At 38.7% G+C, this 72089-nt stretch overlaps 1 protein-coding gene across 4 annotated transcripts; it reads right to left on the bottom strand.

Moving 5' to 3' along the window:
* Positions 1-23777: 23777 nt before the first annotated feature.
* On the bottom strand, positions 23778-61425 carry LOC149126695 (butyrophilin subfamily 1 member A1-like). Of its 4 annotated transcripts, XM_089332387.1 has the most exons (9): positions 61087-61425; positions 55012-55032; positions 49837-49857; positions 36303-36323; positions 31887-31907; positions 29772-29798; positions 25884-25910; positions 25003-25029; positions 23778-24830 (listed from the first exon to the last, which is right to left on the bottom strand). In XM_089332387.1, exons 1-9 carry the CDS (start codon positions 61136-61138, stop codon positions 24316-24318), a joined length of 732 nt encoding a protein of 243 aa, XP_089188513.1. In that variant the 5' UTR covers positions 61139-61425; the 3' UTR covers positions 23778-24315. The 4 variants fall into 4 exon arrangements, with proteins under 4 accessions (XP_089188513.1, XP_089188514.1, XP_089188515.1 ...); XM_089332388.1 differs by lacking the exon at positions 31887-31907; XM_089332389.1 differs by lacking the exons at positions 36303-36323; positions 49837-49857.
* Between the last annotated feature and the right edge of the window lie 10664 nt (positions 61426-72089).

Genomic DNA, 72089 nt, shown 5'->3' with positions numbered 1-72089 from the left:
ATTATGACGCCCCAAATGAATATGACACTCAAATACAAGATTATGTAGATGAGGGGATAAAATAAAATGCAAGATATGGATTTCAAAAAATTTATGATATTTAGAATTATCAAAAACAAATTCAAAAACTACAGAAATCCATAATGGACAGGACAGAAACTCTCTCTGTGAAAACGAAATCTTAAGGAGGATCAAAATGAAATGAAGAAACCAGTAGAACATGAAATTGTAATATTGAAGACAAATCAAAATGAAATGAATTCAATATAATAAATGACAAATGCATTTAAGAGCCTTAAAAACAGAACAAGTGAGATAGAAGAGGGAATATAGGACTTAGAAGACAGAGCACAGGAAAGTATACAGTCAAACCCAAGAAGATGAAATTAGAAATCTAAAAAATATTGTTGGGAATCTACAGGATACTATATCAGACAAAATAAACTTTAACACCAAAACTGTTCAGAGAAACAAAGAGAGGAACTATATAATGATCAAGGGATCAATTCAACAGTAAGATGCAGCTATTATAAATGTATATGCAGGCCGGCGCCGCGGCTCACTAGGCTAATCCTCCGCTTTGCGGCGCCGGCACACCAGGTTCTAGTCCCGGTCGGGGCACCAGATTCTGTCCCGGTTGCCCCTCTTCCAGGCCAGCTCTCTGCTGTGGCCTGGGAGTGCAGTGGAGGATGGCCCAAGTGCTTGGGCCCTGCACCCCATGGGATACCAGGAGAAGCACCTGGCTCTTGGTTTCGGATCAGCATGATGCGCAGGCCACAGCATGCCGGCCGCGGCGGCCATTGGAGGGTGAACCAACGGCAATAGGAAGACCTTTCTCTCTGTCTCTCTCTCTCTCTCTCACTGTCCACTCTGCCTGTCAAAAAACAAAACAAAACAAAAAATGTATATGCACATAATTACAGGGCACAGGTTTATTTAAAAGAAATGCTAAGGGACTTGATCAGTCCTTGTCCTGACTGGTGAGGAACAACTTACTAATTTACCCTTTTAGTATTTTTTTGTTCTACTTAATACTATTGGTTGAACTCTTTAATAAACAAACAATTATTCTTAGGTTTTAAGTTTAACTGAAAAGTGATCCCTGTTAAATATGAGAGTGGGAATAAGAGAGGGAGGAGATGTACAGTTCGGCACATGCTTAATCGGACTTGTCCCAAACAGTAGAGTTAGAAACGTGCCTGGGGATTCCAATTCAATCCCATCAAGGTGGCATGTACCAATGCCATCTCACTAGTCCACGATTGATCATAATGATAGGACTAAGAGCCAAAGGGATCACATAAACAAGACTAGTGTCCGCTAATACTAACTGATAGAATAAAAAAGGAGAGAACAATCCAACATGGGAAGTGGGATACAGAGCAGACTCATAGAATGGCAGATGTCCTAAACAGCACTCAATCCTCAGAATCAGCCCTTAAGGCATTCAGATCTGGCTAAAAAGCCAATAGAGTATTTCGGGCATGGAAAGCCAAGACACTCTGGCAATAAATAAATAAATAAATAAATGACCTAAATGAAAGATCTCTGTGAGTGAGATCCCAGTAGAAAGAACGGGCCATCAAAGAAGGAGATACCTTTCTCTGAAGGGAGGAGAGAACTTCCACTTTTACTATGACCATGTCTAAATAAGATCGGAGTTGGCGATCTCGAAAGGCTTCCATAGCCTTGGCAACTCATGACAAGAGCCTCAGTGATTACTGATGCCATAAACAAGAGTGTCAATTGTTAAATCAACAACAGGAGTCACTGTGCACTTACTCCCTATGTAGGATCTCTATCCTTAATGTGTTATTCTATGTGAATTAACATTATAACTAGTCAAACAGTACTTTACACTTTGTGTTTCTGTCTAGGTGCAAACTGTTGAAATCTTTACTTAGTATATACTAAATTGATCATCTGTATATAAAAAAATGAAAATGAATCTCAACGTGAATGGGATTTGAGAGGGAGAAGGAGATGGGATGGTTGCGGGTTGGTGGAGGTTATGGGGGGAAAAGCCACTATAATCCAAAGGCTGTACTTTGGAAATTTATACTTGTTAAATAAAAGTTTTAAAAAAAGAGTCTACAGGAGTTGTACAAAATAAGCAAGTATTAAAGAAACAACTAACCTGACAACTCAAGCCCCCAAGTGGCCTTCTGGACATAAATCTGTGGCTGAATGAGAACTGTATCTGTCAGCATCTTAGGCAGTGACATACTTGAGCCTCAGAGAGACACGCCCCTTTCCAATGGAGTCCTTTATGGATTCAGTTCTTCCTCAATACTCTGATGTATGAATGGATTGAATCTGTTTCCCATGCACATAGAAAAAGGCCCCAGAAGAGGGCTTATTCTTTAGAACTCAAGTCCACAGCATCAACACTGGTTTTAGGAGATAGGAAGCAATAGAACACTACATAGTCTCCCACTTAAGACAGGGATTGTTTTTTCTCTCAAATCATCTACCTCTTCTTTGTCCAGGAGACAAAACAGAATATTAAGCAAAATACATTTGTTGTGCTCTGCTTCTGTGTAGTGTTGAAATGCATGAAAAAGGGATGTTTATCACAATCTGTTTTTTTAATACTGAGATTCTCATTTGTAAAACCCCTTACAGTTGATAGGACATGGTCATGTTGTTTATTTCATTCAGTAATGAGAAATGTCTCTGTATTGGTGTGTGTTATTTATTACCAACATTCAATATGAGAATACCATGTCGTGGAGACTAAGCTATTTGTAGGGATGAGAAGACCTCTCCAAATGCAGACCCTATTACTGGAAGAGATGTTAGTCCTGTTTTTTTTTCACTCTGTCCATGTGGTTTATAGAAGTCTCTTAGAGGGCCTGCTGTCATCTTCTTTGCTAATAATCCCTTTACAAAAGCTCAAGATGGAATATGTTGCCATACTATTAGCAGTTTGGAACAACTTAAATTCTTTTATATCACATGATTATATCTTGTAAATGCATATGGACATAAAAGAATATATAATCTGTCAAGTGATTAAACAAATAGTCTTGTATTTGTAATATTGTATTTTTCAAAAAATAAATAATGCAGCACAAAAGCAACATACATATTTTTTACTAGGTTAAATTCAGCATATAGGTCCATGGGTGTTCTTATGTGCTTCCTTTATTATTTTAATCTTTGCTTTTTTGCCTCTTATACTTTATTTTTGTTCATGTCTATAAAACATTAATAGAGAAAAAATTCAATGTAGTTCATGAATACAATTCCATGACAATAATAATATTCCCTCTCTTCCTATCTTTCCTTTTTGCTTTTATAATATTTGAGATCAAATTTTAATTATTAATTATTGTGTTTACAGTCAAGGGCCCAATGCTCCACTAAATAGAGATGAACAAGTTAAAAGATCCCAGTTTAGTGGGAATATAGGCAAAGACTATAAATAATACAATGGAAAGATAATCATTTCAGCTGGCACCGAGGCTCAGTAGGCTAATAACCTGCATGTAGTGCCAACACCCCGGGTTCTAGTCCCAGTCAGGGTGCCGGATTCTATCCTGGTTGTTCCTCTTCCAATCCAGCTCTCTGCTGTGGCCCAGGAAGGCAGTGGAGGATGGCCCAAGTCCTTGGGCCCTGCACCCACATGGGAGACCTGGAGGAAGCACCTGGCTCCTGGCTTCGGATCAGTGCAAAGCACCAGCCATAGCAGCCACTTGGGAGATGAACCAACAGAAAAAAGAAGACCTTTCTCTCTGTCTTTCTCTCTCTCACTGTCTAACTCTGCCTGTCAAAAATAAATAAATAAATAGATAGATAGATAGATAGATATTTTAAAAAGAAAGATAATCATTTCACTCATATATAGTAAATTTTAAAAAAATCAAGATCATTAAAACCATATAGCATAACACTCTTAACAATTGGTTTGACAAAGATATAGGACCAAGTTTGGCAAAAATGTATTTGCAACAATAGACACAGGCATTCCTTTTTTTTCTTTTAAATTTTAACTCCCATATATAAGGGAAAACATGCATCATTTGACTTTCTGTCTCTGCCTTTTCACTCAACATGATGTAGTCTTGCCTTATCATCCAGCAATTCTACTACTACTGTATATGTGTGCAAAAAGATATGAATATAATGTATTTTATTAATAGAGAACAGATTTCATGTATTTCATAGGTATAGTTCTAAGAAGATAATCAAAATTCCCTCCCTTCACCTCTTCCTCCCCTAACTCACCTCCTTCCCCTGCTTCTTTTCATCAATTTTTAGAGACACAATTATAATCCACTATATAATCATGGGCTTTTAAACCACTGTATAATCACATAACCAAGGAGTATGTTATATTAAAGATACTTGCATCATCACATTTTTATTTTGTTCAAAATAGCCAAAAGATGGAATCAACCAATATTTAGATCATTGATTTAATGGATAAAGAAAATGTGGTATATATGTATATACAATGGAATATTATTCAGGTATAAAAAGAAGACAATTTTACCATTTGCATCACGGTGGATGCAATTTTTGGCTTTTAAGAAGACTCAGGGTCAGAATCAATAAGGCACTGTGATTAAAACCAAAAGAATCTTTGCAGAAGCAAACAGAATAATAAATGCCATCTTATTTGGGGAAGTTTTCAATTAAATATAATTCCTTGTGTACACCCTGAAGTAGAACAGGATGGCCTCTAAGGGAGAGAGGTTACCTGCTGTTAGAAGGGAAGTGGTGCAGATGGAAACATGGCTTAGAGGGTAAGCAAAGGCAGGATGATACTGATCTGTGACAGCAGAAAACTGAAGGGACATAGTGATAGGTGATCAGGACGGTGCATTTGTTTAGAGAAGAAAATAATTTTCATCAGTGTGGGTACAGAAAACAGTCTTAAAGCTCAAGTTTTATCTCCTTGTTCAGTGCTGAAATCTCCCAACTTCTCTCTGATGTGGTCAAGCTCCAGGGAATCTCAAGAAAGACAGAAAACTCTCTTCCCTTTGTAAAGGTACATTTTGAGGGCATTTTAATTAGTCATAATTAATGATAATAAGAAATATATTTTGTATATGAACTTGAACACATTGACTTTAACACACTGAATACATTGAATCTGCAATTAATAGAGTATTCTTAGTACTGCTGATCAATGCACACAGTTGCACATCTCATCAAATCATTAGTCCTTTATGTGTTTAAAAGTAGAGCAACTTCACATCTCATTAAGGCTTCCTTTCTGTAAGTTAAATATCTTCCACTTTATAACCGTCGTTCCTACAATACAGCTTGTAGACCTTGCATGATTCTGAATAATATAAACTTCTGTCCTTAATTTGCCTTACCTTTCGTCCTCTCAGTTTAATTCAGTGTCTGTTTCAGTGACAAAATATCTGGATTTGTAACTTCACCCATTTAGAAACTTACACTTTTTTTTGAATTCTGCAGAAATGCCTTGATAAAACAAAATTAGTACCATGATTAGGTGAACTACTGGAAGAATCTTGCATGAATTGGCCATTATGAAATTATGATGTGAAAAGATAATTCTGGAGATGTTTTGATTGACTCGTATAATTTGAATGCAGTCAGTGTCTTCACTTCTGTCCTGCAAGTAAACTGGAGAATCATGACTCAGATCGAATTTCCTCAGGAAAGTTATACCCCTCCCCTACTATTTCCAAGGACATGGAGGGAGGATGCTGACTCAGGTTGTACCTAGGTGAGTAATTGAGGACAGAGTTGGTGGAGGCAAACTTCCCTACAGGGCAATGGTGAGCTTTGAGTGTGACAACCTCACCTGACCACAGATTGGCTCTTATCCTCTCATCCTTCTAGAAGGAGATAGAGGGTAAAAAACTATAGGGAAGATTCTAGATTATTATGAAATATACTTGAATGAAATTTTGAGCAGGTTTTGAATGAGTAATTTACCTAAGGGGAATAGCTACAGGATGAAAATAGATTTACAATGTCTCACCACACAGAAGAAAAGTGCTCCTGGTAGGGAGACAGCAATGGGGGAAACTACAGGTTGTGGGGATAATAGAGAGGCCTTGGGATGGATCCAAATAAATAGAAATAGAGCCAGACAAGTTCTCTAACAGACTGTAAGGAAATCCCAGTACTTAGGATTTTAGAGGATAATAGCCTGGAAGAATCTTTAAGTTTTTCTAACTGGAAGGAAATAAATTAGGATCAGTTGAAGAAATCATGAGGACAAACGACAAACGACATTAATTAAATCTTTCTCTGTATTCCTTATTTTCTCTATTGACATTTCTAAGGTCCTTAAAAAGCTCCCCTGTTTCTCTCTCTCTCTCCCTCTCTCTCTCTCTCTCTCTCTCCCCCACACACACACACACACACACCAACACTAACCTTAACTTTCCCCATGATAAAAATTTCTTTTTAACTTACCTGAGTTAATTTCAGCTGAAAAATATGAGGTTCAAATGAAACACTGAATATGTCCTTTCATTTAAGTTTCTTCTAAAATACAGAAGCCCATTATCTAGAAGTGCAGTTGTCTGCTCCATGCACTGTAACCAACAGGAATTAGAGAGTTGTAAGGAATAGAAAGAAAAAGGAATAACAGGGAAGGACTCTGGACTGAACGTTGCACTTCTCCATTTAATTAGGGGCAATAAAGATCTCAAATGAACATGAAGCCAAACAGAATGAACCTATATATTTATATGGCCATATAAATACACATATTCACTTTAAAAAATCTCTGAAGACTGACTGCTCTCCTTCTTGATTTTTTTTCTTTAATTACTACTATTGGTGGGAAGTGTCACTATGTTCCTAAATCTGTATATGTGAAATACATATATAACTTGTATATGTATATAAAACTTGTATAACAAACAAATTTAAAAACAAATCATTAAAATTGCTACTATTTCAAAGAGAATAACTCTTAGTGGAGATTTAAATGAGGCATTCATACACCAACTTACCAGATACATGAATTTACTTTGTTTAGTGTGATGGATGTGTAAATACATCACCTTTGTGGCCTTTTACTCAGGAAAGTTGATGCTACTTGTCCCTGTAATTCCCTAGGACACAGAGGAAGGATGCTGCCTAGAGTTGTTCTATGGTGAGGAATTGAGGACAGAACTGGTAGAGGGGGCCTTGCATCTTGGATCATCAGTGGGCCTTGTCAATCCTACTGTTTATATAAAATCTTCCCAGGATATTGAGAAAGGCTGATTCTTACATTTATATCTCCAGAACAGTAAATGTTTACAGCCTGCCTGTACAAATATTTATATTTATCAAGTATGCATTCTCTGGACACTCCCCTGTATTCAGTCTTGTCAACACATAAAACTGAATAAAAAATTATGGCAGTCATTCAAGGCAAGAACTCATGTAGTAGCGAAAAGCCCATGTCCCTTTTATTATTGGAACACTTACATTGGGTTTAATCTCTGAGGACCTAAATTAAATTCTAGGGTTATAATCTGAATTTATCAGATACCTCTTGCTTCCTTGAATTTGATTCTGTGCTTGAAAACCTTGGCTGGAATTTGTTCCCCTACATTGCACCTCTTGGTTTGACATGTGAATGTTCTGCACAGTCCCTCCTCTCAAGTCAGAAGTCTGGGTAACTTAGTGAAGTATATTCTTTTTTTTTTCTGACAGGCAGAGTGGACAGTAAGAGAGAGAGACAGAGAGAAAGGTCTTCCTTTTCCGTTAGTTCACCCTCCAATGGCCACTATGGCCGGTGTGCTGCAGCGGCGCACTGCGCTGATCCAAAGCCAGGAGCCAGGTGCTTCTCCTGGTCTCCCATAGGGTGCAGGGCCCAAGCACTTGGGCCGTCCTCCACTGCCTTCCCGGGCCTCAGCAGAGAGCTGGCCTGGAAGAGGAGCAACTGGGACAGAATCTGGCGCCCCAACCGGGACTAGAACCCGGGGTGCTGGCGCCGCAGGCGGAGGATTAGCCTATTGAGCAGGGGCGCCGGAAGAAGTATATTCTTAAGCATATGAATTATTCTTGTAATACAGACTTGAGAGAATTTGAATATTTGAGTACAGAACACTTTTGAGATGAGAAATGCAGAATTGTATTAATTGGAAACTACTCTTTTAGATTAATATCTAAGATTAAGAACAGAATTTAAAGGCTGTGCATGCACAAGAGATATCAGAAAGGGAATGTCTTCCAAAAACTCCCCAGCTTTGCAGGATTTCAGGAAACTGAAGGGGACTGTGGCCATGCTTCTGTGACTGCATAGATAAAAGGACATCCCAGCACTGCTTTCCATAACCATTGTATCCTATAAGCCTAAGAATTTCTAATAGCTCTCATCCTACTGGTCAAATTGCTATTTCTGTAGTTGAGGTTAAAAAAATGCCAAATAGGGAAAGTTACTGTGCACTTGCTCCCATGTAGAACCTCTATCCTTAATGTGTTGTACTATGCAAATTACTGGTAAAACTAGTCTTAAAACAGTACTTTATACTTTGTATGTTGGTGTGGATGCAAGCTATTGAAATCTTTACTTAGCATATAGTTGATCATCTGTATATAAAGATAATTAAAAATGAATCTTTAAAGTTTTGTAATTATAATAGTAGAGATCTTTGGCATCCTTGATTAAATTCATTCCAAGATATTTGACTTTTTGTAGCTATTGTGAAGGGGGTTGATCGCAGAAAATCATTCTCACCGGCGCCGCAGCTCACTAGACTAATCCTCCACCTTGTGGCGCCGGCACACCGGGTTCTAGTCCCAGTTGGGGCACCGGATTATGTCCCGGTTGCCCCTCTTCCAGGCCAGCTCTCTGTTGTGGCCAGGGAGTGCACTGGAGGATGGCCCAAGTGCTTGGGCCCTGCACCCCATGGAAGTCCAGGAGAAGCACCTGGCTCCTGCCATCGGATCAGCGTGGTGCACCGGCTGCAGCGCACTGGCTGCAGTGGCCATTAAAGGGTGAACCAATGGCAAAGGAAGACCTTTCTCTCTGTCTCTCTCTCTCTCACTGTCCACTCTGCCTGTCAAAAAAAAAAAATAAATAATAAATAAATAACTAAAAGAAAATTGTTTTCAACCATGGCATTGTCTGTGTATATGAAGGCTGTTGGATTTTGTGTATTGACTTTATATCCTGCTATATTACCAAGCTCTTCTATGAGTTCCAATAGTCTCTTAGTGGAGTTTTTTGGATTCCCTATATATATAAAACATCATGTCGTCTGCAAATGGGGATAATTTGACTTCCTTCCCAATTTTTATCCCTTCTATTTTTTTCTTGACTATTGTATTTAAAACTTCTAATACTATATTGAATAGCAATGGTGATAGTGGGCATCCCTGTCTGGTAAAGCATCTTAGTAGGAATTCTTCTAAGTTTTCCCCATTTAAAATAATTCTGGCCATCGGTTTGTCATAAATTGCCTTGATTGTGTTGAGGAATGTTATTTCTATATTCAATGTAATTAGACTTTTCATTATGAAAGCGTGTTGCATTTTGTCACATGCTTTCTCTGCACATATTGAAATAATCATATGGTTTTTGTTATTCTATTATTAATGTGATGTATCAAATTGACTGATTTGTGAATGTTGAAACATCCCTGCATACCAAGGATAAATCCCACTTGATTTGAGTGAATGATCTTTCTGATGTGTTGTTGGATTCAATTGGCCAGAATTTTACTGACAATTTTTTGCATCTATCAACATAGATGATCATAGATCAAGGAAATTTGTCTGTAGTTCTCCTTCACTGTTGCATCTTTTCTGGGTTTAGGAATGAAGGTGATGCTGGCTTCATAGAAAGAATTTGGGAGGATTCCCTCCCTTTTGATTGTTTTAAATAATTTGACATGCATTGGAGTTAAATCTTTTTAAAAGTCTGGTAAAATTCAGCAGTGAATCCTTCCATTCCTGGGCTTTTCTTTGTGGGGAGCATCTTTATTACTGATTCAATTTTTGTCTTGGTTATGAGTATGCTTAGGTTTTCTATAACTTCATGGGTCAATTTAGGTAGGTTGTATGTGAACAGGAATCTATTCATTTCTTCTAGATTCCTCAGTTTGTTTGGCATACAGCTCTTTGTAGTGGTTTCTTCATTCTCTTTATTTCTGTGGTCTGTTGTGAAATTTCCATTTTCATCTCTAATTTTATTGATTTGTATCTTCTCTTTCCGTTTTTTAGTTAGTTGGGTCAATGGCATTTCAGTTTTGTTTATTTATTCAGAAAACCAGCTCTTCGTTTTGCTGATATTTTGTATTTTTTGCTTCAATTTTGTTAATTTCTTCTCTTATTTTAATTGTTTCTTTTCTTCTGTTAGTTTTGGTATGTTGTACTTTCATTGTCATTTGTTTCCAGTAAGTTTTTGATTTCTCATTTGATTTATTCTATGACCCACTGTTCATTCAGAAACATGTTGTTCACTCTCCATGTGTTTGCACGTGATGTAGAGATTCTTGAGTTGTTAATTTCCAGTTTCATTGCATTGTGATATTAGAAGATGCATTGTATGATTTTTTTTTATTTTTTTTATTTATTTTTTTTTTTAATTTTTTTTGACAGGCAGAGTGGACAGTGAGAGAGAGAGACAGAGAGAAAGGTCTTCCTTTTGCCGTTGGTTCACCCTCCAATGGCCGCCGCGGCCAGCGCACCGCGCTGATCCGATGGCAGGAGCCAGGAGCCAGGTGCTTTTCCTGGTCTCCCATGGGGTGCAGGGCCCAAGCACCTGGGCCATCCTCCACTGCACTCCCTGGCCACAGCAGAGGGCTGGCCTGGAAGAGGGGCAACCGGGACATAATCCGGTGCCCCGACCAGGACTAGAACCCGGTGTGCCGGCGCCGCTAGGCGGAGGATTAGCCTAGTGAGCCGCGGCGCCAGCCTGATTTTTTTTTTTTTAATTTGCTGAGACTCACTTTATGGCATATGGTCAATCCTAGAGAAAGATCCACGTACTGGAGAAAAAAAATGTGTACTCTGTTGATGTAGGGTGGAAGGCTGTGTAGATATCTGCTAGGGTATTTTGTCTGTAGTGTCAATTAGTTTTGTGTATTCCTTGTTAATTTTCTGTCTGGTTCATGTGTCCATTGATGAAAGTAAAGTACTGAAGTCCCCCATTACTATTGTATTTGGGTCTAGATCTCCTTTAAATCCCTTAACAATTCTTTTAAATAGCAAGGTGCCCTGGAATTAGGAATGTATACAATTATAATAGTGACATCTTCCTATTGAATTGATCCCTTAGTGTCCTTGTTTGTCTCTTTTAATAGGTTTTGTGTTAAAGTCTTTTTGTCTGATATTAGGATAGCCACACCAGCTCTTTTTTTTTTTTTTTTGGTTTCTGTTATTACAGATTATCTTTTTCCATCCTTTCACTTTCAGTCTGTGTGTGTCTTTGTTGGTAAAGTGTGTTTCTTGTAGGCAACAAATACATGGGTTTACTTTTTTTAATCCATTCAGCCTGTCTGTATCTTTTAACTAGGGAGTTGAGACCATTTATATTCAGGATGACTATTGTTAAATGCCATCTTTGCCCTGCCATGCTTCCATAAATAGTCCTGTTTATGTATTTTGGATTTCATTTGTACTTTTGCTGGGTCATTTTCTGCATTCATCTTCTTTTGTAATGATGTTCCTGTTTCTGTATGTAGCACATCCTTAAGAATCTTATGTATGACTGGGCAACTGGTTACAAATTCTTTCAATTTCTGCTTATTGTGGAAGATCCTTATTTCTCCTTCATTCATAAATGAGAGTTTTGCAGGGTACAGTATTCTGGGTGGACAGCTTTTTTCTCTTTGGACTTGGACTATATTTTGCCATTGTCTCCTTGCCTGTAGGGTTTGCGATGAGAAGTCCAGGATGAGTCAAATTGGGTTTTCTCTGAATGTGATTTGTCGTTTCTCTCATGCATATTTTTTTTTGACAGGCAGAGTGGACAGTGAGAGAGAGAGACAGAGAGAAAGGTCTTCCTTTTGCCGTTGGTTCACCCTCCAATGGCCGCCGCGGCCGGCGCGCTGCGGCCGGCACACCGCGCTGATCCGATGGCAGGAGCCAGGAGCCAGGTGTTTTTCCTGGTCTCCCATGGGATGCAGGGCCCAAGCACCTGGGCCATCCTCCACTGCACTCCCTGGCCACAGCAGAGAGCTGGCCTGGAAGAGGGGCAACCGGGACAGAATCCGGTGCCCCGACCGGGACTAGAACCCGGTGTGCCGGCGCCGCTAGGCGGAGGATTAGCCTAGTGAGCTAGTGAGCCGCGGTGCTGGCCTCTCTCATGCATATTTTAAAATCTGTTCTGTGTTTTTCACTGAGCTGAGTTTTGCTACAATGTGTCATGGTAAAGTTCTTTTCTGGTCCTCTCTATTGGGGGTTCTGTGTATTTCTTGTACTTGGATGTCTCTTTTTTTTCTCAAATTGTGGAAATTCTCTTTTATTATTTTGTTAAGAAGGCCTTTTAATCCCTTCTCTCTTTCCACACCTTCTGTAATTCCTAGGATCAATAAATTTAGTCATTTGATAGACTCTTATAGCTCTCCAACCATGATTTTTAATTTTCTAATTTCTTCCTGTTTTAGTCTGACTGTATTATGTCCAGAAGTTTGTCTTCTAGTCCTGATATTCTTTCTTATGTTTCTTCTATTCTATTGCTAAGAGATACCACTACATTTTTATATGGTTGTCTATCGAATTCTTCATTTACAGTATTTCATTCTGGCTTCTCTTTAAAATCTCAATTTCTTGGCAGTGCTTTTCATTGGGATCATGAACTTATTTCTGATTGTTTCTAAGTACTTTGACTATTAATTTTCTGAATTCTTTTTCTGGCATATCCTCGATCCCTTCTTCAGCATCCATTATTGAGGAATTGTATTGTTCCTCTGGTGAATGCATAAAGTATTCCTTATTCTTATTCAGGATTTTTCCTTTGTTCTTTGGCATTTCTGGTTGATTTAATTTTGAATTGATTTCCTTCTGCTGTATACTTCTATGTGTTTGTTCATTTTAAGTGGAAGCATGCAGCCTCACCTCCTGGAGCTCTGTTTACTTCTGGATCATGATGGAGGCAGTTACCAGGGCTTTGGTGCACTAAGCCCTGCCTACTGGGGCCAGGTGCACTTCTTACTGGTGAATGAGATGAGCTTAGTTTTTCACTGTTTCGGACTACTCCTTGTTGTGCAGCTTGCATTGTGGGGATGAAATCACTCTGAAATGTTGTGATCCTTGTGCCCAGGAGGAGCATGTTATGAGGTGGCCCCCTGCAATAGATGGGTGTGTGCATGGAAGGCAGACGGGCGGTCCCCTGCTTACACTTGAAAATATAAATGATCAATATGGTTTCTCCCTGCTAGCTATAAATCCAGGTGTGGGGAGGGGAAGAGACACAGAAGGACCATGGCATTCCCAACCTCTCTGCCCATTGCCCAACAATTTCTCCTTCTTATTGCTTGGAGTTTCAAACGCAGTGCAGTTCACCAGTTTCCCCTCTCGCCACTCTTCAAAGCTCCATGGACTTGTTCCCTCTCATCTGGTTTGCTGGGGGAGGGGCCTATCTCCTTTCTGGGTCCCTGTTATACCTCCATCTTCCTGAACAATGGCAAATTCTTTTTTAAAAAAATTTAAACCATGTACAAATTTTTGGTTAAATCTGTAGAATAAGTTAGATTTAAATTGTGTATTTCTGAAGCATAGTTATGTAGTTTTAAAAAGCAATCAATCAATCAATGAATAAATAAAGGCTTCTTTAAGAAATTAAATCAACAATTTGGCATAAGAGCCAAGCAATCTTACCATTTTTTTTTGTAAAAACAATTTTGTTGGAACAGAGTCATACTGAATCATTCACATATTTCATATGACTACTTTTATGCTATAAATGTAAACAGAGACCATACAGTTGGCCAGCCCTGAAACCTCTTCTTTGTAGTTCATTTCCTGTCTTCCTTCTAACCACCATTAGGTGTGTGTGTGTGTGTGTGTGTTTTCAGGAATGTTTTCTTAGATAGCTGAAGTCCTTTGTTTATACCCAGATAGGCTAGAAGTGTTAATAATTTAGTGTTCCTAATCAGGCCTTAGCCAACAACTTTCTGTGGGGGGGTGGAATAACTGAATTGCCTGTTCTATTCCAACTTCCAACATTTCTCAAACACATAAGGTGCTATTCTCCCACAGTGGTGTGGGGAGCAGCTCGGACTAGACTAAGTTACTGGAATTAAGACTTATTCTATGCATCTGCTCTCCTCTGTGGGGAGCAGCTCGGACTAGACTAAGTTACTGGAATTAAGACTTATTCTATGCATCTGCTCTCCTACAATATGGCGCTGGGAGAGGAGAAAACAGCTTCTACCCAGCTGCCTCCAGTTCAACCAATAAACTGTAGGACTTGCTCCTGATTGGAGAGCAGCGTACTCGGCGTGTGGGCAGCCGAGTTAGGATTGGCGGAGGAGGACTATAAAGGAGGAGAGAGACGGCATGCACCGGGAACATCTATGGGGAACATCTAAGGGAACCCGTGCAGCCCCCGAGAGAACCGGCCGGCGGTGTGCCGCTCCCCTGCGGAAGTGGGGAATGTGGCCAGGGGGAACTGCCCTTCCACGGAGGTGGAAGGGATAGTAGCCAACCCGGGAAGAACCAGCAGCAAACCCGGGGAGGGCCGAGCAGACGAAAGAACAGCGCAGGGTCCTGTGTTGCTCCTCCACGAAGAGGGGGAGCGACATAATGGTGCCGTGACTCGGATAGGAAACCTAGGACGGATAGGAAACTTAGGAGGGAAGAAATGGGAAAATACCGGAGAGAGAGACTAGCAAAGAGCCTAGGTGCCGGAAGAAGCTATTGAAAGCCTAGGCAGAGACTCGGATATGGACTGTGGGAAAGAAGTTAGGATTGAAAGCGAAAGTGAAAGCTTTCATAGACTCGGATGCGGACTATGGCGGGGAAGCTAGGAGATTGAAAGCGAAAGTGAAACCTGGAGGAGGCTTGGACTCGGATACAGACTGTGGGGAGAAGCCAGGAGAAATGAGAGGAATATTGTTGGAAGAAAACTTAAGGAAACATACCAGGAAGAGAAAAATGTTAGGGAGGATGAAGCCGCGAGTGCAGGCCGAGGCGGAGATATAAGCCACCTTGGAATTCTTCAAGTCACCCCGGGGAGCAAGAGGCGAAGATCTGGAACCAGAGGCAGAGACGTGGGCCGCCAGGATTCGCCAGGTTAGTCCGGGGAACTTGGACTGAATGCCGGTGGTGGCGGAAACATTCGCGGAAGCCACTGCGTGCAGAGAGAGCACGGGGCGTGAATAGATGGGGAACGCCGGGGCTGGCGCGAGGCCGTGGTGCGGGCGCGAAGTGCGTGGAGACCGCGGAGCGTGCGCGCAGAGCCGGGAACCCGCCGGCGGGGCGAGGCGCCGGGAAGCCGCGCAGAGCCGTGAAGCTGCCGCGGGGCGAGGCGCCGGGAAGCCGCGCAAAGCCGGGAAGCCGCGCAGATCGGAGAAGCGCGGGCTGAAGCGGCTCAGAGCTGGGAAGCCGCCGAGAAGCAGTCTCGGGGCGGGCACCGGGAAGCTGCAGGGATAAGAGAAACAGAAGTTTAGAAGTAAAGTGAGAGAAATAGGAATGCTGGAAGATAGAAGTAAAATGGGAGAAATAGGAATGCCCGGAGATAGAGAAATAGAGAAATAGAAAGGCCTCCCCTCATCATGGCAATGAGAAAGCTTGGATTCGGTCTGCCTGATTAAGTGAGGCGATGAGCACCTGGGCGGCTAGCAGCTTATGCGCCGCAGGTCACCGAAGACAGGCACGAATTAACATCAGTAAGGCTTCCCCTCAACGCAACAATGAGAAAGCTTGGATTCGGTCTGCCTGATTAAGGCGGTAAGCGCCAGCAAGCAGCTCGACCAGAGTATGAGCTGCAGGTCACCGAAGATAGGCACAAACCAACACTAATAAGTCTCCCCCACAATACGGCAATGAGAAGGCTTGGATTCGGTTTGCCTGATAGGCTTGTAAGCCCCTGCAGGCTCGACCAGAGCATGCGCTGCAGGGCACCGAACACAGGCATGCATCAGTGCCTAAAAACCTCCTCACAACATGGCGAAGAGAGGACCCGGATTCGGTTTTCCTGATTGATAGGACTTGTAAGAGCCTGTGGCAACTCTAGCAAGTAGAGCAGAGTGTGTGCCGCGGGACACCGAAGACAGGCGCGTATCAACGCCAAAAAAATAAAAAGAAAGGGGGATCTGTGGGGAGCAGCTCGGACTAGACTAAGTTACTGGAATTAAGACTTATTCTATGCATCTGCTCTCCTCTGTGGGGAGCAGCTCGGACTAGACTAAGTTACTGGAATTAAGACTTATTCTATGCATCTGCTCTCCTACAATATGGCGCTGGGAGAGGAGAAAACAGCTTCTACCCAGCTGCCTCCAGTTCAACCAATAAACTGTAGGACTTGCTCCTGATTGGAGAGCAGCGTACTCGGCGTGTGGGCAGCCGAGTTAGGATTGGCGGAGGAGGACTATAAAGGAGGAGAGAGACGGCATGCACCGGGAACATCTATGGGGAACATCTAAGGGAACCCGTGCAGCCCCCGAGAGAACCGGCCGGCGGTGTGCCGCTCCCCTGCGGAAGTGGGGAATGTGGCCAGGGGGAACTGCCCTTCCACGGAGGTGGAAGGGATAGTAGCCAACCCGGGAAGAACCAGCAGCAAACCCGGGGAGGGCCGAGCAGACGAAAGAACAGCGCAGGGTCCTGTGTTGCTCCTCCACGAAGAGGGGGAGCGACACAGTGGTACTGTGATATCTTTCCTTTCATATTTCATTCCTTATGTCCCAGCCACTCTTTCCTGGATTGTGTCCCAAATAAACTACTTCACTCTCAAAAACAATAATAATAATTAAAATCACATGGTCACAAAAGTTGTGATCTGGCTCATTGGAAGAAAAAGTATGCCAACTACTTTTCTAGACCACTCCAATATAAGAGATGAAATTTTAAAATGCCTTTTTAGGTCAAAGAAATAGTACAATTTCTTTACTGAATAAAGTGACTTAGGGAAAGATCACCTTAAGATGATAAACTTTACACTATCAAGAGAGCAACCTTCAGGAAACATTCAGGAGAGCAACCATTAAAAAATATATTTTGAGGCCGCACTGTGGCATAGTGGGTAAAGCTACCACCTGCAGTGCCAGCATCCCATATGGCCACTGGTTTGAAACGCAGCTGCTCTACTTCCAATGCAGCTCCCAGTTATGACCTGGGAAAGTAGAATATGGCCCAAATCCTTGGGTACCCGCACCCATGTGGGAAACCTGGAAGAAACTCCTGGCTCCTCGCTTCAGGAGAGTGAACCAGAGGATGTAAGACCTCTCTCTCTCTCTCTCTCTTTCTCTCTCTCTCTCCCTCTCTGTCTCCCCTTCTCTCTATGTGCAACTCTGACATTCAAGTAAATAAATAAATCTTTTTTAAAAAAAATAGATTTTTTTAAAATACATCTTTGTATTATATTTGCTTCATATTTAGTTATGGATACATGAAAGTAACTGGAAGGAAATAGATGAGAAAAATAATGAATTTAGAGAAAAATTACATCAAAAATAAGGGCCAGAATTGTGGTACAGCAGAAAAAGAACCTGAAATACTAGTTCAACTTCCAATCCAACTCCCTGCTAATGCACCTGGGAAAACTGCACAGGATGGTCAAAATGCCTAGGCCACTGCACCTATGTTGGAGACCTAGATTAAGTTCCTGGCTCCTGGTCCTATTTTCAGCCTGGCAGTTATGACCCTTTCGAGAGCAAACCAATGACTGCAAGATATCTCTCTCTTTCTCTTTCTCCCTTTCTCTTTATCCCTCTCTCTCTCTCTGTAACTCTATCTTAAAAAAATAAATAAATCTTTAAAAATGAAAATAAAATGAGGAGTACATCTGGACTGGCTTAATGAATAAGTTGGCTCAAAAGCAAAAATAAGAATGAAAAAATTATTTAAATGACCATTGTAGAATTTTGGAAACTGACAAAATCACACAATAAATTGAGAAATTTTTGACCAGGAAAAACTATGAAATCTCACAAACAATATCTTCATTTCAGCATAGATCTCTTCTCACATCCTGCAGGACAGAAGTGCACTAATTTTACAAGGTCAGCACAGGCCATTAGGCACATAAATCCAGGTGCCATTGCACCTGAACTAATTGGAAGCCAGAGTGCTAAAAAACAGATCAGATAACATTTCAAAAACAATATTACAGCCTGTGCTGCAGCTCAATAGGCTAATCCTCCGCCTGCGGCGATGGCACACCCGGTTCTAGTGCCAGTCAGAACACCGGATTCTGTCCCGGTTGCCCCTCTTCCAGGCCAGCTCTCTGCTGTGGCCCTGGAGTGCAGTGGAGGATGGCCCAAGTGCTTGGGCCCTGCACCCCATGGGAGACCAGGATAAGTACCTGGCTCCTGCCATTGGATCAGCGTGGTGTGCCAGCCACGGCGGCCATTGGAGGGTGAACCAATGGCAAAGGAAGACCTTTCTCTCTGTCTCTCTCTCTTTCACTGTCCACTCTGCCTGTCTAGATATATATATATATATATATATATATATATATATATATATATAACTACAGTGGGAGCATTCAAGGAATAGCTTCTCAAGTAAGACCATTTTTCAGTTACCTTCATATTATTGGCTAAATCAACTAATTGTCATAAAAATACAGAAGTCTGTGTATCAGACATAGTATCCATTGGCAAATTTTATCTACCACTCATCATCTGGAAGGCTGTATATGTGCACACGACCACAAACATATTAATCAGAATAAGAAGAGGGTACTAGCTGTTTAATTGTTCATGGTTGAACATGAGGACTTGAATATGCAAAGAGTAAAATGTTAGGCTGACTAGAGACCAGGAATCTGACTGGACTTGAATAAATTTTCTAAAACAAACACAGATTTACTAACAAAGGATGAAAACATTATTTGATTAACCACAATCTTTAATGAATGCTTTGTTTATCACTAATACATTTTAACCCAGGATTGACTTCTAGGAATCCAGGTTGAAAAATTCAAAACTCTTTAAGCAAAGGCATTAACAACCACACATTGATGAATAAGAACACTTTGGAGAATTAATACTGAGAGACCACTAAACAAACAAATCTGTACATAATTCCCAGAATGGAGAACAAAATTTGAACTGAAATTATTATAACATATCATGTATTCTATTTAGTATACAGTTCACTACAACAATTAAAAATCATAAAGAAAGTGCAGGAAGAAGAGAGCATGAAAAATGCTCATTAAAAAAGCAATCGACAGTAACTGTCTCTGATGAGATGATGCAAATGATGAAATTAACAGCAACAGATTTTAAAGCAGATATTATAAATAAGTATGAAGAACTAAAGGATAAGACATATAGGAATCAAAGAAAAGTATTATGACAATGAGAAGTAAAATATGAATACAATAAATGCATAAAGTACAGAGAAGGACATAGAAATGAAATTTATAACAAATGAAATTATAAAAATCTCTGGATGGACTCATAGCAGAGTTGAGCAGTGTTAGTAAAATGGCACAGTCTTATCTGTGGCTCCATCTCTGCCCCAGGCACCATTTTAGTCTCTGGTCCTGTGACCATCTATACAATCAGCCTCAGCCCTAAGCCCAGCCTGGCTTACTAGAAGTCAAGTGATCAAGTGGCCCAACCACAAGTGTCAGCTCCACCTCCACCCTAACAGGATTCGCTGCTCCCACTTCCCTAGCCCTGCTAGGCTATAACAAGACCTGCGTTACCACACAGGCTTTCTTTTCTTTCTCTGTTGCCCTCTCTAGCCCTCTCTCTCCAGCCTGTCGGGTTCCTCTCTCCTGACGATGAGCCGTCTCCTTACCCCAGTGTATGGTCTGTTTTGTGGTGGGCTTTCACTGGTGCTGTGACTCAGATCCAGGCTCTCCTGTTGACCTTGCTCTTTTCTTGGGGATCTGAAATGTTTTGGGTTCCTGGATTCCCGCCAACCACGAAACTCCCCTGGACCTCCTTCTTTACCACCAAATGCTCTGTGATTTCCATCCACACCCTGGCCCTCCAAAACCCTGAGGGAAGACAGGCAACAGGGAATTCTGCCATGGCGACCTCTACCATGGGTTGAGGTTCCACTCGGCTTCATCTCAATGTCCTGGTACCAGGTACCACACGTCCACAGGCTGTACACCTTTCCACAAGCTTTACTCCTCAGGCAACAATGGGCATGGATGATGACCCCACCAACTGCTTCCCTTCCATGGTCTCCATGCCTCGGGCTCCAGTGAGTGCGGTTGATGACCCCACTCTCTGCTCCCACACTCCCACTTTGGACTGCCATGATACTGGGGATGCCTGCTATCTGCAAGTCCAATCATACAGGTCACTATGGGGACTTCTTCATGCCACATTCTGTCTGATTCTCCTGTCAGTTGTCCTAAATAATCTTGTTCCTCTCAAATTGGCTCCAGACCTCAAACAGTACAAACTCATCTTTCTTTGTAATCAAGCGTGGTCCATGTATGACCTCGACGACCAGTACAAATGGCAGCTTAACAGTACATTCGACCCTGACATTATTCAGGATCTCTACCACTTCTGTAAGCATCCAGGAAAAGTAAAGGAGATTCCTTATGTTTAGGCTTTCTCCTATCTCCAATCTAACCCTTCTCTTTGCACTTCATGCTCCCTGGCCAAGGTCCTCTTAGCCTCCAAAGTCCCCACTCAAGATTCAAAACCAAAGCCCCTTTATTCTATCTTCGATATTTCCCACTTACCACCTTCCACCATAGGCACTGGCTCAGCGTCTGCTTGCTCAGGCCCCGATACAGTCACCTCCCACTCAACAACCTCAAGGCCCCCCACTTGCTCTGGCACCATGGCTCTCACCATCTCAATGATACCTTGCCCTCCTGCCCAGTAATTCCAGGAGGCAACATCCACTTTAACTGTCTCTGCTGTATCTCAAACTCATTCTCATCCCAAGTTTCGCCCTCCCCCACTCTGTTGAGTCAACATTCTGTTCCCTCATTTCTCTGGCAGGTGGGGAGCTATGGAATTATTGGCTCCACTCCCTAGACAGGCAGGGCACTCCATCATTACAAACTGCTGAAGATGCCTAAGAATGAAATTGGGTCCTCACCTCAAAGTATTTTAATTAAAAAGGTGAATGTAAAATGTGAAATTACAACTACTATAAGAAAAATAGGGGAGAATCTCTATGACATTCATGTGGGTGTTATTCTCTTGGATTCTCCCTATATGCTACAGGGCTATAGCAATTTCTCCTTTTTATAAGGATATCATTCATATTGTACTAGGGATACATCCTCCTTCAGAGTAATCTCATTTTAAATAATTATATCTGCAGTGATCCTATAGCCAAAAAGTCATATTCTGAGTTGCTAGAGGTTAGAAATACAACGTGTGAGATTGACGGAGGGGCACAATCCTTAAAACAGAATATACTGGAGATGTGAAGAATGGAAAATATATTACATATTTAGATAATTATTTTTTTTTCTTTTTTTAACTTTTATTTAATGAATATAAATTTCCAAAGTATAGCTATGGATTACAATGCCCCCCCCATAACTTCCCTCCCATCTGCAACCCTCCCCTTTCCTGCTCCCTCTCCCCTTCCATTCACATCAAGATTCATTTTCAATTCTCTTTATATACAGAAGATCAGTTTAGCATATATTAAGTAAAGATTTCAACAGTTTGCTCCCACACAGAAACATAAAGTGAAAAACACTGTTTGAGTACTAGTTATAGCGTTAAATCACAATGTACAGGACATTAAGGACAGAGATCCTACATGAGGAGTAAGTGCACAGCGACTCCTGTGTTGACTTAACAAATTGACACTCTTGTTTTTGGCCTCAGTAATCACCCTAGGCTCTAGTCATGAGTTGCCAAGGCTATGGAAGCCTTTTGAGTTCACCATCTCTGATCATATTTAGGCAAGGTCGTAGTCAGAGTGGAAGTTCTCTCTTCCCTTCAGAGAAAGGTACCTCCTTCTTTGATGACCTGTTCTTTGCACTGGGATCTCACTCACAGAGATCTTTCATTTAGGTCATTTTTTTTTTTTTGCCAGAGTGTCTTGGCTTTCCATGCCGGAAATAATCTCATGGGCTTTTCAGCAGGATCCGCATGCCTTAAGGGCTGATTCTGAGGCCAGAGAGTTGTTTAGGATATCTGCCATTCTATGAGTCTGCTCTGTATCCCACTTCCCATGTTGGATCGTTCTCTCCCTTTTTTATTCTATCAGTTAGTATTTGCAGGCACTAGTCTTGTTTATGTGATCCCTTTGGCTCTTAGTCCTATCATTATGATCAATTGTGAACAGAAATTGATCACTGGGACTAGTGAGATGACATTGGTACATGCCACCTTGATGGGATTGAATTGGAATCCCCTGATATGTTTCTAACTCTACCGTTTGGGACAAGTCAGCTTGAGCATGTCCCAAATTGCACATCCCTTCCCTCTCTTATTCCCACTCTTATATTTAATTTGAGAATTTTGGTTATATAGTTTAAAGGAGATGAATATGTAGTAGGATATAGAGTTCATGGAAAATTGTATTCTTTCAGTTTTAATATGGGTATAGTTTGAATTTTTAAAGATTGTTGAGAAGGAGTAGAAAAGCTAAGAGAAATAACTGATGGTTCTCCATACCAGATAATCAGTATAGGATTGATCGAGAGAATAGATATTGTGCCCTACATAGAAAGAAATTGTTTGTATTAATATAACTGAGAGGGAGGAGTAATGGAGACATCCTAAATTAGATAGAATTTTTTACTTGTTGTTATAATAAAGAGAGAGTTCCTTGCTGATGGATTCTAATTATTATTACTTTGATTTTCTAAGTGAGAATACAGTACTTTATTGAGAACAAGTGAGAGTAGAGTTGAAAGTTAAAATAAGTGAGCTATTTTAAAGGTTTACAGGAAAAATTTAAGAGAATGTAGACAGATGGAAATGTATGGGAAATAATATTGGCATCCAGGTTGTGAAAGGTACGACAAGGGGCTGGCACTGCAGCATAGCAGATGAAGCCACCGCCTGCAGTGCCAGAATCCCATATGGCCGCCAGTTCAAGTCCTGGATGCTCCACTTCTCATATAGCTCCCTGCTGTGGCCTGGGAAAGGAGTAGAAAATGACCAAAGTCCTTGGGCCCCTGCACCTGCGTGATAGACCCGTAGGAAGCCCTTGGCTCCTGGCTTCATATTGACAGAGACCTGGCCATTGTGTCCATCTGGGGAGTGAACCAGTGGATGGAAGATTTTATTTCTCTCTCTACATCTGCCTTTCTGTAACTTTGCTTTTAAAATAAAATAAATAAATCATTTTTAAAGAAAGGTAAAACAAGTATATAAGGTACCAATGTGCTCGCTTGTATGAATTTTTATAACATGTTAAGCTGCTAGTATGAGCAAGGATAGAATCATCCATTTTGGGGGTCTTGCTAAGAAATGTCAGAGAAGGACAATGAGGGTTTTCAATTATTAGTAAGGGAATATTTGAAGTTATTAATGATTTCTTTTTAAGTAAGAAAGGATGAGAACTGAAGTCAGGAGAGACTGATATACCAGGAAAAAAATGAGAGTCCAATGGGACTGAAGCACTAGAGGAGTAGAAAGAGCTAAATATGCAAGTCAGGATGTTAAACCTTCTGTTTCACGTGAATATTCAACTGTGGATGTCTGCTGGCATTCTGAAAAGGAGTGCACATCAGTTAGAATCAGACCTCATAATAAGACACACAAAAATATACAAGTGGCTTAATGATATAAAGGTTTATTTTAAAACGAAAGAATTCTGGAGTTAAAAAAGAGTGGTTAAAATAATTCATCAAAAATTTCAACTCATAATGTCATTTATGTTATCTATGTCTTATTACATATTCAAAAATGTTCTTCAAGTTGCATCAACAATGTCATATCTATCCAACAGAAAAACTGAACAGGAAAGAATGAAGGACATATAATTTCCATTTAACACAAATCTCAGAAGTTACACTGCACAATCCAACATGTATTATACTGGCCAGCATCTAGTCACATGCAGAAGGTGCTAGGGAATCTAATCTTTAAACCAGGCTGTCATAGGTCAAGAGGTCTATTAATAATGAAGAAGAAAAGTGAGTATAAAGCATGATAAGAAATCTGTGCCACACAACTTCATTTTGACAATGACCCCATAAGGAGAAAGAGAAAAGCAATTTCTGGGTGATTAGGTAGAATTGAAATCAACATTAGGACTTAAAGTCATCATTTTGAGATAAGGGTACACTTCTGAATTACAACATCACTCTGTTCTCCTTCAGTGGACAATGGTCAAGGTGCCTGAGTCAGAGTTCCAAAGCCTGAAGAAAGGTCTTAACCCACCTTGGAATGTCTCCTGGGTAAAGCTGATAATATGAAATTCGTCTGTCATGTTATAGAATGACACATCTCCATCTTCATAATCCAGGAATATTCCTACCCTATGGGGGGACTCTCTCAGAGTAAGACGAGTTTCTGGGGAAGTGAGAGCCCAGTACTCCTCCTCATAAAGCCTGATGGCCCAGAAACCATTTTGTGGGGATATTGTGACTTGCCCCTTCCTTGTTACATTGTCCCTACATATTCCCAGATCACAGGAAATTGTGTCCCCAATATCTACCTCCCAGTAGTATCTCCCCGAGGTGACACTCAGCTGACCCAGCACACAGGGAAGGGAATCAAATCTCTGTAGGCAGTCAGGAAGATCTTGCCTCTCTTCTTGCCAGGTTACACGTCTCTGTTCAGACAGGAAGAGGGAAGGATGGGCAGTTTCTGCATCCAGGGTCACTTTTACTGCAAAGATAAGAGGACTATCATCACTCTAGGGAAGGTCTCAGTAGTCCTGGGCCAGAGAAGCTATTCTGTGTGAGCTTCTGACCCTAGGTGAATTCTGCTAACTTGTGCCCATCTTTGTGTGAGACTACACAAAAAGAACAGGATCCCTGCCACACCATCATGGACTCACCAGCCTGGAACTCTTCTTTCCTCCAATCTGCAAAAATATATCAACATGAGAACCCACCATCTGAGAAAGAAAGCTACCTGATCATTCAGAGTATAAATTCCCAAGGTTTTCTTTAAAATAACAGCAACTAAAGAAAATTCTCTTACATATCCTTGCCCTTCATTGTATAGCCTCCCAAATTATGTCAGACTTGAAGACCTGACCAATGTCAATGCTCTCATTAGAAAATTCTATAAAATAACAATGTTTGACCTATTTAGATGTTGGAGAGGAATTAGGGCATATGTGAATTTGGCTTGACAACTTATGTTTTGCTTTGTTTCTTCAAATTTTAATATAGAATTATCACTCTATCTTTCCTCAAAACCTAAGGTGATACACAAATTTAAAATATTAAAATTTAATGTTTTAACCACATTATGTGTTAAGATTTTAAGTGTATTTGAAAGGTAAAATGAAGGGGGTTGAGGAGAGAGATGGAGAGAGAGAAAGGGAAGGAGACAGAGAGACTCATTTATTTACTGCAATAGTGAGGCTGGGCTAGACTAAAATCAGGAGCCCAGAACTCCATCCAAGTCTCCCACGTGGATAGTGGGGAACCAAGTACTTGGGCCATCACCTGCTCACTTCTCAGATGCATCAGTAGGAAGCTGGATTGGAAGCAGAGTAACTTGAAATCATATTATCACTCTAATATGAGATGCAGGTATCCCAAACAGTAGCTTATCCTCTGTGCCAAAATACCCACCCCAATGTGCAGTATGTTATTTTTATGAGAGGTATGCTTTGGATTTCTTTTACTTTGTAATGTTTTTTACATCAAAAATGTTCATTTATAATATTTTCAATAATAGGTTGTTTTTAGAAACCAGGTCACTCACCAGGGTATAATGCTGCTTTCTTCCAGTCTGCAAGAAAAGAAACCAGGAAACATTTTTTTTTCCTTCTGCGTCTTCTCTTATTGCCTTTCTCATATCTCCCTGTATTTTTCTCTCATCTCCTCCTGTACATCTTTTGTCCTTTCTTTTTTTAGCCTATATCCTTATATTTCAAAATTCAAAGACATGATGATAAAAATGATCAAGTGAAGATAATGTAGAAAAATAAAAGCAATAAAAAGGTGGAGTGTGAAGGTGGGAGCATGAAATGAATGAAAGAAGAAAGAGCAATGGTTATAAAGAAGGGCATAAAGAATGCTGAATCTTTTGGAAATACACCCAGTAGTGTGATTGCTGGATCAAATGGCAGCTCTAAAGCCATACACTCTACTCTTGCTAGTAAAATCACTGGCATGCTGTTGGAGAGTAATAATTCAGAACCTCTTCCATATGCTTGAGTCTCCAGGGTCTCTCTGTAGCTAAGCTGATGAAGCTACAGCTGTACCACAAGCCCTCCAACTGAAACAGTGCCAGTGGTGTTCCAACTGCTTAGAACTGATCAGGGACCATAAAAGTAACTCATGCACCACCAGAGAAAGATACCTAAACATCAAAAACTTAAATATTTTTGGAAAAATATTGCAAAATATAAAATACAGTTAAAAAGGGGAAGAAATTTTGAACTCTGTGTTAACAAGCAATTGCCAGATCTAGCAAGCATAATGCTAGTCTTAGATTAAAGCTACAATAACAACAAAACAACAAAAATAGTAAAATATAAAGACAAATTAATGTTTTATAAACTCTGGAAAAAGACTTTTCAGCAAAATACAAAATGTAAAGCATTCCATTCTTTAATTTTTTAATTCTTTTACTGTAGAATAGCACAGAAAGTCAGCTTTTTTAAGGAACAGAAATGATGATTGGGCAAGGAAATATAATTTGGATTTTTTTTGGATTTTTTAAATTTTATTTAATGAACATAAATTTCCAAAGTACAGCTTATGGATTACAATAGCTTCCCCCCCATAACTTCCCTCCCACCCACAACGCTCCCCTCTCCCACTCTCCCCTTCCATTCACATCAAAATTAATTTTCAATTGTCTTTATATAAAGAAGATCAATTTAGCATATATTAAGTAAAGATTTCCACAGTTTGCACCCACACAGAAACACAAAGTGTAAAATACTATTTGAGTACTGGTTATAGCATTAATTAAACACCTAAGAGTAATTGTGTATTAATTACAGAGTTCAACCAATAGTTTTAAGGAGAACATAAAAAAATACTAAAAGGGTAAAGTATTAAGTTCTTTTTTTCTTTTTCTTTTTTTTTGTTTGTTATATACTTTTTTATTTAATAAATGTGAATTTACAAAGTGCAACTTTTGTACTGTTGTGGCTTCCCCCCCCAACCTCCCTCCCTCCCATGGCCCTCCCCTCTTCCACTCCCACTCCCATCCCGCCCTTCATCGAGTTTCATTTTCAATTACCTTCATATACTGAAGATCAACTTAGTATTTACTAAGCAAGGATTTCAACAGGCTGCACTCACACAACCGCACAAGGTATAGGGTATTGTTCAACTAGTAGTGTTGGTTTTAAGTTTCATAGTAAAACACATTAAGGACAGAGATCCTACGTGGGGAGCATGTACCCAGTGACTCCCGTTGTTGATTTAACAATTGGCACTCTTATTCATGATGTCAGCAATCACCCGAGACTCTTGCTATGAGCTGTCTAGGCTATGGAAGCCCCTTGAGTTCACTGACTCTGAACTTGTTTAGTCAAGGCCATATCACAGTGGAGGTTCCTTCCTCCCTTCAGAGAAAGGTGCCTCTCTCCTTGATGGCCTGTTCCTTCTGCTGGGGTCTTATTCACCAGGATCTTTCATTTAGATTGTTTTTTGCCACCGTGTCATGGCTTTCCATGCCTGTGAGACTCTCATGGACCTTTTAGTCAGATCCGAATGTCCCAAGGGTTGATTCTGAGGCAGGATTTGGATTATAAAATTCTTATTTTAATAAAACTTCCTTAATGGTGGAAAAAAAGAATTCTTTGTACTGTTTTCCACAGTTTATTTAGTAATTTATATGTCCATCAACTATGTAAGAATCTCTCTTTCCCATATCCTCACTAGTATTTTAACTCTCTTTTTGATATTAGCTATTTTAACTGGAGTGAAGTGACATTATGATTTTGAAGGCTAGTAAAATTGAGCATTGTTCATACATTGTTGACCATTTGTATTTAGTCTTTTGAGAACTGTCTATTCTGATCTTCTGCCAATTTTTCCACTGGACTGGTTTTCTGTTTTTGAATTTTTTGAGTTCCTGATATATTTTGGATATTAATCTTATTTCAGAAAGGAGATATTTGCTTCACTTTTTTATTGTGGCACTGTTAATAATAACTGGGAAAAGGAATCTATCAAGGCATACATGAATAAAGAATATTTATGTATGCATGTATACATATGTATATGTTTATATATACAAACAATGCAATATTATTCAACTACCAAGACAAATGAAATTTTATCAGTTGCAGCAAGATAGATGAAAGGGAGATCATCATGTTAAGCAAAATAAGCCAGGCACAGAAGGACAAATACTGCATGTTCTACACTGTATGTAGTGGCTAAAACAAGAAAACAACAGCAATAACAACAAAAGCTCAGTATGGGAACAGAATAGTGACTACTAGAGGCTGGAAGTAAAGGGGTGGTAAGGACAGAGGAAACTTGGTTAAAACATTAGGGTCAGCAGGGTGTGGTTCATTAACTGTCACAATACTAAAGGAATTTGGGTGTGGTTTCTTAACTGTGACAAATATGTAAATATAAGATGGTAATAAGGGGAAGATGCATGTAGGGTATATATGAACTCCATACTACACATTTTTGTATTGTAAATTTAAAACTCTCTGGGAGCCAGCCCTGTGGCATAGTGGGCTAAGCCTCCACCTGCAGTGCTGGCATCCCATATAGGCACCTGTTCCAGTCCAGGCTGCTCCTCTTCTTATCCAGGTCTTGCTAATGGCCAGGGAAATCAGTGAAAGATGGCACAACAGCTTGAGCCTCTGCACCCTTGTAGGAGACCTGGAAGAAGCTCCTGGCTCCTGGCTTCAAATCAGCTCAGCTCTGGCCATTGCAGCCATTTGAGGAATGAACCACACTCTAACTCTACCTCTCAAATAAACAAATAAATCTTTGAAAAAACTTCTTAAATTTAAACAGTTTTTAACTTTTTTAAAAAAAATAATATCTTAGTCCCGATTGCCCCTCTTCCAGGCCAGCTCTCTGCTATGGCCCGGGAGTGCCATGGAGGAAGGCCCAAGTCCTTGGGCCCTGCACCCTCATGGGAGACCAGGAGAGGCACCTGGCTCCTGGCTTCCCATCAGCGCGATGCGCCAGCCACAGCGCACCGGCCGCGGTGGCCATTGGAGGGTAAACCAACAACAAAGGAAGACCTTTCTCTCTGTCTCTCTCTCTCTCTCTCTCTCTCTCTCACTTTCCACTCTGCCTGTCAAAAAAAACTCGTAAAAAAATATAAAGCTTATAACATTAAAAAATATAACTTTCACCCCATTGTTGAAACATTTTCAGATTGTACTTCAGAAAAATAATGCCCCAAACCCTTCTTTGCCAAATAGGGAATTTTTGTTGCATTTCTGTATACTAACCAATTACTATAGGGGTTAAATCCAAAAAGACAGAAAAACAGAATTTTTGAGAGAGGAAATGATTATTCACTGAACTTGAATTGAGCCTACTTGTATCTGAGAAAAGCTATATCAACATGCATCTTATAATTGCTAAATGACTCAGATATGAACTGAACCGTGTAAGATATAAGAATGAAGTTTTCCAAGAGATAAAAATTACTTACCAATCTTATATTGAGCCCTCCTCCTACCTAGGAGAAAAATATACAAAACATATCTTTGTGAGATGGGTTTGTTAAGATTTAAAAAGACTACACAATTCAAACCATATATCTGCCAGTGTTCATACCTGCAACATTGGACACAACATATTCACTTCATTAGCAGTAAAAGAAAACTCTAAAGTACATTCCAACCAAACACTTCACACCAATTGGAAGAAAACTATCTAAGGTCTAAATCGTTAAATACAAGGGGCTTCAGAAATCTTGTATGAAATGGAATTAAAAGATAAGGTTTATTTTGGTGTGAAATCTTTGACATGTATCTATAGTTTATTTCATAATTCACATTTGCTGCAAACTTTTTGAGACCTCTTTTAATTCTTATAATGCGGCACTAAAATTTGTAGAAATTTCTTAGAACAAGTCCTTAGATTTTAAAGTTATATTGCCAATAGAATTTATGTAACAATGCATACTAAGTTCATGAAAGAACAATTCAGAACTGAGTAGACTAAAAAGAAGAAAAATTACTAGTAACTATGGTTTCAAATATAAAATCATGATAATAAAAAAAAAAAAAAACAAGAACATGCTCAAGCTGACTTGCCCCAAACGGTAGAGTTAGAAACATACCAGGGGATTCCAATTCAATCCCATCAAGGTGGCATGTACCAATGCCATCTCACTAGTCCCAGTGATCAATTTCTGTTCACAATTGATCATAATGATAGGACTAAGAACCAAAGGGATCACACAAACAAGAATAGTGTCTGCAAATACTAGCTGATAGAATAAAAAAGGGAGAGAATGATCCAACATGGGAAGTGAGATAACACAGCAGACCCATAGAATGGCAGATGTCCTAAACAACACTCTGGCCTCAGAATCAGCCCTTAAGGCATGCGGATCCGGCTGAAAAGCCCATGAGAGTATTTCAGGCATGGAAAGCCAAGACACTCTGGGGAAAAAAAAAAAAAAAAACCTAAATGAAAGATCTCTGTGAGTGAGATCCCAGTGGAAAGAATGGGTCATCAAAGAAGGAGGTACCTTTCTCTGAAGGGAGGAGAGAACTTCCACTTTGACCATGGCCTTGTCTAAATATGATCAGAGTCAGTGAACTCAGGGGGCTTCCATAGCCTTGGCAGCTCATGACAAGAGCCTAGGGTGATTACTGAGGCCAAAAACAAGAGTGTCAATTTGTTAAGTCAACAACAGGAGTCACTGTGCACTTACTCCTCATGTAGGATCTTTGTCCTTAGTGTGCTGTATATTGAGATATAATGCTATAACTAGTACTCAAACAGTATTTTTCACTTTATGTTTCTGTGTGGGAGCAAACTGTTGAAATCTTTACTTAATGTATGCTAAACTGATCTTCTGTATATAAAGAGAAACGAAAATGAATCTTGATGTGAATGGAAGGGGAGAGGGAGTGGAAAAGGGGAGGGTTGTGGGTGGGAGGGACGTTATGGGGGGGAAGCCATTGTAATCCATAGCTGTACTTTGGAAATTTATATTCATTAAATAAAAGTTTGAAAGCAAAAAAAATGGAAAAATATTTCATGCCTTGGATTATTTGAAAATATGGTCAAATGATATGGATTAGCAAGTCTCAAGACTACACTTGATACTAGTATATACAAGTTGTTTAAATGGGCAATAAAAGGAGGAACTTATGTCTCTCAACAAATTTGGAGTTTTATACCCAGAGTTGTGAATTAAGATATTATCATATGAAAAAGAATGAACACTCTACTACAGAAGCTGTGTTGTACAACACAATTAAAGGAAATTTTCAGTGGAAACAACTAAATTCCTCTTGACATTATCCCTTTCATCTCATGACCTTATAAAGAAGATATAACAACTATCTTCAAGACAGAAGAAGTCGACGAAAATATAACATAGGAAACAAAATGGGTGAAGGGAAGGAGAGGAAGAGGATCAGAAGGAAATTCATGATGAGAAATGTTCAGGAAGCCAAATAGAATACAAATAGTTCAATTTGAAATCAACAATAAGGAAAAGCAGAGAAGAGTAGAGATGATGTGAAGAGAAAAGAAATGGCAAAAAAATCTAAGAAATTTAACAGGAAGAAAAAGTCAGAAAAATTACCAAGTTCTCTCTGAAGTTCTTCTGAAAAATAAAATGGAAAACTCATATAAATGTCAGGGGGCAACATGGGGGTAGTCAGGATACTTTAATATGTGAAATCTTAAAAAATAAACAGCATCATAGAAACAGTGTAGAAAATTTATTACTAGAAGCTGAAGTGACCTGAAACTTTAGATATGAAATACATGAAATTTGTATACGTTTGTCGCTCCCCCTCTTCGTGGAGGAATGACACAGGACCCTGCGCTGTTCTTTCGTCTGCTCGGCCCTCCCCGGGTTTGCTGCTGGTTCTTCCCGGGTTGGCTACTATCCCTTCCACCTCCGTGGAAGGGCAGTTCCCCCTGGCCGCTTTCCCCACTTCCGCAGGGGAGCGGCACACCGCCGGCCGGCTTTCTCGGGGGCTGCACGGGTTCCCTTAGATGTTCCCCATAGATGTTCCTGGTGCATGCCGTCTCTCTCCTCCTTTATAGTCCTCCTCCGCCAATCCTAACTTGGCTGCCCATACGCCGAGTACGCTGCTCTCCCCCAATCAGGAGCAAGTCCTACAGTTTATTAGTTGAACTGGAGGCAGCTGTGCGGAAGCTGTTTACTTCTCTCCCAGCGCCATATTGTGGGAGAGCAGATGCATAGAATAAGTCTTAATTCCAGCAACTCAGTCCAGTCCGGGCTGCTCCCCACATACGTTAAATAAAATTTTTAAAAAAAGAAGCAGGAGGGAGGAAGGAGGGACAGGTAAAGAAAAGAGGTTGATCAAAATGTACAAAGTTTCAGTTAAACCGGAGGTCAACATTTTAAACTATATAGTGACCACAATTCCTAATAATATGAATTTCAAAGTTCTTCTAAAAGGTACATTTTTAATACTCTTACCACAAAAATTATAAATTGATGACAAATATATTAATTAACCTGATTGAATTCACCTAAAATGTATACTTGAATCAAAACATCACATTATACTCCATAAAATGAAAAATTAATAGTTATGAATTAAAATAAAATTCAAATATGTTAGGGAAATCAAAATGAAGATGAAAATGAGTTAAATTTCTACTGTAAAGGATATATGCATAGAATTAATATGATTTGTAGGATAAATATAACCATGAACATATCAATAAAGTGACAAGGAAGCGTATTTCTAGCTTAGGAAATTTTAAAAAGTAATATAGAAAAGCTAAAGCTGGATAAAAGAATTTAAATGATGGGAAAGAAAGATGAAAATTTATACTTATGTATACTTATTTGATAGATTAAAACATTAAAGTAATTCAACTAATCCAACAAACATACCTATATACACATACACATGAATGGAAGGGCTTAAAAAAGTGGAAAAATGGAATTAAAAGATGATACCTCCTGTTTTTCTCTCTGCATCCCTACCTTTCAAATACATGAATAAATACATAAACTTCTGTTAAAAAACGATTGTGCATTTGGAGCAGTTGTTAACTCACTGCATGGGATGTCAGCATCTCATATAATAAGGGTTCAAGTCCTGTCTCCACTTCTGAGCCCAGCTTCCTGCTAATGCACACCCCAGGAAGCAGTCATGATTACTCAATGGTTAAGTCCTGGCTACACACATGGAAGACCCAGATGACTTCCTGTCTCCTGGCTGTGTCCTGGCCCAGCCTGACTTTTGTATGCTTTAGGGAATAAAGCAGAGAATTGGAAATCTCCCTCTGTCTCTCTGTCTTTCAAAGTAAATGAATAAATAAAATTCAAAAATAAGCCATGAGAACTTCTTGAAGCCTCTTGTATGGGACGGTGCATTGCCTTCCTCTATAGGTAATGTATAATTTATAACACATGCCATCTTTGTATTAGTGTATTGGCTTTGATATTCTAATTTTCCAAGATTTCTCTGAGTACGTCAGAAGAAACAAGATATCTTTAAGTAAAATATAATTTTCATAATTAGTATCCATTATAGTATGATCAAGACTTTTAAAAATGTTAATAGACATATAAAATATACATATTTGTGGGGCACTTAGTGATGTTTTGATACATGTATAATGTCTAATCAGGGTAAGCATGTTCAAATCCTCAAACATTTAGCTTTTCTTTTTAATGAAAACACCTGAAGTCTATCTGCTGGATGTTTTAAATTAAAGAAATGTACAGTACATCAATACTATCTGTTATCACCCTACTGCGCAGTAGCATCCCAGCACTGCTGACTCCTATCTACCTATGACCTCGTACACACTAATCAACTTTTTTCCATCTCTCCTTCCCCCTTTGTCTCCTCAGCCTCTGGTAACCTCCAAGGGCATCTTAGAAGATATTAGAGCCATTAAGAAAGCAAATTACTGTAACATCTGGAAACTATATTTTTACAAACATTATGGTCTATAATTCTTCATATTTAATGAAATTAATTGGAATTTAATCAAGTTGTCAATTGACAGAACTTTTATCTTTGATAAACAGTTCTGCTGTGTTTATCATTTACCTTAGGAGCCGTCCCAACAATCTGCTGACATTGCTTTATTAAGGTCCTTACTACTCCTAATACTTATATATAAGAACACAATTTCTCAGCCTACAAATCTTAATTTAAAAATAAGAAAATAAATGGAATAAAGATGATATTAGTCACTGACTCAAGTGTTTCAGAGAAATAAAATTAAATGAGAAAGAATAAGAAAGGAGGAAAGACAGAGGGATGGAAGGCAAGTATCATTATGCTCCTACATCTGTATATGTGAACTACCTGAAATATGTTCACTTGTATAAATACAAAATTTATAAAAAATTGAACGAGTAAATCAAGGTTAAAAAAATGCTATGAAAATCGTAATTATAATGTAAATGTATATCATGCATATTATGTGCATAAAACTGATAATGGGGCCAGTGCTGTTGTGTAGTGGGTAAAGCAGCCACCTGCAGTGCCAGAATCCCATATGGGTGCCTGTTTTAGTCCCGGTGGCTCCACTTCCAATCCAGCTCTCTTCTATGGTCTGGGAAAACAGTAGAAGTTGGCCCAAGACCTTAGGCCCCGTCACACATGTGGGAGACACGGAAGAATTTCTCTCTCTCTCTCTCTCTCTCTCTCTCTCTCTCTCTCTGCCTCTCCTTTGCTCTCTGTGTAACTCTGACTTTCAAGTAAAATAAAAGTATCTTTAAAAAGACTGATAGTTTTATTTAAAGAATAACTTGAATAATTCACTGAGAAATTTATGAAGAAGAATTTGAAAGAATATTTAAATTGTTTGAGATAGACTTGGTTTTCCACAATTATTTTTAGGATTATATGATCAGTCTGCAAACATTTTGATCATCTCGCCAAAATCATCATGAAACTTCAGAAGCATTTGGAATATGAAAGAAGCAACAATTATAGAAAAGGAATGACACGGAATGAAAAAAGGAATGATAAAGATTGGAAAAGATGAGGAAAAAGAAACAGAGAACATAATAGGGGAGAGGCTCATAACCCAAAAAATAATAAAGAGGGAAGAATAGAGTAGATGTTTGGAAAATGGAGACCTAAGGAACGGCACCTAGGAGAAGAGAGATGAAAAGCCAAAGACATCAAGAAAGCAATCATTTTAAGGTGATATGGGGATAAAGGACTGTCAGAAAATATTTATCATTATTTCTCTGAAGTTCAACTGAAAATAAGTTGAAAAAATCAATATAAATATTCTTATTATAAAAGCAAGGTTAAGAAAATTCAGAATTATGAAAAATGCAATGCAAAGTTTAAACTCAAGATACCGGGAAGCCACACACACACACACACACACACACAGCAAGCACTGGAAAAATAATTTTGCCCAAGTAATATGCTATACAGAATGAAATAAAGAAAGGAGGAAATTTGCTTCATTGAGGAAAAGAAAATATTAGTTCTATGGTTACCAATAAAATATTTTATTTTCTGTTATTGTTATTTAGGCTTTTATTACTAGGGTTCTTATCTTCAATACTGCCTTTAATTCCCGGTAAATCTATGCTATTCATTCTCATTATCATGGTAGCTATATTGTATTAAGTCACCATCAACCCTGAGTTAGAGAGTCCTGGGCTACTGCTCCTGGAAATAATACAAGTTCAGAAGCCTCTAAGTCTCTGGTCATGACAGTACCAAAATATCACTTTGTTTTATATGCTTATATGTCAAGAATTTGGACACAGATAAATCAATGTTTATAGGGAAGGGAAGGCATGGCTGAATAAAAAAGGAAGAGAAATGATGGAAAGTAAAGGGAAAAAGAAATGGAGAGAACTTAGTATGGGGGAAGTCCAGTGGTCAACTTATGGGGGTGGAGAGTGGACATTCAGGAGAAGGGTGAATCAGGAGGTGCAAGTAAGGGAAGAGGGGATAAATGTAAAAGATATCAAGAGAGCAGTCATTTCAAAGTGGCACAAGAGTATAGGCTGTCAGGGAATATTTACCACATGTTCTCTGACGTTCTTCTGAAAAATAAAATGGAAAACTCATATAAATGTCAGGTACAACATGGATGTAGTTAGAGTACTTTAGCATATGAAATCTTAAAAAAAAAAAAAGCAGTTATCACAGACGCAGTGTAGAAAGAGAGGGTGGCATGAATCCAGCCATGAGCCTTGAGGGGAATAGGGTACCTGCAGATTCAGTTTTTAAAAAGTGGCGTATTTTTCTCTCTCCCTATGCCCCCATCCACGCAAACTCCAGGCAACAGTCTGAGAGGTGGGGCAACATTTTGAGCACACACAGCAACTGTTGAAACCCTCATGCACATGCCCAGCAACTATCCATCTTGTCAGCAGTAAAAGCAACACAGCTCAGGTGCATGCACCCTGCAATCAGCAGAAAGATAGAAACATTTGGCCAGGAACTTGCCCATGCATGGAACCCAGGGATTCTACCAAAGGGAAAAATCCACATCCCCCACTGATTTTGAGACAAGGAATTGGGCACCCATGCAGGACTGTGAGCTGCTCCAGTCTCTCAACATATGACAGGCCCAGGACATGAATCGTGTAGGCGGAGCACCCTGGGACAGCTGGCTCAGGGGGCGTGTCTGCCTCTCTGTCAGTGGGACAGGCTAGTGGGGTGCAATGAATCCTCTGCACTCTGTGACTGTGGGAGAGTTGTGTTCTGAGGCTCTGGGAAATCTGTGACTATATGAGAGGGTGTAGCTGGGTCTCTGGGCAATCAATGTGAGTGGCTCCACTTGCTCAGAGCTCCCTGATTGCCTGGGATGGTTCACTGCAAGGTGATCCATGCTCACGCTGAGGGCTGTACAGATGCTTCACTTCATCTGGCAGCATGGATAAATATTGCACCCACTGTGGAATAGCATTAATACATTGATCACCTTGGTAGAGAAGAGGTGAGGGAGTGATTACATGAACAGAGGTGATCATAGTCACCTTTCTGCTAAAAAGAGATCTATCATGCTCAACTACAGTGTTACCCTGGAAACACTCCCCACCCTGGAGCACTGACCAGAGCTCTCTGATCACACCCAGCACACACCTCTGAGTATTCACTGAAAGAACACACACCCCAATAAGCCACAAAGGCATAGTTCAAAGATAAAGGCCAACAGAGTAAAAAGCAAACAACTCTTTCCATAAATCCCTGAAAATAAACATAGAAATACAAGAAGCAAAATAAGGAAGACAACACGATCTCCCAAAGGAACACAACAACACCTCAATATTAGTATGTAAAGATGAAGAGATTCAAGGCAATTTATGACAAACCCATGGCCAGCATCCTACTGAATGGGGAAATGTTGGAAGCGTTCCCACTAAGATCTGATAGTAGACAGGGATGCCCATTCTCAACATTGCTATTCAATATAGTATTGGAAGTTTTAGCCAGAGCTATTAGGCAAGAAAAACTAAACAAAGAATACAAATTTGGAAGTAAGATGTCAAACTATCCCTCTTTGCAGATGACATGATTCTTTATTTAGGGGATCCAAAGAACTCCACTAAGACTATTGGAACTTATAGAAGAGTTTGGTAAAGTAGCAGGATATAAAATCAATGCACAAAAACCACCAGCCTTTGTATACACAGACAATGATATGGCTGAAAAAGAATTTCTAAGGTCAATCCCATTCATAATAGCCACAAAAAAATCAAATACCTTGGAATAAACTTAACCAAGGATGTAAAATATCTCTATGAAGAGAATTATAAAACTTTAAAGAAAGAAATAGAAGAGGATACCAAGAAATGGAAAAATCTTCCATGCTCATGGATTGGAAGAATCAAATGTCCATTTTTCTGCTAAAAGCAATTTACAGATCCAATATGATACCAACCAAAATACCAAAGACATGCTTCTCAGATCTGGAAACAATGATGCTGAAATTCATGTGGAGGCACAGGAGACCTCGAATAGCTAAAGCAATCTTGTACAACAAAAACAGAGCTGGAGGCATCAGATACCAGATTTCAGGACATACTACAGGGCAGTTATAATCAAAACAGCATGGTACTGGTACAGTGCCATAGATAGACCAATGGAAGATAATAGAAACATCAGAAGTCAATCCAAACATCAACAACCAACTTATATTTGATCAAGGAGCTAAAGCAAATTCCTGGAGCAAAGACAGTCTATTAAACAAATGGTGCTGGGAAAACTGGATTTCCACATGCAGAAGCATGAAGCAAGACTCCTACCTTACACCTTACACAAAAATCCACTCAACATGGATTAAAGATTTAAATCTACAACCAGACACCACCAAATTATTAGAGAACATCGGAGAAACCTTGCAAGAAAAGACTTCTTGGAAGAAAAGACCCAGGGGCACAGGCAGTTAAAGCCAAAATTAACAACTGGAATTACATCAAATTGAAAAGTTTCTGTACTGCAGTCAGGAAAGTGAACACAATAGGAAAAAATATTTGCAAATTATGCAACTGATAAAGGATTAATAACAAGAATCTACAAGAGATCAAAAAACTCCACCACAACAAAACAAACAACCCACTGAAGAGATAGGCATAGGACTTAAACAGACATTTTTCAAAAGAGGAATTCCAAATGGCCAACAGACACATGAAAAAATGTTCAGGATCACTAGCCATCTGGAAATTGCAAATCAAAACCACAATGAGGTTTCACTTCAACCAGATTAGAATTGCTTAAATATAGAAATCAACTAACAATCCATGCTGGCAAGGATGTGGTGCAAAAGGCACACTAATTCACTGTTGGTAGAAATGCAATCTGGTAAAGCCACTATGGAAGTCAGTCTGGAGATTCCTCAGAAACCTGAATATAGACCTATCACATGACCCAGCCATCCTACTCCTCAGAATTTACCGAAGGAAAATTAAACTGGCAAATACAAGACTTATCTGCACCTCAATGTTTATTGCAGCTCAATTCACAATAGCTAAGACATGGAATCAACCTAATTGCCCATCAACAGAAGACTGGATAAAGAAATTATGGGACATGTACTCTATAGAATACTATACAGCAGAAAACAATGAAATCCAGTCATTTGCAACAAAATGGAGGAATCTGGAAAACAGCATGCTGAGTGAAATAAGCCAGTCCCAAAGGGACAAATATCATATGTTCTCCCTGATGGATGACAACTGAGCACCTAAAAGGAAACCTGTATAAGTGAAAAAAAAAAACTATGATAAACAATGACTTGATCAGCCCCTGTCCTGACTGTCGAGGAACAGCTTACTATTTTATTCTTTTAGTATTTTCTTTTTCTACTTAATACAATTGGTTGAACTTTTTAATTAACACACAATTATTCTTAGGAGTTTTAATCCAACTGAAAATAGATCCCTATAAAAACAAGAGTGGAAATAAGAGAGGGAAGAAATGTACAGTCCGGCACATGCTCAGTTGAACTTACCCTAAGGGTAAAACTAGAAATGTGCTATGGACTCCAAATCCCATTACGTTGTCAGGTACTAATGCCATCTTACTAGTTAAAATGATCAGTTGAAGTTCATAATTGATCATAAAGATAGGAATAAGTGTCTTAGGGATTACATAAGTGAGACCCATGTCGGCTAATAATAAATGATAGAATTAAAAATGAGAGAATGATCCAACATGGGAAGCAGTCCACACAGCAGACTCAGAATAACAAATGCCCTAAGCAGAACTCCGGCCTCAGAATTAGAGCTTAAGGCATTTGGTTCTGGTTAAAAAGCCCATGAGAGTTTCTCAGGCATGGAAAGACAAGGCACCATGGCAAAAAATGACTTAAATGAAAGAACTCTGTGAGTGAGATCCCAATGGAAAGAAGGGGCCATCAAAGAAGGAGGTACCTTTCTCTGAAAGGAGGAGAGAACTTCCACTTTGACTATGGCCTTGTCTAAAAAAGGTCATAGTTTGTGAACTCAAGAGGATTCCATAGCCTTGGCAGCTTATGACTAGAGCCTCAGATGATTACTACATCATAAATAAGAGTTTCACTTGTTAAATCAACAACAGGAGTCACTGTGCACTTGCTCCTCATGTAGGACCTCTGTCCCTAATGTGTTGTACTATAAGAATTAACAGTAAAACTAATCTTCAAACAGTACTTTATACTTTGTGAGTCTGTGTGGGTGCAAATTGTTGAAATATTTACTCAGTATAGAGTTGATATTCTGTATATAAAGATAATTAAAAATGAATTTTAATGAAGAATGGGATGGGAGAGGGAGTAGGAGATGGGATGGTTTGCGGGTGGGAAATTCTTACTTTAATAAAAATTTCTTAAACAATGGAAAAAAGAAATCTCTGTACTGTTTTCCAAAGTGGTTTTATTAACTTATATTCCTTTCAACTATGTAAGAGTTGCTTTTTCCCATATCCTCACCAGTATTTATTACTCTCTGACTTTTTGCTATTACCTATTCTAACTGAAATGAAGTGATATCCCATTGTGATTTTGATGGCTAGTGAAATTGAGCATTTGATCATATATGTTGGCCATTTGTATTCTGTCTTTTGAGAACTGGTACTCTGTTCTGCCAATTTTTCAACTTGATTGTTTTGCTGTTATTGAGTATTTTGAATTCCTGATATATTTTGGATATTAACCTTATATCAGAAAGAAAATATTTGCTCCACTTTTGATTGTAGAACTATTAATAATAACTGAGATAAGGAATCTACCAAAGTATCCATCAACAGATGTAAAATAAATAATCTTTATGTATTCATGTGTACACATATATGTATATATATATAAACTCTACATATATATGTATACATATAATGGAGTATTATTCAACTACCAAAACAAGTGAAATCCTATCACTTGCAGCAAAATAGATGGAACTGGAGGACATCATGTTAAGCAAAATAAGTCAGACACAGAAGGACAAATACTACATGTTCTCCCCATATGTAGGAGCTAAAACAAGAAAATAATAAAAACAATAAAACTTCTTGATATGGGAACAGAATAGTGACTATTAGAGGCTGCAAGGGAAGGAATGTGAAGGATATAGGGAATTTGAGGGTCAGCTGAATGTGGTTCAGTATTTGTCACAGTACTAATATGAGATGTTAGTAACAGTGAATTTGGGTGTGTTTTCTTAACTGTTACAAAAATAAGATGGTATTAAGAAGAAGATGAGTGTGGGGTATATTTGAACTCTGTACAATACAATTTTTGTTTTGTAAATTTAAAGTTATTGCAGTTCAATTCATAATAGCTAAGATATGTAATCAACCTAAATGCCCATCAGCTGAAGCCTGGAGAAAGAAATTAGGGGATATGTACACTATGGAATACTACACAGCAGTAAAAAAAATGAAATCCAATCATTTACAACAGAATGGATGAATCTGGAAAACATCCTACTTAGTGAAATTAGCCAGTCCCAAAGGGACAAATACTGTATGTTCTTGATCTGCAAGAATGAATAGAGCACCTAAAACAAAATCTGCAGAAATTCCACTTTGCTTATGGCCTTGTCTAAATACTGATGGAGTCTGTGGAATCAAAAGGCTTCCATAGCCTAGGCAGCTCAAGTCAAGAGCCTCAGCCAGTCACTGATGTCATACATGAAAGTGTTAATTTTTAAATTAACAAGAGTAGTTAACTGTGCACTATCTTCTCATGCAGGACCTCTGTCCTCAATGAGTTGTATTATGAGAGGTAACTGTGATATTTGTTCTCAAACAGTGTTTTGTGTGTGTGCATGTGTGTGAAATTGTTGAAATCTTTACTTAGCATAGAGTCGGTCATCTGTGTACAAAGTTAATTGAAAATGAATCTTAATGGAGAATGGGACTGGGAAAGGGAGAGAGAGGAAGAGAGGGGGGAGTGTAGGTGGGAGCGCGGATATGGTGGGAAGAATAACTATATTCCTTTTTTATTTTTACTTATTTTTTTGACAGACAGAGTGGACAGTGAGAGAGAGAGACAGAGAGAAAGGTCTTCCTTTTTCCATTGGTTCACCCCACAATGGCCGCTGCAGCCAGCACACTGCACTGATCTGAAGCCAGGAACCAGGTGCTTCTCCTGGTTTCCCATGCGGGTGCAGGGGCCAAGGACTTGGGCCATCCTCCACTGCCTTCCTGGGCCACAGCAGAGAGCTGGACTGGAAGAGGAGCAACCGGGACAGAATCCGGCACCCTGACCGGGACTAGAACCCGGGGTGTCAGCGCTGTAGGCAGAGGATTAGCCTACTGAGCCATGGCGCCAGCCCAGAATAACTATATTCCTAAAGCTGTACATATGAAAGTTGTATTCCTTAAAAATAAATTCATTCACTGAATAAAAAAAAATATTTTTTAAATAAGAGCTTAAAATAATATAAAACATATAACACTGAAAATTATAATCTTCACCCCAATGTTGAAACACTTTTAGATTGTACTTCAGGGGGGGATTTATTGAAGTCTAGAAAGATAATAACCCAAATCCTTCTTTGCCAGATAGGGATTTTTTGCTGCATTCCCTATCCTAACCAATTGCTATAGAAGTCAAGATAGGGGTTAAATCCAAAAGGACAGAAAAATGGAATTTTTTGAGAGAGAATGATTATTACTGAACTTGAACTGAGCCTACTTCTATTTGAGAGAAGCTATGTCCACATAATCCTACAATTGCTATAGGACTCAAATATGAACTGAACCCATGGAAGATATAGGAATGAAAGTTTCCAAGAGATAAAAATTACTTACCAATCTTATACAAAACATATATACAAAATGTACAAAACATACCTTTATGAGATAGGTTTTGTTAATATTATAAAGAATACACAATTCTGCCAGTATAAAGAATACACAATCTGCCAGTGTGCATGCCTAGAACACTGAACACATCATATTCGTTTCGTTAGCAGTAAAAGAAAACTCTAAAGTACATTCCAACTGAACACTTCACTCCAACTGGAAGAAAACTCTCTGAGGTGCTTCAGAAATCTTGTATGAAATGGAATTTAAAAATAAGTTTTATTTTGGTCAAAATCTTTGACATCTATCTATAGTTTTTTCCTAATTCACATTTTCTGCAAACTTTTTGAAGACCTTTTGTAATTCTTATAATGTGGCACTAAAATTTGTAGAAATTTCTTAGAACAAGTCCTTAGATTTTAAAGTTATATTGCCAATGGAATTTATGTGAGTAACAATGCATACTAACTTCATGAAAGAAGAACAATTCAGGACTGAGTAGACTAAAAAGAAGAAAAAGTACTAGTAACTATGGTTGGAAATATAAAATCATGATAAAAAAACATGGAAAAATATTTCATGCCTTGGATTATTTGAAAATATGGTCAAATGATATGGATTAGCAAGTCTCAAGACTACACTTGATACTAGTATATACAAGTTGTTTAAATGGCCAATAAAAAGAGGAACTTTTGTCTCTCAACAAATTTGGAGTCTGATACCCGGAGTTATGAATTAAGATATTATCATATGAAAAAGAATGAACACTCTACTACAGAAGCTGTGTTGTACAACACAATTAAAGGAATTTTTCAGTGGAAAAACTACATTCCTCTTGATATTATCCATTTCATCTCATGACCTTATAATGAAGTTATAACAACTATCTTCAAGACAGAAGAAGCCAATGAAAATATAACATAGGAAACAAATGGGATGAAGGTAAGGAGAGGGAGAGGATCAGAAGGAAATTTACTATGAGAAAAGTTCAGGAAGCCAATTGAAGATAAATAATCAAATTTGAAATACACAAGAAGAAAAAACAGAGAGGAGTAGAAATGATGTGAAGAGTGGAGAAAAGGCAAAAATCATCTAATAAATCTAACAGTAAGAAAAAAGTCAGAAAAATTACCAAATTCTTTCTGAAGTTCTTTGAAAAATAAAATGGAAAACTGATAAAAATATCAATGGGCAATAAGGGTGTAGTAAGAGTACTTCAACATGTGAAATATTTAAAAAAAAAAAAAGTATCACAGAAACAGTGTAAAAAGTTTAACTAGGGCCGGCGCCATGGCTCAATAGGCTAATCCTCCACCTTGTGGTGCCGGCACACTGGGTTCTAGTCCCAGTCGGGGCACCGGATTCTGTCCCAGTTGCCCCTCTTCCAGGCCAGCTCTCTGCTGTGGCCAGGGAGTGCAGTGGAGGATGGCCCAAATGCATGGGCCCTGCACCACATGGGAGACCAGGAGAAGCACCTAGCTCCTGCCATTGGATCAGCGTGGTGCGCCAGCCGCAGCGTACCGGCCGCGGCGGCCATTGTGGGGTGAACCAATGGCAAGAGGAAGACCTTTCTCTCTGTCTCTCTCCCTCACTGTCCACTCTGCCTGTCAAAAAAAAAAAAGTTTACTAGAAGCTGTAGGGGCCTGAAACTTTATGTATGAAATACCTGGAATTTGTATACCTTATATAATATTTTTAAAAAAGAAGCTGAAGAGAAAGAGGTGGGACAGAAAAGGAAAGAGATTGATCAAAATGTACGAAGTTTCAGTTAAACTGGAACTGAACATTTTAGATTATATAGTGACCTCAGTTCATAACAAATTTCCTATTCAAGCTACATTTTTAATACTCCCAAAAATTATAAATTGATGGCAAATATATAATTAACCTAATTTAGTTCTTCTATAATATATACATGAATTAAAACATCACATTATACTCCATACAAATACAAAATTAATATTTGCCTATTAAAATTATAAATGTTAAGGGAAATCAACAAAGAAGATCAAAATGATTTAAACTTCTAGTGTAGAAGATAAATTCATATAATTAATATGATTGGTAAGATAAACATAACTATGAAAAATCAACGAAGTGACAAGGAAGCACATTTCTAGCTTATGATGTTGAAAAGAGGGAACATAGAAAAGCTAAAACAGGATAAAAAATGTAAACAATGGGAAAGAAAAACTAGAATTTATACCAAAGGTAACTTAATTTACAGTTGAAAGTATGTGGCACAACAGGTTAAAGCCCTGGCCTGAAGCACTGGCATCCCACATGGGCGCCGGTTTTAATCCTGGCTACTCCTCTTCTGATCCGACTCTCTGCTATGGCCTGGAAGAGCAGTAGACGATGGCCCAAATGCTTGGGCCCCTGCACCCACGTGGGAGACCCAGAAGAAGCTCCTGGCTCCTGGCTTCAAATCAGATCAGCTCAGCTCCGGCTGTTGCAGCCATCTGGGGAGTTAACCAATAGATGGAAGACCTCTTTCTCTGTCTCTGCCTTTCTAACTCTGTCTTTCAAATAAATAAATCTTTCAAAAAAATGATGATACCTCTCTTGTCTCTCTGTGTCTCTACTTTTCAAATACATGAATGAGTACATAAACTTTTTTAAGAATGCATTGTGCATTTGGAGCAGTGGTCAATCCACTGCGTGGCATGTCAGCATATAAGAAGGGCTCAGTCCCCATATCCATTTCTGAGTCCAGCTTCCTGCTAATGCACATCCTCAGAAGCAGCCGTGATTGCTCAATTATTGGGTGCTTGCTTCCCTCATGGAAGACCCAGAAGACTTCTGGCTCTAGGTTGTGATCTGGACTACCCTGACTTTCATATGCTTTAGGGAATAAAGCGAGAATTGGAAATCTCCCTCTGCATCTGATTGTCTGTATGTCCTTCAAAGTCAATTAATAAATAAAAATTAAAAATAGATGATGGAAATTTTCCATAAACTTTTTGAAATCAATTGTATGGGACTGTGAATTGCCTTCTTCTATAGGTAATATATATTTTATTACACGTGCTACCTTGGTATTACTGTATTGGCATTGATATTTTATTTTTCCAAGATTTCTCTAAGTATGTCAGAAGAAACAAGATAGCTTTAAGTAAAACATAATTTTTATAATTAGTATTCAACATTACAGTGTGACCCAGACTTTTAAAAATTTTCAGACTTATAAAATTATACATATTTTGGGGGTACTTGGTGTTGTTTTGATCATGTATAATGTCTAATCAGGGTAAACATGTCTGTATCCTCAAACATTTAGCATTTCTTTGTAGGGAAATTACTCAATTCCTATCTGCTGGTTCTTTCAAATTAAAGAAATGTACAGTACATTAATGCTATCTGTTATCACCCTACTGCGCAGTAGCATCCCAGCACTGCTGACTCCAATCTAACTATAACTTTATACACACTAATCAACCTTTCTCCATCTCTCCTTCCCCCTTTTGCCCTCAGCCTCTGGTAAGTTCCAAGGATTTCTTAGGAGGCATAAGAGCTGTTACTAAAGTAAATTACTGTAACATCTGGGAACAATAATTTTGCAAGCATCATGGACTATAATTTTTTAAATTTAGTAAAGTTCATTAGAGTTAATAGAGTTGTCTTTTTTAAAAAGATTTATTTTATTTATTTGAATGACTGAGTTACAAACAGGCGGGGGCGGGGAGCTCTTCCATCCACTGGTTCACTCCCCAAATGGCTGCAACAGTCGGAGCTGCGCCAATCCAAAGGCAGGAGCCAGGAGCTTCCTCTGGGTCTCCCACACAGGTGCAGGGGCCCAAGGACTTAGGCCTTCTTCAAGTGCTTTCCTAGGCCTCAGCTGAGAGCAGGATCAGAAAAGGAGCAGCCAGGACCAGAACCAGTGCCCATGTGGGATACCAGTGCTTCAGGCAAGGGCTTTAACCTGCTGTGCCACTGCACCAGCCCCTTCACATAACTCTTAAAATTACCTATGATAAACAGTTCTTCTGTGGTGTTTATATCATTTACCTCAAGAGACATTACAACAATCTGGTGACACTGGTTTAATTAAGGCCCTTCTTATTCCTAATACCTTACATATAAGGACACAATGTCTCAACCTATAAACTTTTAAGTAAAAATAAGAAAATAAGTGAAAAAAAGCTGATGCTGGTCACTGTCTCAGGTGATCGAGAGCAATGAAATTAATAAAGAAACAATAAGAAAGGAAGGACAGAGGTTTGGGTTTGAAGTATCATTATGCACCTACATATTTATACGTGAAAAACAAGAAATTTTTTCACTTACATAAATACAAAAATTATTAAAAATTATTAAAAACTAAACATCTGTGAAGAAGGTAAAAAATGCTATGAAAACTGACATGACACTGGAAATGTCTATAGTGCATATTATATGCATAAAATGATAGTTTTATTTTAAAAAATTCACCGAGAAATTCATGATGAAGAATTTTGAGGCAATATTTAAATAGTTTGAGTTAGACATAATTTTTCACAATTATTTTAAGAATTACGTGATTAAAATGTTTGAAGGCTGTGCTATAAGCTTTATTATTCCATCTCTTTCCCAATACATCACATTAAGCTTTCCTGATATTCCTTAAAAAACTTACATATACTTTTTTGGAAGATAATGAAACTTCAGAAGCATTTGGAATACAGGAGAAGCAAAATTTATTCCAAAGGAACAACATGGAATGAAAAAAAGGAATGAGAAAGGATGCAAAAGATGAGGAAAAAGAAACAGAGAACATAATAGGGGAGGGGCCCATAACCCCCCCCAAAAAAAAAACAATAAAACAATGAGGAAGGAAGAATAGCATAGATATAAAAGGGAGACCCAAGGGATGGCATCAAGGACAAGAGAGATTAAAAGTTAAAGACATCAAGAAAGCAATTATTTTAAGGTGATATGGGGATAAAGAATTGTCAGACATTGGTACTTGCCATCTTGATGGGATTGTATTGTAATCCCCTGGCACGTTTCTAACTCCACCATTTGGGGCAAGTCCGATTGAGCATGTCCCAAATTGTACATCTCCTCCCTCTCTTATTCCTACTCTTATATTTAACAGGGATCACTTTTCCACTAAAATTTAAACACCTAAGAATAATTGTGTGTTAATTACAGAGTTCAACCAATAGTACTAGAACAAAAAAAAAATACTAAAAGGGATAAAGTATTACATTGTACATCAACAGTCAGAACAAGGACTGATCAAGTCACTGTTTCTCATAGTGTCCATTTCACTTCAACAGGTTTCCCCTTTGGCGCTCAGTTAATTGTCGCCGATCAGGGAGAACATATGATATTTGTCCCTTTGGGACTGGCTTAATTCACTCAGCATAATGTTTTCCAGATTCCTCCATCTTGTTGCAAATGAACGGATTTCATTGTTTTTAGACTGCTGTATAGTATTCTATAGAGTACATGTCCCATAATTTCTTTATCCAGTCTACTGTTGATGGGCATTTGGGTTGGTTCCAGATCTTAGCTATTGGGAATTGAGCTGCAATAAACATTGAGGTGCAGACCGTTTTTTGTTTGCCAATTTAAACTCCTTTGGGTAAATTCCAAGGAGTGGGATGGCTGGGTTGTATGGTAGGGTTATATTCAGGTTTCTGAGGAATCCCAGACTGACTTCCATAGTGGCTTTACCAGTTTGCTTTCCCACCAACAATGGGTTAGTGTCCCTTTTTCGCCACATCCTCTCCAGCATCTATTGTTGGTAGATTTCTGAATGTGAGCCATTCTAACCGGAGTGAGGTGCAACCTCATTGTGGTTTTGATTTGCATTTCCCTGATTGCTAGTGACCTTGAACATTTTTTCATGTGTCTGTTGGCCATTTGGATTTCCTCTTTTGTAAAATATCTATTGAGGTCTTTGGCCCATCTCTTAAGTAGGTTGTTTGTTTTGATGTTGTGGAGTTTCTTGATTTTTTTGTAGATTCTGGTTATCAGAATCTACAGAATATCAGCCCTTTATCTGTTGATCACACTGATAGGTCTAAGAGTCAAAGGGATCACATATACAAGACTAGTGTCTGCTAATATTAACTGATAGAATCAAAAAGGGAGAGAACGATCCAACATGGGAAATGGGATACACAGCAGAGTCATAGAATGGCAGATGTCCTAAACAGCACTCTGGCCTCAGAATCAGCCCTTAAGGCATTCGGATATGACTGAAGAGCCCATGAGAGTTTTTTAGGCATGGAAAGCCAAGACACTCTGGAAAAAAAAAAAAAAAAACCTAAATGAAAGATCTCTGCAAGTGAGATCCCAGTGGAAAAAACAGGCCATCAAAGAAGGAGGTACCTTTCTCTGAAGGGAGGAGAGAACTTCCACTTTGACTATGACCCCGTCCGAATAAGATTGAAGTCAGCGACCTCAAAAGGCTTCCATAGCCTTGGCTACTCATGACAAGAGCCTTGGGAGATTACTGACGCCATAAACAAGAGTGTCAAATTGTTAAGTCAACAATAGGAGTCACTGTGCACTTACTCCTCGTGGGATCTGTCCTTCATGTGTTGTCCAATGTGAAGTAATGCTATAACTAGTACTGAACAGTATTTTACACTTTGTGTGTCTGTGGGTGCAAACTGATGAAATCTTTACTTAATATATACTAAATTGATCTTCTGTATATAAAGATAATTGAAAATGAATTGATGTGAATGGAATGGGAGAGGGAGTGGGAGATGGGAGGGGTGAGAGTGGGAGGGAAATTATGGGGGGAAAGCCATTGTAATCCATAAGCTGTACTTTGGAAATTTATATTTACTAAATAAAAGTTAAAAAAAAGGATTGCCAGACTGTACTTACCTATATTTCTCTGAAGTTCATCTGAAAATAAGATGGAAAAATCATATATATTCTTGTTATAAAAATCAAGGTTAATAAAATTCCAACTTACGAAAAATGCAATGCAAAATTTAATCTCAAGATATGGAACACATACATACATGCAAACACACACAGACAAGAAGGGCTGGAAAAATAGTTTTGTCTAAGTAATATGTTATATTAAATGAAATGAGAAAAGGAAGAAATTTGCTTAATTGAGGAAAAGAAAAATGTTAGTTCTATGATTAGAAATTGTGGGGAGCAACTGAGACTAGACTAAATTACTGGAACTAGGACTAATTCTATGCATCTGATCTCCCACAATATGGCGCTGGGGAGGAGTAAACAACTTCTACGCAGCTGCCTCGCCAATTTGACTAACAATTGGCAGGAGCTGATCCTGCTCCTGATTGGAGGAGAGCAGCGTGCTCAGCGTGTGGGTATCAGAGCATGGATTGGTGGAAGAGGAGAGAAACAACATGCACCTGAAACATTTGAGGGAAACATCTGAGGATCCCCTGAGAGCCGGCCAGCGGTGTGCCGCTCCTCCGTGGAAGCGGGGAAAGCGGCGGGGGGTGCTGCCCCTCCGCGGAGGCGGGGGGGTGGGCCGGCAGCTAACCCGGGAGAGCGTCGTTCCTCCGCGAGTGAGGGAACAGCAGCTAACCCGGGAAGGGGCCGGGCAAAGAGAACAGCGCAAGTTCCAGTGTTGTTCCTCCGCGAATGGGGGAGCGACAAGAAATTAAATATTTTATATTCTGTTTATGTTATTTTGTCTTTTATTACTAGAGTTCTTATCTTCAATACTGTCTTCGAGTTTCAGTAAGTATATGATATTAATTCTCATTATCATGGTAGCTATATTGTATTAAGTCACCATCAACCCTGAGTTAGAGAGTCCTGGGCCACTGCTCCTGGAAAAAACACAAGTTCATGCCTCTAAGTCTCCACATGACAGTACCAAAATATCATTTTGTTTTATATGCTTATATGTTAAGAATCTGACCCAGATAAATCAATTTTATAGCGAAGAGAAAGCATGGCTGAACAAAAAAGGAAGAGGAATGATGGAAAGTGGAGGGAAAAAGAAATTGAGAGAAGGTAGTGTGGGAGAAGTCTAAGTAGTCAACACATGGGGATAGAAAGTAGATATTCAGGAAAAGGGTGGATCAAGGTACAATTAGGGAAAGAGGGAATTAATGTTAAAGATACCAAGAGAGCAGTCATTTTAAAGGGCACAAGTGTTAAGGCTGTCAGGGGATATTTGCCACGCTGTCTCTGAAGTTCTGAAAAATAAAATGAGGCCAGGTTCACTAGGCTAACCTTCACCTGTGGCGCTGGTACTCCAGGTTCTAGTCCCAATTAAGGCACCAGTTCTGTCCCGGTTGCCCCTCTTCCAGTCTAGCTCTCTGCTGTGGCCCAGGAAGGCCATGGAGGATGACCCAAATGCTTGGGCCCTGCACCAGCATGGGAGACCAGGAAGAGGCACCTGGCTTCTGGCTTCGGATCGGCACAGCCCGCCAGCCATAGCGGCCATTTGGGGGCTGAACCAACGGAAGAAAGACCTTTCTCTCTGTCTGTCTCTCTCACTGTCTATCTCTGCCTGTAAAAAGAAAAGAAGGGAAAAGAAAGGAAAATAAAGGAAAAGAGGAGAGGAAAGGAGAGGAGAGGAGAGGAGAGAGAAATGGAAAACTCATAAATGTCAGGGGGCAACATAGATGTAGTTAGGTACTTTAACCTGTGAAACCTTAAAAAACCAGTATCACAGAAACAGTGTAGAAAGTGTATTACTAGAAGCTAAAGGGGTCTGATTCTTTAAGTATGAAATACCTGGAATTTGTATGCCTTAAATAAAAATTTTTTGAAAAAGAAACTGAAGGGTAGGAGGAGAGACAGAGAAAGGAAAGAGGTTGATCAAAATGTACAAAGTTTCCATTAAAATGGAGGTCAACAACTTAGACTATAATGTAAACACGGTTCCTAACAATATGAATTTCAAAGTTCCTATAAAAAGGTACATTTTTAATACTCTTGCCACAAAAATTATAAATTGATGACAGATATGTTAATTAACATGATTGAGTTCTTCTATAATGTATACATGAATCAAAACATTGCATTATACTCCATAAAATACATAATATTTATCAATAAATAAAATTCAAAAATATTTAGGGAATCCAACAATGTAGATCAAATGAGTTAAACTTCTAGTGTAGAAGATAAATTTATATAAATAATATGAGTGGTAGGATAAATATAACTATGAGAAATCAAGAAAGTGACAAGAAAGCACAGTTCTAGCTTAGGAATTTGAAAGGGGGGAATATAGAAAAGCTAAAACAGGATAAAAGAATGTAAACAATGAGAAATAAAGTCTAGAATTTATACCATACACATTTTTTAGATTAAAATATTAAAGTAATTCAACAAATCAAGACAGGTTCACATATACACACATATGAATGGAAGGCCTTACAAATGTAGATAAAAGCATTTAAAAGATCGTACCTTTCTGTTTGTCTCTCTGTGTCCCTACCTTTCAAATACATGAATAAATACATAAAGTTTTTTAAAAAATGGATTGTGCATTTGAAACCATGGTCAACCCACTGCGTGGGATGTCAGCATCGCATATAACAAGGGTTCAATTCCTGTCTCCACTTCTGAGTCTAGTTTCCTTCTAATGCACACCCTAAGAAGCAGCCATGATTACTCAGTTATTGGGTCCTTGTTACCCACATGGAAAACACAGATGACTTCCTGGCTTCTGGCTGTGACCTAGTCCAGCCTGACATATGTATAGTTTACGGAATAAAGCAGAGAATTGGAAATTTCTCTCTGTCTCTGTCTGTCTGTCTCTCTGTTTTTCAAAGTAAATGAATAAATAAATTTTTAAATAAGTGAAGGGAACTTTCCATGAACTTTTTGAAGCTTCTTGTATAGGACTGTGCATTGGCTTCCCCTAAAAGTAATGTATATTTTATAATACATGCCATATTGGTATTACTGAATAGGCATTGATATTTTAATTTTCCAAGATTTCTCTGAGTATGTCAAAAGAAACAAGATGGCTTTAAGTAAAACATAATTTTTATAATCAGTATTCAGCATTACAGTGTGACCCAGACGTTTAAAATTTTTCATAGACTTATAAAATTACACATATTTGGGGGGCATTTAATGATGTTTTGATACATGTATAGTGTCTAAACAGGGTAAAAATATCTGTATCCCCAAACATTTAGCATTTCACTGTAATGAAAGCATTCAAAGTCCTATCCGCTGGGTTTTTTAAATTAGGGAAATGTACGGTACATTAATACTATCTATTATCACGCTATTGTGCAATAGCATCCCAGCACTGTGCACTCTTATCTAACTATAACTTTGTACACACTAATCAACCTTTTTCCATCTCTCCTTCCTCTTTTATCTCTTTAGTCTCTGGTAACCTCCAAGGACTTCTTAGAAGATATTAGAGCCATTAAGAAAGCAAATTACTAAAACATCTGGGAACAATAATTTCGCAAGCATCCTGGACTATAATTCTCCAAATTCAATGAAATTCATTAGGGTTTAATTGAGTTGTCAATTGACAGAACTTTTAAAATTATCTTTGATAAACAGTTCTCCTGTTGTATTATCACTTACCTTAGGAGACATTGCAACAATCTGGTGACATTGGTTTAATTAAGATCCTTCTTATTCCTAATATCTTACATATAAGGACACAATGTTTCAGCCTATAAATTTTTAATTAAAAATAAGAAAATAAACAGGAAAATTTTGACATTGGTCACTGACTCAGGTGTTCGAGAGAAATCAAACTAAATAAGAAAGAATAAGAAAGGAAGAAGGACAGAGGTTTGGGTGAGAAGTATCATTATGCCCTACATAGTTTTACATGAAAAACATGAAATTTTTTCACTTATATAAATACAGAAATTATTAAAATTATACATAAATGAATCAAGGAAAAAATGCTATGAAAATTGTCATTACAATAACAATGTGTAACATGCAAATGATTTGCATAAAAACTGATGGTTTTATTTGAGGAATAACTTGAATAATTCACTGAAAAATTTATGATTAAGAATTTGGAGGCAATATTTAAATAGTTTGAGATAGACATAATTTTTCACAATTATTTTAAGAATTATGTGACCAAAATAAAGAATGCACTGTAAGCTTTCTTATTCCATCTCTTTCCTAATAATTGACATCAAGCTTCAGTGATTTCCTTTAAAATTTCACATGTACTATTAGAAAGATGAGCTCATAAGCTAGAATGTATAGATATTGTTTTAGATTGTTCATTTGCAATTTTTGCATTTTATAATACTTCAAGCTTTTATATATTTGTTCCTTTATTTGCCCCATATTCATTTATGAAACCCATTTTGTAGTGTTATTTCATCTTGGGAATTTTGCCATTTCTCCTGGATTCTTCATAAAATTCTCTTTGTGAAGGAAGAGTATAGTCTTCCAGAAATGAAATGACTCTTTGTTCAATTTTATTCATGGAAAAAATAGGATACTGTTACCTCATAATTATTCTAAGTAGAAAACTCATATTATTTCTTAACTAAATCACATGAAATGAAAATACCTATGAAGTATAAAATCATCACACACTGTTTGGAATTTTTCTTCATTTTTAAGGTTGAAGAGGTATAATGTGTAAGTAATGTACACTAATAGTTAGAATATCTGATACAGGTCCTAAATCAAGAGAAGTTTCCCAGTAATTTTATATATATATATATATATATATATATATATATATATATATATACACACATTGACTGGAACTTTACAGCCTATTTTCTTAACCCCCATCATCTCACCAAAATCATAATGAAACTTCAGAAGCATTTGGATACAGCAGAAGCAAAAGTTATAGCAAAGGAATAACATTTAATGAAAAAAGGAATGATAAAGGATGCGAAAGATGAGGAAAAAGACACAGAGAACATAATAGGGGAGTGGCCCATAACTAAAAAAAAAAATGAGGAGGGAAGAATAGCACAGATATAAAAGGAAGACCCAAGGGATGGCATCGAGGAGAAGAGAGATGAAAAGTTAAAGACATCAAGAAGGCAATCATTTTAAGGTGATAATGGAGCTAAAGGACTGTCAGAAAATATTTACCTTTACTTCTTTGATGTTCATCTGAAAATAAGAAGGAAAAAATCAATATAAATATTCTTGTTATAAAAATCAAGGTTAAGAAAATTCCAGCTTATGAAAAATGCAATGCAAAGTTTAAACTCAACATATGGACACATACACACATATTGTAGTAGCAATGTTTTACTGAGTCACCACAAATACTGAACTGGAGAATCCTAAACCATTGTTCTTGCAGAAAATCGAGCTTTAGTTTCTTCTAAGCCTAGAGTCACATTTAACACGAATGGATCAATAAAGAACTTAGTTCTTTTCAATTAAGTAACTTATAAAGAGAGAAGATTACATGTATTTCATCTATGCAATTTAAGACCGTAAAGATATTTTCCACGCACTCTCTCTTCTTCCCTCCCATCTTTCCTCCTTCTTCCTTTCTTATTTTTCTTTTAATTTTTTTCTATAAAATGTTTTCAATTTATTTTATGATCACAAACTTGTACTTCTGTGATAAGCATCTGGAATAAAAAGCTAATGTTTATAAGGAATAAGACATGGCAACTGAAAGAAGAAAGACAATGCATGAAAGAAGAAAGGAAAACAGATGGGAGAGAAAGGTAGAGAATTTCACATGTGAGAAGTCTAGTATTCAAAATATGAGTCAGGGAGATGTACAGTTCGGCACATGCTCACTCGGACTTATCACTAATGGTAGAGTTAGAAATGTGCCAGGGGATTCCAATTCAATCCCATCAAGGTGGCATGTACCAATGCCATCTCACTACTCAAAGTGATCAGTTTCAGTTCATAATTGATCATACTGATAGGTCTAAGAGTCAAAGGGATCACACAAACAAAACTAGTGTCTGCTAATACTGGCTGATAGAATTCAAAAGGAGAGAACGATCCAACATGGGAAGCAGGATACACAGCATACTCATAGAATGGCAGATGTCCTAAACAGCACTCTGGCCTCAGAATCAGTCCCTAAGGCATTCGGATCTGGCCTAAAATACCATGAGAGTTTCACAGGCATGGAAAGCCAAGACACTCTGTCAAAAAAAAATGAAGTAAATGAAAGATCTCTGTGAGTTTGATCCCAATGGAAAGAAAGGGCCATCAAAGAAGGAGGCACCTTTCTCTGAAGGGAGGAGAGAACTTCCACTTTGACTATGGCCATGTCTAAATAAGATCGGAGTTGGTGAACTCAAGAGGCTTCCATAGCCTTGACAGCTCATGACAAGAGCCTTGGGTGATTGCTGACCTCATAAATAAGAGTGTCAATTGTTAAATCAACAACAGGAGTCACTGTGCACTTACTCCTCATGTAGGATCTCTGTCCTTAATGTGCAGTACTATGTGAATTAATAGTAAAACTATTACTAAATCAGTACTCTATATTTTGCGTGTCTGTGTGGGTGCAGTCTGTTGAAATCTTTACTTAGTAAATACTAAGTAGATTTCTGCATATAAAGATAATTGAAAGTGAATCTTGATGAAGAATGGGATGGTAGAGGGAGTGGGAGATGGGATGGTTGCAGGTGGAAGGGAGGCTATGGGGAGATAAATCCACTATAATCCAAAAGGTGTACTTTGGAAATTTATATTTATTAAATAAAAGTTAAAAAAAGAAAAAAATAGACTTGTAAAAGTCATTGTGATTTATAATAACATCAGTGTACTCACTCCATGTTTAAAAATTTAATGTTTTTTGTTCTTCATTTTGAACTCCTGGCTTCAGATTGGCACAGCTCCAGGCATTGCAGCCATCTGGAGAGTGAACCAGTGGATGCAAGACCTCTCTCTCTGCCTCTGCTCTCTCTGTGTAACTCTGACTTTCAAAGAAATAAATAATTAAAAAATTAATCACAGAACTACTCAGAACCAATGAGAAGCAAATTCACAAATTAAAGAAATCCATACATTACATGAATGAAAAATTCTCCCATGAAATTTAGATTTTGAAGAGAAATCACAAATAAATATATTAGAAATGAAGAATTCAACATGTCAAATAAAAACTATAGTGGAAATCATTAACAATAGACTTAGTGAGGCAGAAGAAAGAGTATCTAAGCTAGAAGAAAAATTTTTTAGTCATACCAAATAAAAGAAGAAATAGAAAACTAAAAACAGTGTTGGAGATCAATGGGATACCATCAAATGATCCAACATATGAGTCTTAGAAGTTCCTGAAGGTATGGAAAGAGAGAATGGATTAAAAGGTCTATTCAGTGAAATAATTTTAGAAAACATTCCTAATTTCGAGAAATAAAGAGATATCCAAGTACAAGAGGCATATGGAACATCTTATAGACATGACCAGAAAACATCTTAACCATGACAAATTTAGTCAAACTTTCAACAGTAAAACATAAAGAAAATATTCTAAAGGTCTGGTGCTGTGGCATAGCAGCCTAAGCTTCCATTTGTGGTACCAGCATCCCTAAGGGTGCCAGTTCCTGACCAAGCTACTCCTCTTCCATTCCAGCTCTCTGCTATGTCATGGGAAATAGTGGAAGATGACCCATATGTCTGGGCCTGCACACCCTCATGGGAAACACAGAAGAAGCACCTGGAACCTGCCTTTGTATTGGCACAGCTCCAGCCACTGCAGGCTTTTAGGGAGTGAACCAGTTGATCTCTGTCTCTGTCTATCTCTCCCTCTCATTCTCCATACTCTAACTCTCAAATAAATAAAGATTCTAAAATATGCATGAGATAAACACCATTACTTTCAAGGTATCTCCAATTAGCCTCACAGCTGACTTCTCATCAGAAACACTCAGACTAGAAGATAATGGAGAAGTATAGTCCAAGACTTTAAAAAAAAAAAAAAACTGTTAACCCCTAATACTGTACCCAACAAAGCTCTCATTTGTGAATGAAGGTGAAACAAGGGCATTCCATAACAGACAGAAATTGAAAGAATTTGTCACCACTCATCCAGCCTTCTACTAGATGCTTGGGGATATGCTAAACACAGAAAGACAGATAGATGATCATCATTATGAAAGAATGTGAAGACAGAAAATTTCACAGTAAAAGTACAAAGGAAATCCAGAGTAAACCATAGGAATATTTATGGGAAAATGGCAAGGTCAAGTAATTAATTGCAACTAGTAACCTTGAATGTAAATGGTCTAAACTCTCCAATTAAAAGATACAGGCTGGCTGAATGCATTAAAAAACAAGACCCATCCATTTGCTGCCTACAAGAAACACATCTCAGCAACAAAGATGCACACAGACTAAAAGTGAAAGGATAGGAAAAGATACTCAATAATAACAGAAAGCAGATATGAGAAGTTGTAGCCTACTTAATATCAGACAAAATAGATTTTAACACAAAAACAATTCAAAGAGACAAAGAAGGGCACTATGTATTGATTAAGGAATCAATTCAACAGGAAGATCTGACTATAGTAAATGTATATGCAACCAATGCCAGGGCACCTGGCTACTTAAAACATATGTTAATAGATCTAAAGGGAGACATAGACTCCAATACAATATTAATGGAGGATTTCAATACAGCACTTTGATCAATGGACAGATGAACTAGACAAAAATCAGCAAAGAACGGATGTGGCAGTCATGAAAGTTGGGACACCTGTATTCCATATTAGAGTGTCTGGATTCAGGTCCTGACACTGCTCCCAATTCCAGCTGCCTGCTACTGTGCACACTTGGAAGCAATAGGCTATGGCTGAAGTAGTTGCGTCTGGATTGGGTTCTCAGATGCTGGCTTCAGCCTGGCTCAGCCTCAGCTGTTGAAAGCATTTGGGGAGTTAACCAACAGATGTTCACTTTCTCTCTCCATTCCTCTCATAAATAAATATATAAATACATGTAAATGAACACATGGTATATTTTAAATTATATATTCCCAGGAAATTTACATGCGTAGACACAGAAAATACAATACTATGTGATTGTTTGGGTCTGGGAACAAGGATTGCCTGAAAATGGGAACAAAGAATCTCTTTGGAATAACGAGAATCTTCTGAAACTGAATTTGATTACCATTTCCCACCTGTATAAATATATTTTTTAAATCGCTGAATTTCAGATTTAAAATATGTGCTTCATAAATTTTATCCCCATGATGCTTTGTCCAAAAATGAGGTCCTGGTGCAAAGCTAAAAGCAAACTTTTCAGCACTGACTTTAAACAAGCAGGATTATGTAATGACACTGTATATAAAGTGGCTGACAAGCTCCAAACTCCCACCAAAGAAGTATAATACTTTATCCATTTTAGTATTTTTTTTTTGTTCTAGTACCATTGGATGAACTCTGTAATTAACACACAATTATTCTTAGGTGTTTAAATTTTAAATGAAAAGTGATTCCTGTTAGGAATTTGGAAAACATTATGTTGAGTGAAATAAGCCAATCCTAAAGGGACAAATACCACTTGTTCTCCTTGATAGGTGACAACTAACTGAGCACCAAAAAGGAAACCTGTTAAAGTGAAATGAACACTAGGAGAAACGGTGACTTGATCAGACCTCACCCTGACTGTTGATGAGCAGCTTAATATGTTATCCTTCTTAGTATTTTTTTCTTTGTTCTACTTAATACTTTTGGTTGAATACTGTAATCAATACACAATTCTTCTTAAGTGCTGAAACTTAACTGAAAAGTGATCGCTGTTAAATATAAGAATGGGAATAAGAGAGGGAAGAGATGTGCAATTCGGGACATGCTCAAGCTGACTTACCTCAAACAGTAGAGTTAGAAACATACCACGGGATTCGAATTCAATCCCATCGAGGTGGCATGTACCAATGCCATCTCACTAGTCCCAGTGATCAATTTCTGTTCACAATTGATCGTAATGATAGGACTAAGAACCAAAGGGATCACATAAACAAAAATAGTGTCTGCAAATACTAGCTGATAGAATCAAAAAGGGAAAGAATGATCCAACATGGGAAGTGAGATACCCAGCAGACCCATAGAATGGCAAATGTCCTAACAGCACTCTGGACTCATAATCAGCCCTTAAGGCATGAGGATCCGGCTGAAAAGCCCATGAGAGTATTTCAGGCATGGAAAGCCAAGACACTCTGGGGGAAAAAAAAAACCTAAATGAAAGATCTCTGTGAGTGAGATCCCAGTGGAAAGAATGGGTCATCAAAGAAGGAGGTACCTTTCTCTGAAGGGAGGAGAGAACTTCCACTTTGACCATGGCCTTGTCTAAAAATGATCAGAGTCAGTGAACTCAGGTGGCTTCCATAGCCTTGGCAGCTCATGACAAGAGCCTAGGGTGATTACTGAGGCCAAAAACAAGAGTGTCAATTTGTTAAGTCAACAACAGGAGTCACTGTGCACTTACTCCTCAAGTAGGATCTTTGTCCTTAGTGTGCTGTATATTGAGATATAATGCTATAACTAGTACTCAAACAGTATTTTTCACTTTATGTTTCTGTGTGGGAGCAAACTGTTGAAATCTTTACTTAATATATGCTAAACTGATCTTCTGTATATAAAGAGAAACGAAAATGAATCTTGATATGAATGCAAGGGGAGAGGGAGTGGGAAAGGGGAGGGTTGCGGGTTGGAGGGACGTTATGGGGGGAAGCCATTGTAATCAATATTCTGTACTTTGGAAATTTATATTAATTAAATAAAAGTTAAAAAAAATATAGCAAAGAAAACAGTGGAAAGAGTGAAGCCGAATAAAATTAAATTATATTAAAATGGGAGGAGGCAAGATGGCGGAATAGGAAGGGAGCACACTGATAGTCCGGGGAGAGACAGTTTAATAACAGTGGAGATACTGCAGGTTCAAGGAAGAGTAGGGGAGGAAATAGCAGAAGAAACTCTTCCGGAACGCGTGATTCACAGTGGACCTGCGTGGAGAGCGTGGGAGCCCACAGTTCGGGACACCAGTGGCAGACTCAACACACCAGCGCTGGAACGCGAGGTGAGCCGAACCTCAATAGCCCAAGACACCGGCAGGCAAGCAGAGAGAGGAGACTAGAGGGAACGACCCCCGGCGGGGGGGGGGGGTTACCAGGCTAACTTGAACAAGAGAGAGAAAAAAAAAAAGGTAACTGGTATGGACACGGGTTTCTCTCTCTCCACTCACCTCTCAAGGACGAGCAAGACAAAGAGCAGGCGCCATCTTGGACATACGTCATAAGCAGAGCGACCTCAGGTCTGAACCGGCCCTGAGCCTAGCAGAAAAACCTGACTCTGGGCGGGGCGAATTAACAGGAGATTAGGACCTAGTAAATTTGTGGTGCTACTAAACTGAGACTGTGAAAAAAGAGACGGTGGGGGAGAGAACTCACAGAATTCACGTGAGTATTCTCCAGAGACGCTACAATTCCGTAACTTTGGCAACCCAGTGGGAAACTGAAGGAGAATTTGAGCCCACTCTGAGGGCAGAACAGATTCCCTGTGTGGTGCTTGGAAAAGAGCTTCTGATCTCTGGCTCCTGTGGGTATATCATTTGCCTGCTAACTACCTCCAACTTCGTTCAGCTGTGAGGAATTACTTCCCTTTTGAATCAAAAAAACGAAAGAAAGAGAGAGAGATCTATCACGCCTAACCTGGGAGTGTCACCTTTGGCACACCAAACAGACCTCTCAGGCCACACCCATCTCAAGCCTCTAAGGCTCCATCAAAAACAGACAGTCCACTTAATCTAGAGTCATAGTATAACAAGAAAAAGCAACACAGTGAAGAAACCACATATCTCCAATATGCCAAATAACAAACGCAAAAACCGAGATAATAGAAATGAGGAAGTCACCATGACGCCCCCAAATGAAAAAGACACCCCAATTCAAGATTATGAAGATGATGAGTTAGAAGAAATGCAAGAAGCAGATCTCAAAAAATTGATAAGAACATTAAGAATTCTCAAAAACAAATTCTAGAACTACAGAAATCCTTAATGGACAAGGTAGAAAATCTCTCTTGTGAAAATGAAATATTAAGGAGGAATCAAAATGAAACAAAACAACTAGTACAACAGGAAACTGTGATAGTGACGAGAAATCATAATGAAGTGAAGAATTCAATAGATCAAATGAAAAACACAATAGAGAGCCTTACAAACAGAATGGGTGAAGCAGAAGAGAGAATATCAGACTTAGAAGACAGAGAACAGGAAAGGATACAGTCAGACCAAAGAAAAGAAGAGGAATTTAGAAATCTAAAACATATTGTCAGGAATCTTCAGGATACTATTAAAAACCCAACATTCGGGTTCTAGGAGTTCCTGAAGGCATGGAGAGGGAGAAAGGTTTAGAAGGCCTTTTTAGTGAGATATTAGCAGAAAATTTCCCAGGTGTGGAGAAGGACAGAGAAATCCTAGTACAGGAAGCTCACAGAACCCCTAATAAACACGACCAAAAGAGATCCTCACCACGACACTTTGTAATTAAACTCTCCACAGTGAAACATAAAGAAAAGATCCTAAAATGTGCAAGAGAGAAACGACAGATTACTCTCAGAGGATCTCCAATCAGACTCACAGCTGACTTCTCATCAGAAACCCTACAAGCTAGGAGGGAATGGCGAGATATAGCCCAGGTACTAAGAGAGAACAACTGCCAGCCCAGAATATTATATCCTGCAAAGCTATCATTTGTGAATGAAGGTGAAATAAAGACTTTTCATAGCAAACAGAAATTGAAAGAATTTGTTGCCACTTGTCCAGCCCTGCAAAAGATGCTTAAAGATGTGTTACACAAAGAAACACAGAAACACGGTCATCAATATGAAAGAAGGTAAAGGAAGGAAACCTCACAGCAAAAGATCACAGGGAATTCAAAGCATATATTAGAACTTATCTTTGGCAAATGGCAGGGCAAAGCTACCACTTTTCATTACTCACATTGAATATTAATGGCCTGAACTGTCCAGTTAAAAGACACCGTTTGGCTGATTGGGTTAAGGAACAAAACCCATCTATTTGCTGCTTACAAGAAACGCATCTTCCCAACAAAGATCCATACAGACTGAAAGTGAAAGGCTGGAAAAAGATATACCATGCCAACAGAAATGAAAAAAGAGCGGGCGTAGCCATCTTAATAGCGGACAACATAAACTTTACCACAAAAACTGTTAAGAGAGACAAAGAGGGACACTATATAATGATTAAGGGATCAATACAACAAGAAGATATAACAATTATCAATGTATATGCACCAAACTACAGGGCACCGGTTTATCTAAAAGGTTTGTTAAGGGACTTAAAGGGAGACTTAGACCCCAATACAATAGTACTGAGGGACTTCAATACTCCACTCTCAGAAATAGACAGATCAACAGGACAGATGATCAACAAGGAGACAGTAGATTTAAACGACACTATTTCCCAAATGGATCTAACAGATATCTACAGAACTTTCAATCCTACAGCTAAAGATTTTACATTCTTCTCAGCAGTACATGGAACCTTCTCTAGGATTGACCACATACTAGGCCATAAAGCAAGTCTCAGCAAATTCAAAAGAATTAGAATCATACCATGCAGCTTCTCAGAACACAGCGGAATGAAGTTGGAAATGAACAACTCAGGAATCCATAGAGCATACGCAAACACATGGAGATTGAACAACATGCTCCTGAATGAACAATGGGTCATAGAAGAAATTAAAGAGAAATCAAAAATTTCTTGGAAGTAAATGAGGATAACAGCACAACATAGCAAAACTTATGGGACGCAGCAAAAGCAGTGTTAAGAGGAAAGTTTATATCAATAGGTGCCTACATCAAGAAATTGGAAAGGCACCAAATAGATGAGCTTTCAATTCACCTCAAGGATCTAGAAAACCTACAGCAAACCAGACCCAAATCTAGTAGGAGAAGAGAAATAATTAAAATCAGAGAAGAAATCAACAGGATTGAATCCAAAAAAAAATTACAAAAAATCAGTCAAAGAAGGAGCTGGTTTTTTGAGAAAATATACAAAATTGACACCCCATTGGCCCAACTAACTAAAAAAAGAAGAGAAAAGACCCAAATCAATAAAATCAGAGATGAAAAAGGAAACGTAACAACAGACACCACAGAAATAAAAAGAATCCTCAGAAATTACTACAAGGACTTGTATGCCAGCAAACAGGGAAACCTATCAGAAATGGGTAGATTCCTGGACACATGCAACCTACCTAAATTGAACCAGGAAGGCACAGAAAACCTAAACAGACCCATAACTGAGACAGAAATTGAAACTGTAATAAAGGCCCTCCCAACAAAGAAAAGCCCAGGACCAGATGGATTCACTGCTGAATTCTACCAGACATTTAAAGAAGAACTAACTCCAATTCTTCTCAAACTATTCAGAACAATCGAAAAAGAGGGAGTCCTCCAAAATTCTTTTTATGAAGCCAGCATCACGTTAATTCCTAAGCTGGAAAAAGATGCAGCATTGAAAGAGAATTACAGACCAATATCCCTGATGAACATAGATTCAAAAATCCTCAATAAAATTCTCGCCAATAGAATGCAACAACACATCAGAAAGATCATCCACCCAGACCAACTGGGATTTATCCCTGGTATGCAGGGTTGGTTTAATGTGCGCAAAACAATCAATGTGATACACCACATAAGCATACTGCAGAAGAAAAACCATATGATTATCTCAATAGACGCCGAGAAAGCATTTGATAAAATACAACACCCGTTCATGATGAAAACTCTAAGCAAACTGGGTTTGGAAGGAACATTCCTCAATACAATCAAAGCAATCTATGAAAAACCCACAGCCAACATCCTATTGAATGGGGAAAAGTTGGAAGCATTTCCACTGAGATCTGGTACCAGACAGGGATGCCCACTCTCACCACTGCTATTCAATATAGTTCTGGAAGTTCTAGCCAGAGCTATTAGGCAAGAAAAAGAAATTAAAGGGATACAAATTGGGAAGGAAGAACTCAAACTATCCCTCTTTGCAGATGATATGATTCTTTATTTAGGGGACCCAAAGAACTCTACTAAGAGACTACTGGAACTCATAGAAGATTTTGGCAATGTAGCAGGGTATAAAATCAATGCACAAAAATCAACAGTCTTTGTATACACAGACAATGCCATGGCTGAGGAAGAACTTCTAAGATCAATCCCATTCACAATAGCTACAAAAACAATCAAATACCTTGGCATAAACTTAACCAAGGACGTTAAAGATCTCTACGATGAAAATTACAAAACCTTAAAGAAAGAAATAGAAGAGGATACCAAAACATGGAAAAATCTTCCATGCTCATGAATTGGAGGAATCAGTACCATCAAAATGTCCATTCTCCCAAAAGCAATTTATAGATTCAATGCAATCCCAATCAAGATACCAAAGACCTTCTTCTCAGATCTGTAAAAAAATGGTGCTGAAATTTATATGGAGGCACAAGAGACCTCGAATAGCTAAAGCAATCTTGTACAACAAAAACAAAGCCGGAGGCATCACAATACCAGATTTCAGGACATACTACAGGGCAGTTGTAATCAAAACAGCATGGTACTGGTACAGAAACAGATGGCTAGACCAATGGAACAGAATTGAAACACCAGAAATCGACCCAAACATCTACAGCAAACTTATATTTGATCAAGGATCTAAAACCAATTCCTGGAGCAAGGACAGTCTATTCAATAAATGGTGCTGGGAAAACTGGATTTCCACATGCAGAAGCATGAAGCAAGACCCCTAACCTTACACCTTACACAAAAATCCACTCATCGTGGATTAAAGACCTAAATCTATGACCTGACACCATCAAGTTATTAGAGAACATTGGAGAAACCCTTCAAGATATTGGCACAGGCAAAGAATTTCTGGAAAAGACCCGGGAGGCACAGGCAGTCAAAGCCAAAATCAACTATTGGGATTGCATCAAATTGAGAAGTTTCTGTACTGCAAAAGAAACAGTCAGGAGAGTGAAAAGACAACCGACAGAATGGGAAAAAATATTTGCAAACTATGCAACAGATAAAGGGTTAATAACCAGAATCTACAAAGAGATCAAGAAACTCCACAACAACAAAACCAACAACCCACTTAAGAGATGGGCCAAGGACCTCAATAGACATTTTTCAAAAGAGGAAATCCAAATGGCCAACAGGCACATGAAAAAATGTTCAAGGTCGCTAGCAATCAGGGAAATGCAAATCAAAACCACAATGAGGTTTCACTTCACCCCGGTTAGAATGGCTCACATACAGAAATCTACCAACAACAGATGCTGGCGAGGATGTGGGGAAAAAGGGACACTAACCCACTGTTGGTGGGAATGCAAACTGGTCAAGCCACTATGGAAGTCAGTCTGGAGATTCCTCAGAAACCTGAAGATAACCCTACCGTTCGACCCAGCCATCCCACTCCTTGGAATTTACCCAAAGGAGTTTAAATTGGCAAACAAAAAAGAGGTCTGCACCCTAATGTTTATTGCAGCACAATTCACAATAGCCAAGACCTGGAACCAACCTAAATGATCATCAACGGTAGACTGGATAAAGAAATTATGGGACATGTACTCTATAGAATTCTATACAGCAGTCTAAAAACAATGAAATCCGTTCATTTGCAACAATATGGAGGAATCTGGAAAACATTATGCTGAGTGAATTAAGCCAGTCCCAAAGGGACAAATACCATATGTTCTCCCTGATCGGTGACAACTGACTGAACACCAAAAAGGAAACCTCCTGAAGTAAAATGGACACTATGAAAAATGGTGACTTGATCAGCATAGCCCTGACTGTTAATGAACAACTTAATACATTATCCCTCTTAGTATTTTTTTGTCTGTTCTACTTAATATGACTGGTTTAATTCTGTAATTATCACACAGTTATTCTTAAGTGTTGAAAATTAGCTGAAATGTGATCCCTGTTAAACATAAGAGTGGGAATAAGAGAGGGAAGAGATGTATAATTTGGGACATGCTCAAGCTGACTTGCCCCAATTGGTAGAGTTAGAAACATACCAGGGGATTCCAATTCAATCCCATCAAGGTGGCATGTACCAATGCCATCTCACTATTGCAAGTGATCAATTTCAGTTCACAGTTGATCATAATGAAAGGACTAAGAGTCAAAGGGAGCACATAAACAAGTCTAGTACCTGCTAACACTAACCGATAGAATAAATAAAGGGGAGAGTGATCCAACATGGGAAGTGAGATACTCAGCAGACTCATAGAATGGCGGATGTCCTAAATAGCACTCTGGCCACAGAATCAGCCCTAAAGGCATTCGGATCTGGCTGAAAAGCCCATGAGAGTATTTCAGGCATGGAAAGCCAAGACACTCTGGCAAAAAGATCTCTGTGAGTGAGATCCCAGTGGAAAGAACAGGTCTTCAAAGAAGGAGGTACCTTTCTCTGAAGGGAGGAGAGAACCTCCACTTTGACTATGACCTTGTCTAAACAAGATAAGAGTCGGAGAACTCAAGGGGCTTCCATAGCCTTGGAAACTCATGACTGGAGCATAGGGAGATTACTGATGCCATAGACAGGAGTGTCAATTGGTAAAGTCAACAACAGGAGTCACTGTGCACTTACTCCTCATGTAGGATCTCTGTCCTTAATGTGCTGTACATTGAGGCTTAATGCTATAACGAGTACTCAAACAGTATATTTCACTTTGCGTTTCTATGGGGGTGCAAACTGTCTAAATCTTTACTTAATGTATACTAAACTGATCTTCTGTTAAAAAAAAGAAAAAGAAATTATCAATTCCCAACTTGACTCTCACTGGGATTAAACATGACAATAGGTCTGATCTGATTTCATCATTATTTAAAAAATCATCTATTATTTTTCACTTTATGTTTCTGTGTGGGAGCAAACTGTTGAAATCCTTACTTAATATATGCTAAACTGATCTTCTGTATATAAAGAGAATTGAAAATGAATCCTCATGTGAATGGAAGGGGAGAGGGAATGGGAAAGGGGAGGGTTGCGGGTGGGAGGGACGTTATGGGGGGAAGCCATTGTAATCCATCAGCCGTACTTTGGAAAATATATTCATTAAATAAAAGCTAAAAAAAAGAAAAAAAATTAAATTATTTTAAAAATAAAAACAGCAATCACACACACACACACACACACACATACACACACATGCAAACATAGACACACATCAAAAGAGATAAAAAAAAGAGTAAAGCCAGAGATCTCCAAGGACAGCAGGGAGCAAGTTATACTTCAACAGAAAAATAAAAGTCAACATACTCAGACCCTATTCTTCTGTGCTCAGAATAGAGGACCTTGACAATATCTGCCTGGTGATACTCCTTACTGTTATTAGCGAGTGATGCCTCCTGTTTCCTTCTCTTATCACAAATAGAATTTCTATTCCACAATTTGTTGCAGTGTTTCTCAATATGCAATGGAGGATGCAGATAGCTCTATTCTTGCAGGTAGAGCGATTTATTTCCTTTACACTGCTTCCTCAAAATATTTTCTTTTGGTGATCTTCACATATTTTCTTCTCCAAAATCCTTACTAGAATTGAAGGGCATCTAGAACATTGAGAAGCTACAAAATGGAAAGATCCCAGATAAAAGTCTTTCCTTGGAAGTCAGTTTTCAAGTGGAGCTTCCAAATCAGGAATATTTATGTACATATCAGAAAGACATTATAGCTTGCTTAACCACTAAGATTTCGTGTATGTTTCAAGAAGTAGCTAAAATTAACATAAATAAAAACCAGCCTAGGATTTGTGGAAAAGATAAATTCATTAGATAAAATAAAGATGCTGATTCTGCCTTATTATTATCTGCTTTAATTAATGTGTCTATGAGACATTGGTGAGAAAAAGATGATAGAAAAATAACCAGGGCCGGTGCCGTGGCTCCGCCGACATCCTATATGGGTGCCGGTTCAAGTCCCTGTTGCTCCTCTTCCAGTCCGGCTCTCTGCTGTGGCCCAGGAGGGCAGTGGAGGATGGCCCAGGTGCTTGGGCTGCTCCACCCACATAGGAGACCAGGAAGAAACACCTGGCTCCTGGCTTCAGATCTGTGCAGCTAAACTGTTGCAGCCATTTGGAGAGTGAACCAACGGAAGGAAGACCCATCTGTCTCTCCCTCTCACTGTCTGTAACTCTGCTTCTCAAATAAACAAACAAAATATTTAAAAGAAAAAAAGAAAAATAACTTGCCATTCAATAGAATGCAAGCTGTGTACTATAAATTTTTTTCTGTTAAACTGTAGTGAGTTGTGCACTATTTTATAGAACTTAAGATCTTATTTACATATTTTAGAGCTAAGGAGATTCCCATAGCCAAAGCTATGTCACTCACCAGGTTACAATGGTGTATTGTATTCTGCCAGCCTGCAAGTGGAGGAAATGCTGAAATATGATTAACCTTCTTGGGTCCATCTCATATCTTTGCCTATCTTTTCATCCTTGGCACTCCCTAGGTGTTCAATTATATATTTATCTTTCTCTCCCTTTCCTTCCTCACTCATGTGTGACCATTCCTTTCCTGAACCTGAAAATGGCTCATTTCTTTTTCAGGTATGGAGGAGTGTGGAAAATATAAACACAGAAGAAAAGATAAGCTAAAAACAAGAGAAGAAAGAAAGAAAGAAAGAAAGAAAGAAAGAAAGAAAGAAAGAAAGAAAGAAGACACAGAGGAATGAAGGAAAGAGAGTGGATGGACTGAGAAATAAAGATGGAAAAGAAGAAGGAAGGGAGAACAGAAACAGGGATGGGGCAGGGAGAAAAGGACTTAGGGCAAACAGAATGAAGGAAAAAGACTGAGAAAGAGTGAAGCAAATAGTGAAACAGGATATAAAAATTTAATAACAAAGGGGAAGGGAAGCAGTCATAGACTTAAGTAATTATATTTGTTGATGAGGAAAAGAGGAGTGGATGAGATTGGAGAGAGAAGAAAGGAAGGAAGGAGGGGCTGGAGCTGTGGCACAACAGGTAAAGCTGCCTGCAGTGCCAGTATCCTATATGGGTGCCGGTTCAAGTCCTGGCCGCTCCACTTCCAATCCAGCTCTCTGCTGTGGCCTGAGAAAGCAGCATAAGATGGCCCAAGTGCTTGCGCACCTGCACCCATATGGGAGACCCGATGAAGCTCCTGGCTCCTGAGTTCAGCCTGGTCCAGCCCTAGCCATTGTGGCAATTTGGACAGTGAACCAGTGGATAGAAGATTCTCTCTATCTCTCCTTCTCTCTCTAAATTCTACCTTTCAACTAAATAAAATAAATCTTAAAAAAGACTAAAAGAAAACATACCATAGTTTATAAAGATAAATAATTGATAGTTGAAATTCAAGAAGTACATTATAAAATTACCTGGTAATTATTCTTTGTAGATTAATTTAGGATGCTTATATTCATGCATATCATCATTCACAATGTTGTCATGTACCAGATGCACAATAGTAGCTACTAATTTCAGTGCTTTCAATGAATGAAGCACTTGCTTATGGCTTTATATCATTATTCATTGAAGGCTAGCAATATATGAATTAGAGTTATTCTGTTTTCAGAAGAAAGATCTAAGAATCAGTGAAGTGAATGGAACATGACAAATTTCCTATTGGTAAATGGATAAATCAGTTATTTGAACCCTGGTGTGGAATACTGTAAATGGAGACCCTCACCATTAGTCCATAATTCTATACTCCTGGTCTGGCCAGCTGAAACTTACATCAGAAGGCAGAGACTATGGGTGCCCTCTATAAGGAACCATCAACATCATGTTTAGAAAACTTTCTCATGTGCAGGAGTGTGTGAGTTATTCTCAGAACCAGATTGTGGACATAGCACACACCACAAGCTCCATCATAGACACTCTCATACTAGGTTTGCACTCATTTAGGAGTTCCAAGGTGGGGTTACTGTTAGCATCATAGAGATGACTAAAGAGAGATTATATTAGATAAAGAGAATGATCAATGGGAAAAGCAAATTGCTAATGGGAGAGAAATGGGTGAGAGAAGTTATAATAAAAATGAGTGAAAATCACAAAAGTTAAATTATATAGAAGAAGGAGGAGGAACGCGAAACAGAAGAAGTAAGCAAAAATCACCATAGGAAGAACCTGTCTTGTAAATAAATTGTCACTGGGGCTAGTGTGGTGGAGTAGTGGATAAAGCTGCTGCCTGCAGTGCTGGTGATCCAGATGGGAATGGGTTCAAGTACCCACTGCTCCATTTCCAATCCAACTCTCTATTAATGTGCATGGGAAAGCAGAGGAAGATGGCCCAAGTGCTTGGGCCTCTATACCCATGTAGCAGACCTAGATGAAGCTCCTCGCTCCTGTCTTCAGCCTGGCCCAGCCCTGGCCATTGCAAACATTTGGAAAATGAACCAGAAGATGGAAGCTCGCTCTCTCTCTCTTTCTCTCTCTCTCTCTCCCCCATCCTCTCCCTATCTCTCTCTGTAACTCTGCCTTTCAAAGTAATGTTAAAAAATAAATTATCATTAAAGTTTGTTATTTATTTACCTAAGTTTATCTGAAAAATAAAAAGCAAGATAGGATCACTATGAAAAAGAGGCAATATGGACAAAAATTTTCCAAAACTCTGATCTAATCTAGGTAGTAGGTTATCCACTTTGGAGGAGAAAAAATGCTTAATTTGTTTTCCAACTGTATTAATGAAAAATTTACTGAAAATTATGTGATCAACAGAAATTTTTTGCTAAATGGCCAAGTAGATAAGTAATTTTAAACTTATGAAGCATAGGTTGATAATCCCTAAATGATCCCTTAAAATCTACTTTGAATATGGTATCATCACTCTATTCATCATCATCATTATCATCATCAACATCACCATCATCTTCACCACAATTACCACTGACATTCATTGAATGCTTTTTTTCACATTTGATGAACAAAAATTCTTAGGGGTAAATTATTACACTTAGAAGAGTAAACTGTGATTGGAGCAGGGATATATTCCTGGTTGTTTTCTACAGTTACTTACTCTATAGTTGGAATTTTATCCAAAGTAATTTTAACATCAACATTGATGGTTTGGGGGCTGGAACTTTGGCATAGTGGGTAAAACCACTGCCAGCAATGCCAGCAACCCATATAGCCACAGTTTTGAGTCCCGGCTGCTCCACTTCTGATCCAGCTCTCTGCTGTGGCCTGGGAAATCAGTAGAAGA

The sequence above is a fragment of the Oryctolagus cuniculus genome, chromosome 5, assembly GCF_051225735.1.
Source record: "Oryctolagus cuniculus isolate XC-2025 breed Fujian yellow rabbit chromosome 5, ASM5122573v1, whole genome shotgun sequence".
Lineage (NCBI taxonomy): Eukaryota > Metazoa > Chordata > Mammalia > Lagomorpha > Leporidae > Oryctolagus > Oryctolagus cuniculus.
The sequence above is the reverse complement of the archived record's forward strand: the minus strand, read 5'-3'. Positions and strand labels throughout refer to the sequence as shown.

Bases quoted from the DNA above. Each gene is read 5' to 3' on its own strand.
- LOC149126695 (XM_089332387.1), bottom strand. From the start codon at position 61,138: ATGACGTATGTCCAAGATGGCGCCTGCTCTTTGTCTTGCTCGTCCTTG. The intron at 31,908-36,302 runs GTAAATATTCCC...TTTATTTTTCAG, and splicing joins AGAACGTCAGAGAACATGTG to AAGAACTTCAGAGAGAACTT. The intron at 25,911-29,771 runs GTAAGTAATTTT...CTTTTCTTGCAG, and splicing joins GAGGGCTCAATATAAGATTG to ACTGGAAGAAAGCAGCATTA.